The sequence below is a fragment of the Oryctolagus cuniculus genome, chromosome 16, assembly GCF_964237555.1.
Source record: "Oryctolagus cuniculus chromosome 16, mOryCun1.1, whole genome shotgun sequence".
NCBI lineage: Eukaryota > Metazoa > Chordata > Mammalia > Lagomorpha > Leporidae > Oryctolagus > Oryctolagus cuniculus.
The window spans coordinates 72368924-72441012 of NC_091447.1; positions in this window are offsets into that span (position 1 = coordinate 72368924).

Genomic DNA, 72089 nt, shown 5'->3' on the forward strand with positions numbered 1-72089 from the left:
ATATTTCTTTCTGTAAACATGACATTCGATACATTTGCCGAACAGGAAGATTGTGCTTTTCTCCAAAAGCACTTTCACGGTGATTTTTGGTTAAATTTCACCCGAAATCCACAACAATTTGTCCAGATACTCCTGGATGAAAACAAAACTATCTGGTGATTTGTAGCTATCTCAATCCCAGATCTGGCTACAGCCTCTGTGTGCGTTTGTGTTTTCTGGATATTCTCTATGGACTTTAAGGTTTTGAATGCATTTTAGGAGGACCCTTTTTGATTTCTGCTGGCAAACGCTAATTGGTTCCACCTGGAGTCAAATCCACCACACATTCGAGTTTTCTTGGAAGAAAGCTTCAGAAACCTGAGAAAACATGATATTTCTTTCTGTAAACATGACATTGGATACGTTTGCCGAACAGGAAGATTGTGCTTTTCTCCAAAACCACTTTCACGGTCATTTTTTGGTTAAATTTCACTTCAAATCTACAACAATTTGTCCAGACACACCTGGATGAAAACAAAACTATCTGGCAATTTATAGCTATCTCAATCCCAGATGTTGCTACAGCCTCTGTGTGTGTTTGTGTTTTCTGGACATTCTCTATGGACTTTAAGGTTTTGAATGCATTTGAGCAGGACCCTTTTGGTTTTCTGCTGGCAAACGCTAATTGGTTCCACCTGGAGTCAAATCCTCCACACATTCGAGTTTTCTAGGAAGAAAGCTTCAGAAACCTGAGAAAACATGATATTTCTTTCTGTAAACATGACATTGGATACATTTGCCGAACAGGAAGATTGTGCTTTTCTCCAAAACCACTTTCACGGTCATTTTTGTTAAATTTCACCCGAAATCCACAACAATTTGTCCAGATACTCCTGGATGAAAACAAAACTATCTGGTGATTTGTAGCTATCTCAATCCCAGATCTGGCTACAGCCTCTGTGTGTGTTTGTGTTTTCTGGATATTCTCTATGGACTTTAAGGCTTGGAATGCATTTGAGCAGGACCCTTTTTGTTTTCTGCTGGCAAACGCTAATTGGTTCCACCTGGAGTCAAATCCTCCACACATTCGAGTTTTCTAGGAAGAAAGCTTCAGAAACCTGAGAAAACATGATATTTCTTTCTGTATACATGACATTGGATACATTTGCCGAACAGGAAGATTGTGCTTTTCTCCAAAACCATTTTCACGGTCATTTTTGGTTAAATTTCACTTCAAAACTACTACAATTTGTCCAGATATCCTGGATGAAAACAAAACTATCTGGTGATTTGTAGCTATCTCAATCCCAGATCTTGCTACCACCTCTGTGTGTGTTTGTGTTTTCTGGATATTCTCTATGGACTTTAAGGTTTTGAATGCATTTGAGCAGGACCCTTTTTGTTTTCTGCTGGCAAACGCTAATTGGTTCCACCTGGAGTCAAATCCTCCACACATTCGAGTTTTCTAGGAAGAAAGCTTCAGAAACCTGAGAAAACATGATATTTCTTTCTGTAAACATGACATTGGATACATTTGCCGAACAGGAAGATTGTGCTTTTCTCCAAAACCACTTTCACGGTGATTTTGGGTTAAATTTCACCCGAAATCCACAAAAATTTGTCCAGATACTCCAGGATGAAAACAAAACTATCTGGTGATTTGTAGCTATCTCAATCCCAGATCTTGCTACAGCCTCTGTGTGTGTTTGTGTTTTCTGGATATTCTCTATGGACTTTAAGGTTTGGAATGCATTTGAGCAGGACCCTTTTTGTTTTCTGCTGGCAAACGCTAATTGGTTCCACCTGGAGTCAAATCCACCACACATTCGAGTTTTCTAGGAAGAAAGCTTCAGAAACCTGAGAAAACATGATATTTCTTTCTGTAAACATGACATTGGATACATTTGCCGAACAGGAAGATTGTGCTTTTCTCCAAAACCACTTTCACGGTCATTTTTTGGTTAAATTTCATTTCAAAACTACAACAATTTGTCCAGATACACTTGGATGAAAACAATACTATCTGGTATTTTATAGCTGTCTCAATCCCAGATCTTGCTACAGCCTCTGTGTGTGTTTGTGTTTTCTGGACATTCTCTATGGACTTTAAGGTTTTGAATGCATTTGAGCAGGACCCTTTTGGTTTTCTGCTGGCAAACGCTAATTGGTTCCACCTGGAGTCAAATACTCCACACATTCGAGTTTTCTAGGAAGAAAGCTTCAGAAACCTGAGAATACATGATATTTCTTTCTGTAAACATGACATTGGATACATTTGCCGAACAGGAAGATTGTGCTTTTCTCCCAAACCACTTTCACGGTCATTTTTTGGTTAAATTTCACTTCAAAACTACAACAATTTGTCCAGATACACCTGGATGAAAACAAAACTACCTGGTAATTTATAGCTATCTCAATCCCAGATCTTGCTACAGCCTCTGTGTGTGTTTGTGTTTTCTGGACATTCTCTATGGACTTTAAGGTTTTGAATGCATTTGAGCAGGACCCTTTTTGTTTTCTGCTGGCAAACGCTAATTGGTTCCACCTGGAGTCACATACTCCACACATTCAAGTTTTCTAGGAAGAAAGCTTCAGAAACCTGAGAAAACATGATATTTCTTTCTGTAAACATGACATTGGATACATTTGCCAAACAGGAAGATTGTGCTTTTCTCCAAAACCACTTTCACGGTGATTTTGGGTTAAATTTCACCCGAAATCCACAACAATTTGTCCAGATACTCCTGGATGAAAACAAAACTATCTGGTGATTTGTAGCTATCTCAATCCCAGATCTTGCTACAGCCTCTGTGTGTGTTTGTGTTTTCTGGATATTCTCTATGGACTTTAAGGTTTGGAATGCATTTGTGCAGGACCCTTTTTGTTTTCTGCTGGCAAACGCTAATTGGTTCCACCTGGAGTCAAATACTCCACACATTCGAGTTTTCTAGGAAGAAAGCTCCAGACACCTGAGAAAACATGATATTTTTTCTGTAAACATGACATTCGATACATTTGCCGAACAGGAAGATTGTGCTTTTCTCCAAAAGCACTTTCACGGTGATTTTTGGTTAAATTTCACCCGAAATCCACAACAATTTGTCCAGATACTCCTGGATGAAAACAAAACTATCTGGTGATTTGTAGCTATCTCAATCCCAGATCTTGCTACAGCCTCTGTGTGTGTTTGTGTTTTCTGGATATTCTCTATGGACTTTAAGGTTTGGAATGCATTTTAGGAGGACCCTTTTTTGATTTCTGCTGGCAAACGCTAATTGGTTCCACCTGGAGTCAAATCCACCACACATTCGAGTTTTCTAGGAAGAAAGCTTCAGAAACCTGAGAAAACATGATATTTCTTTCTGTAAACATGACATTGGATACATTTGCCGAACAGGAAGATTGTGCTTTTCTCCAAAACCACTTTCACGGTCATTTTTTGGTTAAATTTCACTTCAAATCTACAACAATTTGTCCAGACACACCTGGATGAAAACAAAACTATCTGGCAATTTATAGCTATCTCAATCCCAGATCTTGCTACAGCCTCTGTGTGTGTTTGTGTTTTCTGGACATTCTCTATGGACTTTAAGGTTTTGAATGCATTTGAGCAGGACCCTTTTTGTTTTCTGCTGGCAAACGCTAATTGGTTCCACCTGGAGTCACATACTCCACACATTCAAGTTTTCTAGGAAGAAAGCTTCAGAAACCTGAGAAAACATGATATTTCTTTCTGTAAACATGACATTGGATACATTTGCCAAACCGGAAGATTGTGCTTTTCTCCAAAACCACTTTCACGGTGATTTTTGGTTAAATTTCACCCGAAATCCACAACAATTTGTCCAGATACTCCTGGATGAAAACAAAACTATCTGGTGATTTGTAGCTATCTCAATCCCAGATCTTGCTACAGCCTCTGTGTGTGTTTGTGTTTTCTGGATATTCTCTATGGACTTTAAGGTTTGGAATGCATTTTAGGAGGACCCTTTTTGATTTCTGCTGGCAAACGCTAATTGGTTCCACCTGGAGTCAAATCCACCACACATTCGAGTTTTCTAGGAAGAAAGCTTCAGAAACCTGAGAAAACATGATATTTCTTTCTGTAAACATGACATTGGATACATTTGCCGAACAGGAAGATTGTGCTTTTCTCCAAAACCACTTTCACGGTCATTTTTTGGTTAAATTTCACTTCAAATCTACAACAATTTGTCCAGACACACCTGGATGAAAACAAAACTATCTGGCAATTTATAGCTATCTCAATCCCAGATGTTGCTACAGCCTCTGTGTGTGTTTGTGTTTTCTGGACATTCTCTATGGACTTTAAGGTTTTGAATGCATTTGAGCAGGACCCTTTTGGTTTTCTGCTGGCAAACGCTAATTGGTTCCACCTGGAGTCAAATCCTCCACACATTCGAGTTTTCTAGGAAGAAAGCTTCAGAAACCTGAGAATACATGATATTTCTTTCTGTAAACATGACATTGGATACATTTGCCGAACAGGAAGATTGTGCTTTTCTCCCAAACCACTTTCACGGTCATTTTTTGGTTAAATTTCACTTCAAAACTACAACAATTTGTCCAGATACACCTGGATGAAAACAAAACTATCTGGTAATTTATAGCTATGTCAATCCCATATCTTGCTACAGCCTCTGTGTGTGTTTGTGTTTTCTGGACATTCTCTATGGACTTTAAGGTTTTGAATGCATTTGAGCAGGACCCTTTTTGTTTTCTGCTGGCAAACGCTAATTGGTTCCACCTGGAGTCACATACTCCACACATTCAAGTTTTCTAGGAAGAAAGCTTCAGAAACCTGAGAAAACATGATATTTCTTTCTGTAAACATGACATTGGATACATTTGCCGAACAGGAAGATTGTGCTTTTCTCCAAAACCACTTTCACGGTCATTTTTGTTAAATTTCTCCCGAAATCCACAACAATTTGTCCAGATACTCCTGGATGAAAACAAAACTATCTGGTGATTTGTAGCTATCTCAATCCCAGATCTTGCTACAGCCTCTGTGTGTGTTTGTGTTTTCTGGATATTCTCTATGGACTTTAAGGCTTGGAATGCATTTGAGCAGGACCCTTTTTGTTTTCTGCTGGCAAACGCTAATTGGTTCCACCTGGAGTCAAATCCTCCACACATTCGAGTTTTCTAGGAAGAAAGCTTCAGAAACCTGAGAAAACATGATATTTCTTTCTGTATACATGACATTGGATACATTTGCCGAACAGGAAGATTGTGCTTTTCTCCAAAACCATTTTCACGGTCATTTTTGGTTAAATTTCACTTCAAAACTACAACAATTTGTCCAGATACACTTGGATGAAAACAAAACTATCTGGTATTTTATAGCTGTCTCAATCCCAGATCTTGCTACAGCCTCTGTGTGTGTTTGTGTTTTCTGGACATTCTCTATGGACTTTAAGGTTTTGAATGCATTTGAGCAGGACCCTTTTGGTTTTCTGCTGGCAAACGCTAATTGGTTCCACCTGGAGTCAAATCCTCCACACATTCGAGTTTTCTAGGAAGAAAGCTTCAGAAACCTGAGAATACATGATATTTCTTTCTGTAAACATGACATTGAATACATTTGCGGAACAGGAAGATTGTGCTTTTCTCCCAAACCACTTTCACGGTCATTTTTGGTTAAATTTCACTTCAAAACTACAACAATTTGTCCAGATATCCTGGATGAAAACAAAACTATCTGGTGATTTGTAACTATCTCAATCCCAGATCTTGCTACCACCTCTGTGTGTGTTTGTGTTTTCTGGATATTCTCTATGGACTTTAAGGTTTTGAATGCATTTTAGCAGGACCCTTTTTGTTTTCTGCTGGCAAACGCTAATTGGTTCCACCTGGAGTCAAATCCTCCACACATTCGAGTTTTCTAGGAAGAAAGCTTCAGAAACCTGAGAAAACATGATATTTCTTTCTGTAAACATGACATTGGATACATTTGCCGAACAGGAAGATTGTGCTTTTCTCCAAAACCACTTTCACGGTGATTTTTGGTTAAATTTCACCCGAAATCCACAACAATTTGTCCAGATACACCTGGATGAAAACAAAACTATCTGGTGATTTGTAGCTATCTCAATCCCAGATCTTGCTACAGCCTCTGTGTGTGTTTGTGTTTTCTGGATATTCTCTATGGACTTTAAGGTTTGGAATGCATTTGAGCAGGACCCTTTTTGTTTTCTGCTGGCAAACGCTAATTGGTTCCACCTGGAGTCAAATACTCCACACATTCGAGTTTTCTAGGAAGAAAGCTTTGGAAACCTGAGAAAACATGATATTTCTTTCTGTAAACATGACATTGGATACATTTGCCAAACAGGAAGATTGTGCTTTTCTCCAAAACCACTTTCACGGTGATTTTTGGTTAAATTTCACCCGAAATCCACAACAATTTGTCCAGATACTCCTGGATGAAAACAAAACTATCTGGTGATTTGTAGCTATCTCAATCCCAGATCTTGCTACAGCCTCTGTGTGTGTTTGTGTTTTCTGGATATTCTCTATGGACTTTAAGGATTGGAATGCATTTTAGCAGGACCCTTTTTGTTTTCTACTGGCAAACGCTAATTGGTTCCACCTGGAGTCAAATCGTCCACACATTCGAGTTTTCTAGGACGAAAGCTTCAGAAACCTGAGAAAACATGATATTTCTTTCTGTAAACATGACATTGGATACATTTGCCGAACAAGAAGATTGTGCTTTTCTCCAAAACGACTTTCACGGTCATTTTTTGGTTAAATTTCACTTCAAAACTACAACAATTTGTCCAGATACTCCTGGATGAAAATAAAACTATCTGGTGATTTGTAGCTATCTCAATCCCAGATCTTGCTACAGCCTCTGTGTGTGTTTGTGTTTTCTGGATATTCTCTATGGACTTTAAGGTTTGGAATGCATTTGAGCAGGACCCTTTTTGTTTTCTGCTGGCAAACGCTAATTGATTCCACCTGGAGTCAAATCCTCCACACATTCGAGTTTTCTAGGACGAAAGCTTCAGAAACCTGAGAAAACATGATATTTCTTTCTGTATACATGACATTGGATACATTTGCCGAACAGGAAGATTGTGCTTTTCTCCAAAACCACTTTCACGGTCATTTTTTGGTTAAATTTCACTTCAAAACTACAACAATTTGTCCAGACACACCTGGATGAAAACAAAACTATCTGGTGATTTATAGCTATCTCAATCCCAGATCTTGCTACAGCCTCTGTGTGTGTTTGTGTTTTCTGGACATTCTCTATGGATTTTAAGGTTTTGAATGCATTTGAGCAGGACCCTTTTGGTTTTCTGCTGGCAAACGCTAATTGGTTCCACCTGGAGTCAAATCCTCCACACATTCGAGTTTTCTCTGAAGAAAGCTTCAGAAACCTGAGAATACATGATATTTCTTTCTGTAAACATGACATTGGATACATTTGCCGAACAGGAAGATTGTGCTTTTCTCCAAAACCACTTTCACGGTCATTTTGGGTTAAATTTCACCCGAAATCCACAACAATTTGTCCAGATACTCCTGGGTGAAAACAAAACTATCTGGTGATTTGTAGCTTTCTCAATCCCAGATCTAGCTACAGCCTCTGTGTGTGTTTGTGTTTTCTGGATATTCTCTATGGACTTTAAGGTTTGGAATGCATTTGAGCAGGACCCTTTTTGTTTTCTGCTGGCAAACGCTAATTGGTTCCACCTGGAGTCAAATCCACCACACATTCGAGTTTTCTAGGAAGAAAGCTTCAGAAACCTGAGAAAACATGATATTTCTTTCTGTAAACATGACATTGGATACATTTGCCGAACAGGAAGATTGTGCTTTTCTCCAAAACCACTTTCACGGTCATTTTTTGGTTAAATTTCATTTCAAAACTACAACAATTTGTCCAGATACACTTGGATGAAAACAAAACTATCTGGTATTTTATAGCTGTCTCAATCCCAGATCTTGCTACAGCCTCTGTGTGTGTTTGTGTTTGCTGGATATTCTCTATGGACTTTAAGGCTTGGAATGCATTTGAGCAGGACCCTTTTTGTTTTCTGCTGGCAAACGCTAATTGGTTCCACCTGGAGTCAAATCCTCCACACATTCGAGTTTTCTAGGAAGAAAGCTTCAGAAACCTGAGAAAACATGATATTTCTTTCTGTAAACATGACATTGGATACATTTGCCGAACAGGAAGATTGTGCTTTTCTCCAAAACCATTTTCACGGTCATTTTTGGTTAAATTTCACTTCAAAACTACTACAATTTGTCCAGATACTCCTGGATGAAAATAAAACTATCTGGTGATTTGTAACTATCTCAATCCCAGATCTTGCTACCACCTCTGTGTGTGTTTGTGTTTTCTGGATATTCTCTATGGACTTTAAGGTTTTGAATGCATTTGAGCAGGACCCTTTTTGTTTTCTGCTGGCAAACGCTAATTGGTTCCACCTGGAGTCAAATCCTCCACACATTCGAGTTTTCTAGGAAGAAAGCTTCAGAAACCTGAGAAAACATGATATTTCTTTCTGTAAACATGACATTCGATACATTTGACGAACAGGAAGATTGTGCTTTTCTCCAAAACCACTTTCACGGTGATTTTGGGTTAAATTTCACCCGAAATCCACAACAATTTGTCCAGATACTCCTGGATGAAAACAAAACTATCTGGTGATTTGTAGCTATCTCAATCCCAGATCTTGCTACAGCCTCTGTGTGTGTTTGTGTTTTCTGGATATTCTCTATGGACTTTAAGGTTTGGAATGCATTTGAGCAGGACCCTTTTTGTTTTCTGCTGGCAAACGCTAATTGGTTCCACCTGGAGTCAAATCCACCACACATTCGAGTTTTCTAGGAAGAAAGCTTCAGAAACCTGAGAAAACATGATATTTCTTTCTGTAAACATGACATTGGATACATTTGCCGAACAGGAAGATTGTGCTTTTCTCCAAAACCACTTTCACGGTCATTTTTTGGTTAAATTTCATTTCAAAACTACAACAATTTGTCCAGATACACTTGGATGAAAACAAAACTATCTGGTGATTTGTAGCTATCTCAATCCCAGATCTTGCTACAGCCTCTGTGTGTGTTTGTGTTTTCTGGACATTCTCTATGGACTTTAAGGTTTTGAATGCATTTTAGCAGGACCCTTTTTGTTTTCTGCTGGGAAACGCTACTTGCTTCCACCTGGAGTCAAATACTCCACACATTCGAGCTTTCTGGGAAGAAAGCTTCAGAAACCTGAGAAAACATGATATTTCTTACTGTAAACATGACATTGGATACATTTGCCGAACAGGAAGATTGTGCTTTTCTCCAAAACCACTTTCACGGTCATTTTTGTTAAATTTCACCCGAAATCCACAACAATTTGTCCAGATACTCCTGGATGAAAACAAAACTATCTGGTGATTTGTAGCTATCTCAATCCCAGATCTTGCTACAGCCTCTGTGTGTGTTTGTGTTTTCTGGATATTCTCTATGGACTTTAAGGATTCGAATGCATTTTAGCAGGACCCTTTTTGTTTTCTACTGGCAAACGCTAATTGGTTCCACCTGGAGTCAAATCGTCCACACATTCGAGTTTTCTAGGACGAAAGCTTCAGAAACCTGAGAAAACATGATATTTCTTTCTGTAAACATGACATTGGATACATTTGCCGAACAGGAAGATTGTGCTTTTCTCCAAAACGACTTTCACGGTCATTTTTTGGTTAAATTTCACTTCAAAACTAGAACAATTTGTCCAGATACTCCTGGATGAAAACAAAACTATCTGGTGATTTGTAGCTATCTCAATCCCAGATCTTGCTACAGCCTCTGTGTGTGTTTGTGTTTTCTGGATATTCTCTATGGACTTTAAGGTTTGGAATGCATTTGAGCAGGACCCTTTTTGTTTTCTGCTGGCAAACGCTAATTGGTTCCACCTGGAGTCAAATCCTCCACACATTCGAGTTTTCTAGGAAGAAAGCTTCAGAAACCTGAGAAAACATGATATTTCTTTCTGTAAACATGACATTGGATACATTTGCCGAACAGGAAGATTGTGCTTTTCTCCAAAACCACTTTCACGGTCATTTTTTGGTTAAATTTCACTTCAAAACTACAACAATTTGTCCAGACACACCTGGATGAAAACAAAACTATCTGGTGATTTATAGCTATCTCAATCCCAGATCTTGCTACAGCCTCTGTGTGTGTTTGTGTTTTCTGGACATTCTCTATGGATTTTAAGGTTTTGAATGCATTTGAGCAGGACCCTTTTTGTTTTCTGCTGGCAAACGCTAATTGGTTCCACCTGGAGTCAAATCCTCCACACATTCGAGTTTTCTAGGAAGAAAGCTTCAGAAACCTGAGAATACATGATATTTCTTTCTGTAAACATGACATTGGATACATTTGCTGAACAGGAAGATTGTGCTTTTCTCCAAAACCACTTTCACGGTGATTTTTGGTTAAATTTCACCCGAAATCCACAACAATTTGTCCAGATACTCCTGGATGAAAACAAAACTATCTGGTGATTTGTAGCTATCTCAATCCCAGATCTTGCTACAGCCTCTGTGTGTGTTTGTGTTTTCTGGATATTCTCTATGGACTTTAAGGTTTGGAATGCATTTGAGCAGGACCCTTTTTGTTTTCTGCTGGCAAACGCTAATTGGTTCCACCTGGAGTCAAATCCACCACACATTCGAGTTTTCTAGGAAGAAAGCTTCAGAAACCTGAGAAAACATGATATTTCTTTCTGTAAACATGACATTGGATACATTTGTCGAACAGGAAGATTGTGCTTTTCTCCAAAACCACTTTCACGGTCATTTTTTGGTTAAATTTCATTTCAAAACTACAACAATTTGTCCAGATACACTTGGATGAAAACAAAACTATCTGGTATTTTATAGCTGTCTCAATCCCAGATCTTGCTACAGCCTCTGTGTGTGTTTGTGTTTGCTGGATATTCTCTATGGACTTTAAGGCTTGGAATGCATTTGAGCAGGACCCTTTTTGTTTTCTGCTGGCAAACGCTAATTGGTTCCACCTGGAGTCAAATCCTCCACACATTCGAGTTTTCTAGGAAGAAAGCTTCAGAAACCTGAGAAAACATGATATTTCTTTCTGTATACATGACAATGGATACATTTGCTGAACAGGAAGATTGTGCTTTTCTCCAAAACCATTTTCACGGTCATTTTTGGTTAAATTTCACTTCAAAACTACTACAATTTGTCCAGATATCCTGGATGAAAATAAAACTATCTGGTGATTTGTAACTATCTCAATCCCAGATCTTGCTACCACCTCTGTGTGTGTTTGTGTTTTCTGGATATTCTCTATGGACTTTAAGGTTTTGAATGCATTTGAGCAGGACCCTTTTTGTTTTCTGCTGGCAAACGCTAATTGGTTCCACCTGGAGTCAAATCCTCCACACATTCGAGTTTTCTAGGAAGAAAGCTTCAGAAACCTGAGAAAACATGATATTTCTTTCTGTAAACATGACATTGGATACATTTGACGAACAGGAAGATTGTGCTTTTCTCCAAAACCACTTTCACGGTGATTTTGGGTTAAATTTCACCCGAAATCCACAACAATTTGTCCAGATACTCCTGGATGAAAACAAAACTATCTGGTGATTTGTAGCTATCTCAATCCCAGATCTTGCTACAGCCTCTGTGTGTGTTTGTGTTTTCTGGATATTCTCTATGGACTTTAAGGTTTGGAATGCATTTGAGCAGGACCCTTTTTGTTTTCTGCTGGCAAACGCTAATTGGTTCCACCTGGAGTCAAATCCACCACACATTCGAGTTTTCTAGGAAGAAAGCTTCAGAAACCTGAGAAAACATGATATTTCTTTCTGTAAACATGACATTGGATACATTTGCCGAACAGGAAGATTGTGCTTTTCTCCAAAACCACTTTCACGGTCATTTTTTGGTTAAATTTCATTTCAAAACTACAACAATTTGTCCAGATACACTTGGATGAAAACAAAACTATCTGGTGATTTGTAGCTATCTCAATCCCAGATCTTGCTATAGCCTCTGTGTGTGTTTGTGTTTTCTGGACATTCTCTATGGACTTTAAGGTTTTGAATGCATTTCAGGAGGACCCTTTTTGTTTTCTGCTGGCAAACGCTACTTGCTTCCACCTGGAGTCAAATACTCCACACATTCGAGCTTTCTGGAAAGAAAGCTTCAGAAACCTGAGAAAACATGATATTTCTTTCTGTAAACATGACATTGGATACATTTGCCGAACAGGAAGATTGTGCTTTTCTCCAAAACCACTTTCACGGTGATTTTGGGTTAAATTTCACCCGAAATCCACAACAATTTGTCCAGATACTCCTGGATGAAAACAAAACTATCTGGTGATTTGTAGCTATCTCAATCCCAGATCTTGCTACAGCCTCTGGGTGTGTTTGTGTTTTCTGGATATTCTCTATGGACTTTAAGGTTTGGAATGCATTTTAGCAGGACCCTTTTTGTTTTCTGCTGGCAAACGCTAATTGGTTCCACCTGGAGTCAAATACTCCACACATTCGAGTTTTCTAGGAAGAAAGCTTTGGAAACCTGAGAAAACATGATATTTCTTTCTGTAAACATGACATTGGATACATTTGCCAAACAGGAAGATTGTGCTTTTCTCCAAAACCACTTTCACGGTGATTTTTGGTTAAATTTCACCCGAAATCCACAACAATTTGTCCAGATACTCCTGGATGAAAACAAAACTATCTGGTGATTTGTAGCTATCTCAATCCCAGATCTTGCTACAGCCTCTGTGTGTGTTTGTGTTTTCTGGATATTCTCTATGGACTTTAAGGTTTGGAATGCATTTGAGCAGGACCCTTTTTGTTTTCTGCTGGCAAACGCTAATTGGTTCCACCTGGAGTCAAATCCTCCACACATTCGAGTTTTCTAGGAAGAAAGCTTCAGAAACCTGAGAAAACATGATATTTCTTTCTGTAAACATGACATTGGATACATTTGCCGAACAGGAAGATTGTGCTTTTCTCCAAAACCACTTTCACGGTCATTTTTTGGTTAAATTTCACTTCAAAACTACAACAATTTGTCCATATACTCCTGGATGAAAACAACACTATCTGGTGATTTGTAGCTATCTCAATCCCAGATCTTGCTACAGCCTCTGTGTGTGTTTGTGTTTTCTGGATATTCTCTATGGACTTTAAGGTTTTGAATGCATTTGAGCAGGACCCTTTTTGTTTTCTGCTGGCAAACGCTAATTGGTTCCACCTGGAGTCAAATCCTCCACACATTCGAGTTTTCTAGGAAGAAAGCTTCAGAAACCTGAGAAAACATGATATTTCTTTCTGTAAACATGACATTGGATACATTTGACGAACAGGAAGATTGTGCTTTTCTCCAAAACCACTTTCACGGTGATTTTTGGTTAAATTTCACCTGCAATCCACAACAATTTGTCCAGATACTCCTGGATGAAAACAAAACTATCTGGTGATTTGTAGCTATCTCAATCCCAGATCTTGCTACAGCCTCTGTGTGTGTTTGTGTTTTCTGGATATTCTCTATGGACTTTAAGGTTTGGAATGCATTTGAGCAGGACCCTTTTTGTTTTCTGCTGGCAAACGCTAATTGGTTCCACCTGGAGTCAAATCCACCACACATTCGAGTTTTCTAGGAAGAAAGCTTCAGAAACCTGAGAAAACATGATATTTCTTTCTGTAAACATGACATTGGATACATTTGCCGAACAGGAAGATTGTGCTTTTCTCCAAAACCACTTTCACGGTGATTTTGGGTTAAATTTCACCCGAAATCCACAACAATTTGTCCAGATACTCCTGGATGAAAACAAAACTATCTGGTGATTTGTAGCTATCTCAATCCCAGATCTTGCTACAGCCTCTGGGTGTGTTTGTGTTTTCTGGATATTCTCTATGGACTTTAAGGTTTGGAATGCATTTTAGCAGGACCCTTTTTGTTTTCTGCTGGCAAACGCTAATTGGTTCCACCTGGAGTCAAATACTCCACACATTCGAGTTTTCTAGGAAGAAAGCTTTGGAAACCTGAGAAAACATGATATTTCTTTCTGTAAACATGACATTGGATACATTTGCCAAACAGGAAGATTGTGCTTTTCTCCAAAACCACTTTCACGGTGATTTTTGGTTAAATTTCACCCGAAATCCACAACAATTTGTCCAGATACTCCTGGATGAAAACAAAACTATCTGGTGATTTGTAGCTATCTCAATCCCAGATCTTGCTACAGCCTCTGTGTGTGTTTGTGTTTTCTGGATATTCTCTATGGACTTTAAGGTTTGGAATGCATTTGAGCAGGACCCTTTTTGTTTTCTGCTGGCAAACGCTAATTGGTTCCACCTGGAGTCAAATCCTCCACACATTCGAGTTTTCTAGGAAGAAAGCTTCAGAAACCTGAGAAAACATGATATTTCTTTCTGTAAACATGACATTGGATACATTTGCCGAACAGGAAGATTGTGCTTTTCTCCAAAACCACTTTCACGGTCATTTTTTGGTTAAATTTCACTTCAAAACTACAACAATTTGTCCATATACTCCTGGATGAAAACAACACTATCTGGTGATTTGTAGCTATCTCAATCCCAGATCTTGCTACAGCCTCTGTGTGTGTTTGTGTTTTCTGGATATTCTCTATGGACTTTAAGGTTTGGAATGCATTTGAGCAGGACCCTTTTTGTTTTCTGCTGGCAAACGCTAATTGGTTCCACCTGGAGTCAAATCCTCCACACATTCGAGTTTTCTAGGAAGAAAGCTTCAGAAACCTGAGAAAACATGATATTTCTTTCTGTAAACATGACATTGGATACATTTGCCGAACAGGAAGATTGTGCTTTTCTCCAAAACCACTTTCACGGTGATTTTTGGTTAAATTTCACCTGCAATCCACAACAATTTGTCCAGATACTCCTGGATGAAAACAAAACTATCTGGTGATTTGTAGCTATCTCAATCCCAGATCTTGCTACAGCCTCTGTGTGTGTTTGTGTTTTCTGGATATTCTCTATGGACTTTAAGGTTTGGAATGCATTTGAGCAGGACCCTTTTTGTTTTCTGCTGGCAAACGCTAATTGGTTCCACCTGGAGTCAAATCCACCACACATTCGAGTTTTCTAGGAAGAAAGCTTCAGAAACCTGAGAAAACATGATATTTCTTTCTGTAAACATGACATTGGATACATTTGCCGAAAAGGAAGATTGTGCTTTTCTCCAAAACCACTTTCACAGTCATTTTTTGGTTAAATTTCACTTCAAAACTACAACAATTTGTCCAGACACACCTGGATGAAAAGAAAACTATCTGGCAATTTATAGCTATCTCAATCGCAGATCTCGCTACAGCCTATGTGTGTGTTTGTGTTTTCTGGATATTCTCTATGGACTTTAAGGTTTGGAATGCATTTTAGCAGGACCCTTTTTGTTTTCTGCTGGAAAACGCTAATTGGTGCCACCTGGAGTCAAATCCTCCACACATTCGAGTTTTCTAGGAAGAAAGCTTCAGAAACCTGAGAAAACATGATATTTCTTTCTGTAAACATGACATTGGATACATTTGCCGAACAGGAAGATTGTGCTTTTCTCCAAAACCACTTTCACGAAGATTTTTGGTTAAATTTCACCCGAAATCCACAACAATTTGTCCAGATACTCCTGGATGAAAACAAAACTATCTGGTGATTTGTAGCTATCTCAATCCCAGATCTTGCTACCGCCTCTGTGTGTGTTTGTGTTTTCTGGATATTCTCTATGGACTTTAAGGTTTTGAATGCATTTGAGCAGGACCCTTTTTGTTTTCTGCTGGCAAACGCTAATTGGTTCCACCTGGAGTCAAATCCACCACACATTCGAGTTTTCTAGGAAGAAAGCTTCAGAAACCTGAGAATACATGATATTTCTTTCTGTAAACATGACATTGGATACATTTGCCGAACAGGAAGATTGTGCTTTTCTCCCAAACCAATTTCACGGTCATTTTTTGGTTAAATTTCACTTCAAAACTACAACAATTTGCCTAGATACACCTGGATGAAAAGAAAACTATCTGGCAATTTATAGCTATCTCTATCGCAGATCTCGCTACAGCCTATGTGTGTGTTTGTGTTTTCTGGACATTCTCTATGGACTTTAAGGTTTTGAATGCATTTGAGCAGGACCCTTTTGGTTTTCTGCTGGCAAACGCTACTTGCTTCCACCTGGAGTCAAATCCTCCACACATTCGAGTTTTCTAGGAAGAAAGCTTCAGAAACCTGAGAAAACATGATATTTCTTTCTGTAAACATGACATTGGATACATTTGCCGAACAGGAAGATTGTGCTTTTCTCCAAAACCACTTTCACGGTGATTTTTGGTTAAATTTCACCTGCAATCCACAACAATTTGTCCAGATACTCCTGGATGAAAACAAAACTATCTGGTGATTTGTAGCTATCTCAATCCCAGATCTTGCTACAGCCTCTGTGTGTGTTTGTGTTTTCTGGATATTCTCTATGGACTTTAAGGTTTGGAATGCATTTGAGCAGGACCCTTTTTGTTTTCTGCTGGCAAACGCTAATTGGTTCCACCTGGAGTCAAATCCACCACACATTCGAGTTTTCTAGGAAGAAAGCTTCAGAAACCTGAGAAAACATGATATTTCTTTCTGTAAACATGACATTGGATACATTTGCCGAAAAGGAAGATTGTGCTTTTCTCCAAAACCACTTTCACAGTCATTTTTTGGTTAAATTTCACTTCAAAACTACAACAATTTGTCCAGACACACCTGGATGAAAAGAAAACTATCTGGCAATTTATAGCTATCTCAATCGCAGATCTCGCTACAGCCTATGTGTGTGTTTGTGTTTTCTGGATATTCTCTATGGACTTTAAGGTTTGGAATGCATTTTAGCAGGACCCTTTTTGTTTTCTGCTGGAAAACGCTAATTGGTGCCACCTGGAGTCAAATCCTCCACACATTCGAGTTTTCTAGGAAGAAAGCTTCAGAAACCTGAGAAAACATGATATTTCTTTCTGTAAACATGACATTGGATACATTTGCCGAACAGGAAGATTGTGCTTTTCTCCAAAACCACTTTCACGAAGATTTTTGGTTAAATTTCACCCGAAATCCACAACAATTTGTCCAGATACTCCTGGATGAAAACAAAACTATCTGGTGATTTGTAGCTATCTCAATCCCAGATCTTGCTACCGCCTCTGTGTGTGTTTGTGTTTTCTGGATATTCTCTATGGACTTTAAGGTTTTGAATGCATTTGAGCAGGACCCTTTTTGTTTTCTGCTGGCAAACGCTAATTGGTTCCACCTGGAGTCAAATCCACCACACATTCGAGTTTTCTAGGAAGAAAGCTTCAGAAACCTGAGAATACATGATATTTCTTTCTGTAAACATGACATTGGATACATTTGCCGAACAGGAAGATTGTGCTTTTCTCCCAAACCAATTTCACGGTCATTTTTTGGTTAAATTTCACTTCAAAACTACAACAATTTGCCTAGATACACCTGGATGAAAAGAAAACTATCTGGCAATTTATAGCTATCTCTATCGCAGATCTCGCTACAGCCTATGTGTGTGTTTGTGTTTTCTGGACATTCTCTATGGACTTTAAGGTTTTGAATGCATTTGAGCAGGACCCTTTTGGTTTTCTGCTGGCAAACGCTACTTGCTTCCACCTGGAGTCAAATCCTCCACACATTCGAGTTTTCTAGGAAGAAAGCTTCAGAAACCTGAGAAAACATGATATTTCTTTCTGTAAACATGACATTGGATACATTTGCCGAACAGGAAGATTGTGCTTTTCTCCCAAACCACTTTCACGAAGATTCTTGGTTAAATTTCACCCGAAATCCACAACAATTTGTCCAGATACTCCTGGATGAAAACAAAACTATCCGGTGATTTGTAGCTATCTCAATCCCAGATCTTGCTACCACCTCTGTGTGTGTTTGTGTTTTCTGGATATTCTCTATGGACTTTAAGGTTTTCAATGCATTTTAGCAGGACCCTTTTTTTTTTCTGCTGGCAAACGCTAATTGGTTCCACCTGGAGTCAAATCCTCCACACATTCGAGTTTTCTAGGAAGAAAGCTTCAGAAACCTGAGAATACATGATATTTCTTTCTGTAAACATGACATTGGATACATTTGCCGAACAGGAAGATTGTGCTTTTCTCCATAACCACTTTCACGAAGATTTTTGGTTAAATTTCACCCGAAATCCACAACAATTTGTCCAGATACTCCTGGATGAAAACAAAACTATCTGGTGATTTGTAGCTATCTCAATCCCAGATCTTGCTACAGCCTCTGTGTGTGTTTGTGTTTGCTGGATATTCTCTATGGACTTTAAGGTTTGGAATGCATTTGAGCAGGACCCTTTTTGTTTTCTGCTGGCAAACGCTAATTGGTTCCACCTGGAGTCAAATCCTCCACACATTCGAGTTTTCTAGGAAGAAAGCTTCAGACACCTGAGAAAACATGATATTTCTTTCTGTAAACATGACATTGGATACATTTGCCGAACAGGAAGATTGTGCTTTTCTCCAAAACCACTTTCAGGGTCATTTTTTGGTTAAATTTCACTTCAAATCTACAACAATTTGTCCAGATACTCCTGGATGAAAACAACACTATCTGGTGATTTGTAGCTATCTCAATCCCAGATCTTGCTACAGCCTCTGTGTGTGTTTGTGTTTTCTGGATATTCTCTATGGACTTTAAGGTTTGGAATGCATTTTAGCAGGACCTTTTTTGTTTTCTGCTGGCAAACGCTAATTGGTTCCACCTGGAGTCAAATCCACCACACATTCGAGTTTTCTAGGAAGAAAGCTTCAGAAACCTGAGAAAACATGATATTTCTTTCTGTAAACATGACATTGGATACATTTGCCGAACAGGAAGATTGTGCTTTTCTCCAAAACCACTTTCACGGTGATTTTTGGTTAAATTTCACCCGAAATCCACAACAATTTGTCCAGATACTCCTGGATGAAAACAAAACTATCTGGTGATTTGTAGCTATCTCAATCCCAGATCTTGCTACAGCCTCTGTGTGTGTTTGTGTTTTCTGGATATTCTCTATGGACTTTAAGGTTTGGAATGCTTTTTAGCAGGACCTTTTTTGTTTTCTGCTGGCAAACGCTAATTGGTTCCACCTGGAGTCAAATCCACCACACATTCGAGTTTTCTAGGAAGAAAGCTTCAGAAACCTGAGAAAACATGATATTTCTTTCTGTAAACATGACATTGGATACATTTGCCGAACAGGAAGATTGTGCTTTTCTCCAAAACCACTTTCACGGTGATTTTTTGGTTAAATTTCACATCAAAACTACAACAATTTGTCCAGACACACCTGGATGAAAACTAAACTATCTGGCAATTTATAGCTATCTCAATCCCAGATCTCGCTACAGCCTCTGTGTGTGTTTGTGTTTTCTGGATATTCTCTATGGACTTTAAGGTTTTGAATGCATTTGAGCAGGACCCTTTTGGTTTTCTGCTGGCAAACGCTACTTGCTTCCACCTGGAGTCAAATCCTCCACACATTCGAGTTTTCTAGGAAGAAAGCTTCAGAAACCTGAGAAAACATGATATTTCTTTCTGTAAACATGACATTGGATACATTTGCCGAACAGGAAGATTGTGCTTTTCTCCCAAACCACTTTCACGAAGATTCTTGGTTAAATTTCACCCGAAATCCACAACAATTTGTCCAGATACTCCTGGATGAAAACAAAACTATCCGGTGATTTGTAGCTATCTCAATCCCAGATCTTGCTACCACCTCTGTGTGTGTTTGTGTTTTCTGGATATTCTCTATGGACTTTAAGGTTTTCAATGCATTTTAGCAGGACCCTTTTTTTTTTCTGCTGGCAAACGCTAATTGGTTCCACCTGGAGTCAAATCCTCCACACATTCGAGTTTTCTAGGAAGAAAGCTTCAGAAACCTGAGAATACATGATATTTCTTTCTGTAAACATGACATTGGATACATTTGCCGAACAGGAAGATTGTGCTTTTCTCCATAACCACTTTCACGAAGATTTTTGGTTAAATTTCACCCGAAATCCACAACAATTTGTCCAGATACTCCTGGATGAAAACAAAACTATCTGGTGATTTGTAGCTATCTCAATCCCAGATCTTGCTACAGCCTCTGTGTGTGTTTGTGTTTGCTGGATATTCTCTATGGACTTTAAGGTTTGGAATGCATTTGAGCAGGACCCTTTTTGTTTTCTGCTGGCAAACGCTAATTGGTTCCACCTGGAGTCAAATCCTCCACACATTCGAGTTTTCTAGGAAGAAAGCTTCAGACACCTGAGAAAACATGATATTTCTTTCTGTAAACATGACATTGGATACATTTGCCGAACAGGAAGATTGTGCTTTTCTCCAAAACCACTTTCAGGGTCATTTTTTGGTTAAATTTCACTTCAAATCTACAACAATTTGTCCAGATACTCCTGGATGAAAACAACACTATCTGGTGATTTGTAGCTATCTCAATCCCAGATCTTGCTACAGCCTCTGTGTGTGTTTGTGTTTTCTGGATATTCTCTATGGACTTTAAGGTTTGGAATGCATTTTAGCAGGACCTTTTTTGTTTTCTGCTGGCAAACGCTAATTGGTTCCACCTGGAGTCAAATCCACCACACATTCGAGTTTTCTAGGACGAAAGCTTCAGAAACCTGAGAAAACATGATATTTCTTTCTGTAAACATGACATTGGATACATTTGCCGAACAGGAAGATTGTGCTTTTCTCCAAAACCACTTTCACGGTGATTTTTGGTTAAATTTCACCCGAAATCCACAACAATTTGTCCAGATACTCCTGGATGAAAACAAAACTATCTGGTGATTTGTAGCTATCTCAATCCCAGATCTTGCTACAGCCTCTGTGTGTGTTTGTGTTTTCTGGATATTCTCTATGGACTTTAAGGTTTGGAATGCTTTTTAGCAGGACCTTTTTTGTTTTCTGCTGGCAAACGCTAATTGGTTCCACCTGGAGTCAAATCCACCACACATTCGAGTTTTCTAGGAAGAAAGCTTCAGAAACCTGAGAAAACATGATATTTCTTTCTGTAAACATGACATTGGATACATTTGCCGAACAGGAAGATTGTGCTTTTCTCCAAAACCACTTTCACGGTGATTTTTTGGTTAAATTTCACATCAAAACTACAACAATTTGTCCAGACACACCTGGATGAAAACTAAACTATCTGGCAATTTATAGCTATCTCAATCCCAGATCTCGCTACAGCCTCTGTGTGTGTTTGTGTTTTCTGGATATTCTCTATGGACTTTAAGGTTTTGAATGCATTTGAGCAGGACCCTTTTGGTTTTCTGCTGGCAAACGCTACTTGCTTCCACCTGGAGTCAAATCCTCCACACATTCGAGTTTTCTAGGAAGAAAGCTTCAGAAACCTGAGAAAACATGATATTTCTTTCTGTAAACATGACATTGGATACATTTGCCGAACAGGAAGATTGTGCTTTTCTCCCAAACCACTTTCACGAAGATTCTTGGTTAAATTTCACCCGAAATCCACAACAATTTGTCCAGATACTCCTGGATGAAAACAAAACTATCCGGTGATTTGTAGCTATCTCAATCCCAGATCTTGCTACCACCTCTGTGTGTGTTTGTGTTTTCTGGATATTCTCTATGGACTTTAAGGTTTTCAATGCATTTTAGCAGGACCCTTTTTTTTTTCTTCTGGCAAACGCTAATTGGTTCCACCTGGAGTCAAATCCTCCACACATTCGAGTTTTCTAGGAAGAAAGCTTCAGAAACCTGAGAATACATGATATTTCTTTCTGTAAACATGACATTGGATACATTTGCCGAACAGGAAGATTGTGCTTTTCTCCATAACCACTTTCACGAAGATTTTTGGTTAAATTTCACCCGAAATCCACAACAATTTGTCCAGATACTCCTGGATGAAAACAAAACTATCTGGTGATTTGTAGCTATCTCAATCCCAGATCTTGCTACAGCCTCTGTGTGTGTTTGTGTTTGCTGGATATTCTCTATGGACTTTAAGGTTTGGAATGCATTTTAGCAGGACCCTTTTTGTTTTCTGCTGGCAAACGCTAATTGGTTCCACCTGGAGTCAAATCCTCCACACATTCGAGTTTTCTAGGAAGAAAGCTTCAGACACCTGAGAAAACATGATATTTCTTTCTGTAAACATGACATTGGATACATTTGCCGAACAGGAAGATTGTGCTTTTCTCCAAAACCACTTTCACGGTGATTTTTGGTTAAATTTCACCCGAAATCCACAACAATTTGTCCAGATAATCCTGGATGAAAACAAAACTATCTGGTGATTTGTAGCTATCTCAATCCCAGATCTTGCTACAGCCTCTGGGTGTGTTTGTGTTTTCTGGATATTCTCTATGGACTTTAAGGTTTGGAATGCATTTGAGCAGGACCCTTTTTGTTTTCTGCTGGCAAACGCTAATTGGTTCCACCTGGAGTCAAATCCTCCACACATTCGAGTTTTCTAGGAAGAAAGCTTCAGAAACCTGAGAAAACATGATATTTCTTTCTGTAAACATGACATTGGATACATTTGCCGAACAGGAAGATTGTGCTTTTCTCCAAAACCACTTTCAGGGTCATTTTTTGGTTAAATTTCACTTCAAAACTACAACAATTTGTCCAGATACTCCTGGATGAAAACAACACTATCTGGTGATTTGTAGCTATCTCAATCCCAGATCTTGCTACAGCCTCTGTGTGTGTTTGTGTTTTCTGGATATTCTCTATGGACTTTAAGGTTTGGAATGCATTTTAGCAGGACCTTTTTTGTTTTCTGCTGGCAAACGCTAATTGGTTCCACCTGGAGTCAAATCCACCACACATTCGAGTTTTCTAGGAAGAAAGCTTCAGAAACCTGAGAAAACATGATATTTCTTTCTGTAAACATGACATTGGATACATTTGCCGAACAGGAAGATTGTGCTTTTCTCCAAAACCACTTTCACGGTGATTTTTGGTTAAATTTCACCCGAAATCCACAACAATTTGTCCAGATACTCCTGGATGAAAACAAAACTATCTGGTGATTTGTAGCTATCTCAATCCCAGATCTTGCTACAGCCTCTGTGTGTGTTTGTGTTTTCTGGATATTCTCTATGGACTTTAAGGTTTGGAATGCATTTTAGCAGGACCTTTTTTGTTTTCTGCTGGCAAACGCTAATTGGTTCCACCTGGAGTCAAATCCACCACACATTCGAGTTTTCTAGGAAGAAAGCTTCAGAAACCTGAGAAAACATGATATTTCTTTCTGTAAACATGACATTGGATACATTTGCCGAACAGGAAGATTGTGCTTTTCTCCAAAACCACTTTCACGGTGATTTTTTGGTTAAATTTCACTTCAAAACTACAACAATTTGTCCAGACACACCTGGATGAAAACTAAACTATCTGGCAATTTATAGCTATCTCAATCCCAGATCTCGCTACAGCCTCTGTGTGTGTTTGTGTTTTCTGGATATTCTCTATGGAATTTAAGGTTTGGAATGCATTTGAGCAGGACCCTTTTTGTTTTCTGCTGGCAAACGCTAATTGGTTCCACCTGGAGTCAAATCCACCACACATTCGAGTTTTCTAGGAAGAAAGCTTCAGAAACCTGAGAAACCATGATATTTCTTTCTGTAAACATGACATTGGATACATTTGCCGAACAGGAAGATTGTGCTTTTCTCCAAAACCACTTTCACGAAGATTTTTGGTTAAATTTCACCCGAAATCCACAACAATTTGTTCAGATACTCCTGGATGAAAACAACACTATCTGGTGATTTGTAGCTATCTCAATCCCAGATCTTGCTACAGCCTCTGTGTGTGTTTGTGTTTGCTGGATATTCTCTATGGACTTTAAGGTTTGGAATGCATTTTAGCAGGACCCTTTTTGTTTTCTGCTGGCAAACGCTAATTGGTTCCACCTGGAGTCAAATCGTCCACACATTCGAGTTTTCTAGGACGAAAGCTTCAGAAACCTGAGAAAACATGATATTTCTTTCTGTAAACATGACATTGGATACATTTGCCGAACAGGAAGATTGTGCTTTTCTCCAAAACCACTTTCACGGTCATTTTTTGGTTAAATTTCACTTCAAAACTACAACAATTTGTCTAGATACACCTGGATGAAAACTAAACTATCTGGTAATTTATAGCTATCTCAATCCCAGATCTTGCTACAGCCTCTGTGTGTGTTTGTGTTTTCTGGACATTCTCTATGGACTTTAAGGTTTTGAATGCATTTGAGCAGGACCCTTTTGGTTTTCTGCTGGCAAACGCTACTTGCTTACACCTGGAGTCAAATCCTCCACACATTCGAGTTTTCTAGGAAGAAAGCTTCAGAAACCTGAGAAAACATGATATTTCTTTCTGTAAACATGACATTGGATACATTTGCCGAACAGGAAGATTGTGCTTTTCTCCCAAACCACTTTCACGAAGATTCTTGGTTAAATTTCACCCGAAATCCACAACAATTTGTCCAGATACTCCTGGATGAAAACAAAACTATCCGGTGATTTGTAGCTATCTCAATCCCAGATCTTGCTACCACCTCTGTGTGTGTTTGCGTTTTCTGGATATTCTCTATGGACTTTAAGGTTTTCAATGCATTTTAGCAGGACCCTTTTTTTTTTCTTCTGGCAAACGCTAATTGGTTCCACCTGGAGTCAAATCCTCCACACATTCGAGTTTTCTAGGAAGAAAGCTTCAGAAACCTGAGAATACATGATATTTCTTTCTGTAAACATGACATTGGATACATTTGCCGAACAGGAAGATTGTGCTTTTCTCCATAACCACTTTCACGAAGATTTTTGGTTAAATTTCACCCGAAATCCACAACAATTTGTCCAGATACTCCTGGATGAAAACAAAACTATCTGGTGATTTGTAGCTATCTCAATCCCAGATCTTGCTACAGCCTCTGTGTGTGTTTGTGTTTGCTGGATATTCTCTATGGACTTTAAGGTTTGGAATGCATTTTAGCAGGACCCTTTTTGTTTTCTGCTGGCAAACGCTAATTGGTTCCACCTGGAGTCAAATCCTCCACACATTCGAGTTTTCTAGGAAGAAAGCTTCAGACACCTGAGAAAACATGATATTTCTTTCTGTAAACATGACATTGGATACATTTGCCGAACAGGAAGATTGTGCTTTTCTCCAAAACCACTTTCACGGTGATTTTTGGTTAAATTTCACCCGAAATCCACAACAATTTGTCCAGATAATCCTGGATGAAAACAAAACTATCTGGTGATTTGTAGCTATCTCAATCCCAGATCTTGCTACAGCCTCTGTGTGTGTTTGTGTTTTCTGGATATTCTCTATGGACTTTAAGGTTTGGAATGCATTTGAGCAGGACCCTTTTTGTTTTCTGCTGGCAAACGCTAATTGGTTCCACCTGGAGTCAAATCCTCCACACATTCGAGTTTTCTAGGAAGAAAGCTTCAGAAACCTGAGAAAACATGATATTTCTTTCTGTAAACATGACATTGGATACATTTGACGAACAGGAAGATTGTGCTTTTCTCCAAAACCACTTTCAGGGTCATTTTTTGGTTAAATTTCACTTCAAAACTACAACAATTTGTCCAGATACTCCTGGATGAAAACAACACTATCTGGTGATTTGTAGCTATCTCAATCCCAGATCTTGCTACAGCCTCTGTGTGTGTTTGTGTTTTCTGGATATTCTCTATGGACTTTAAGGTTTGGAATGCATTTTAGCAGGACCTTTTTTGTTTTCTGCTGGCAAACGCTAATTGGTTCCACCTGGAGTCAAATCCACCACACATTCGAGTTTTCTAGGAAGAAAGCTTCAGAAACCTGAGAAAACATGATATTTCTTTCTGTAAACATGACATTGGATACATTTGCCGAACAGGAAGATTGTGCTTTTCTCCAAAACCACTTTCACGGTGATTTTTGGTTAAATTTCACCCGAAATCCACAACAATTTGTCCAGATACTCCTGGATGAAAACAAAACTATCTGGTGATTTGTAGCTATCTCAATCCCAGATCTTGCTACAGCCTCTGTGTGTGTTTGTGTTTTCTGGATATTCTCTATGGACTTTAAGGTTTGGAATGCATTTTAGCAGGACCTTTTTTGTTTTCTGCTGGCAAACGCTAATTGGTTCCACCTGGAGTCAAATCCACCACACATTCGAGTTTTCTAGGAAGAAAGCTTCAGAAACCTGAGAAAACATGATATTTCTTTCTGTAAACATGACATTGGATACATTTGCCGAACAGGAAGATTGTGCTTTTCTCCAAAACCACTTTCACGGTGATTTTTTGGTTAAATTTCACTTCAAAACTACAACAATTTGTCCAGACACACCTGGATGAAAACTAAACTATCTGGCAATTTATAGCTATCTCAATCCCAGATCTCGCTACAGCCTCTGTGTGTGTTTGTGTTTTCTGGATATTCTCTATGGAATTTAAGGTTTGGAATGCATTTGAGCAGGACCCTTTTTGTTTTCTGCTGGCAAACGCTAATTGGTTCCACCTGGAGTCAAATCCACCACACATTCGAGTTTTCTAGGACGAAAGCTTCAGAAACCTGAGAAAACATGATATTTCTTTCTGTAAACATGACATTGGATACATTTGCCGAACAGGAAGATTGTGCTTTTCTCCAAAACCACTTTCACGAAGATTTTTGGTTAAATTTCACCCGAAATCCACAACAATTTGTTCAGATACTCCTGGATGAAAACAACACTATCTGGTGATTTGTAGCTATCTCAATCCCAGATCTTGCTACAGCCTCTGTGTGTGTTTGTGTTTGCTGGATATTCTCTATGGACTTTAAGGTTTGGAATGCATTTTAGCAGGACCCTTTTTGTTTTCTGCTGGCAAACGCTAATTGGTTCCACCTGGAGTCAAATCGTCCACACATTCGAGTTTTCTAGGACGAAAGCTTCAGAAACCTGAGAAAACATGATATTTCTTTCTGTAAACATGACATTGGATACATTTGCCGAACAGGAAGATTGTGCTTTTCTCCAAAACCACTTTCACGGTCATTTTTTGGTTAAATTTCACTTCAAAACTACAACAATTTGTCTAGATACACCTGGATGAAAACTAAACTATCTGGTAATTTATAGCTATCTCAATCCCAGATCTTGCTACAGCCTCTGTGTGTGTTTGTGTTTTCTGGACATTCTCTATGGACTTTAAGGTTTTGAATGCATTTGAGCAGGACCCTTCTGGTTTTCTGCTGGCAAACGCTACTTGCTTCCACCTGGAGTCAAATACTCCACACATTCGAGCTTTCTAGGAAGAAAGCTTCAGAAACCTGAGAAAACATGATATTTCTTTCTGTAAACATGACATTGGATACATTTGCCGAATAGGAAGATTGTGCTTTTCTCCCAAACCACTTTCACGAAAATTCTTGGTTAAATTTCACCCGAAATCCACAACAATTTGTCCAGATACTCCTGGATGAAAACAAAACTATCTGGTGATTTGTAGCTATCTCAATCCCAGATCTTGCTACCACCTCTGTGTGTGTTTGTGTTTTCTGGATATTCTCTATGGACTTTAAGGTTTTCAATGCATTTTAGCAGGACCTTTTTTTTTTTTCTGCTGGCAAACGCTAATTGGTTCCACCTGGAGTCAAACACTCCACACATTCGAGCTTTCTAGGAAGAAAGCTTCAGAAACCTGAGAAAACATGATATTTCTTTCTGTAAACATGACATTGGATACATTTGCCGAACAGGAAGATTGTGCTTTTCTCCAAAACCACTTTCACGAAGATTTTTGGTTAAATTTCACCCGAAATCCACAACAATTTGTCCAGATACTCCTGGATGAAAACAAAACTATCTGGTGATTTGTAGCTATCTCAATCCCAGATCTTGCTACAGCCTCTGTGTGTGTTTGTGTTTGCTGGATATTCTCTATGGACTTTAAGGTTTTGAATGCATTTGAGCAGGACCCTTTTTGTTTTCTGCTTGCAAACGCTAATTGGTTCCACCTGGAGTCAAATCCTCCACACATTCGAGTTTTCTAGGAAGAAAGCTTCAGAAACCTGAGAAAACATGATATTTCTTTCTGTAAACATGACATTGGATACATTTGCCGAACAGGAAGATTGTGCTTTTCTCCAAAACCACTTTCACGGTCATTTTTTGGTTAAATTTCACTTCAAAACCACTACAATTTGTCCAGACACACCTGGATGAAAACAAAACTATCTGGCAATTTATAGCTATCTCAATCCCAGATCTTGCTACAGCCTCTGTGTGTGTTTGTGTTTTCTGGACATTCTCTATGGACTTTAAGGTTTTGAATGCATTTGAGCAGGACCCTTTTTGTTTTCTGCTTGCAAACGCTAATTTGTTCCACCTGGAGTCAAATCCTCCACACATTCGAGTTTTCTAGGAAGAAAGCTTCAGAAACCTGAGAATACATGATATTTCTTTCTGTAAACATGACATTGGATACATTTCCAGAACAGGAAGATTGTGCTTTTCTCCAAAACCACTTTCACGGTCATTTTTGGTTAAATTTCACTTCAAAACTACAACAATTTGTCCAGATACTCCTGGATGAAAACAAAACTATCTGGTGATTTGTAGCTATCTCAATCGCAGATCTTGCTACCACCTCTGTGTGTGTTTGTGTTTTCTGGATATTCTCTATGGACTTTAAGGTTTTCAAGGCATATTAGCAGGACCCTTTTTGTTTTCTGCTGGCAAATGCTAATTGATTCCACCTGGAGTCAAATCCTCCACACATTCGAGTTTTCTAGGAAGAAAGCTTCAGAAACCTGAGAATACATGATATTTCTTTCTGTAAACATGACATTGGATACATTTGCCAAACAGGAAGATTGTGCTTTTCTCCAAAAACACTTTCACGAAGATTTTTGGTTAAATTTCACCCGAAATCCACAACAATTTGTCCAGATACTCCTGGATGAAAACAAAACTATCTGGTGATTTGTAGCTATCACAACCCCAGATCCTGCTACATCCTCTGTGTGTGTTTGTGTTTTCTGGATATTCTCTATGGACTTTAAGGTTTTGAATGCATTTTAGCAGGACCCTTTTTGTTTTCTGCTGGCAAACGCTAATTGGTTCCACCTGGAGTCAAATCTTCCACACATTCGAGTTTTCTAGGAAGAAAGCTTCAGAAACCTGAGAAAACATGATATTTCTTTCTGTAAACATGACATTGGATACATTTGCCGAACAGGAAGATTGTGCTTTTCTCCAAAACCACTTTCACGGTGATTTTTGGTTAAATTTCACCCGAAATCCACAACAATTTGTCCAGATACTCCTGGATGAAAACAAAACTATCTGGTGATTTGTAGCTATCTCAATCCCAGATCTTGCTACAGCCTCTGTGTGTGTTTGTGTTTTCTGGATATTCTCTATGGACTTTAAAGTTTGGAATGCATTTTAGCAGGACCCTTTTTGTTTTCTGCTGGCAAATGCTAATTGGTTCCACCTGGAGTCAAATACTCCACACATTCGAGTTTTCTAGGAAGAAAGCTCCAGACACCTGAGAAAACATGATATTTCTTTCTGTAAACATGACATTGGATACATTTGCCGAACAGGAAGATTGTGCTTTTCTCCAAAACCACTTTCACGGTGATTTTTGGTTAAATTTCACCTGAAATCCACAACAATTTGTCCAGATACTCCTGGATGAAAACAAAATTATCTGGTGATTTGTAGCTATCTCAATCGCAGATCTTGCTACAGCCTCTGTGTGTGTTTGTGTTTTCTGGATATTCTCTATGGACTTTAAGGTTTTCAATGCATTTTAGCAGGACCCTTTTTGTTTTCTGCTGGCAAATGATAATTGGTTCCACCTGGAGTCAAATCCTCCAGACATTCGAGTTTTCTAGGAAGAAAGCTTCAGAAACCTGAGAAAACATGATATTTCTTTCTGTAAACATGACCTTGGATTCATTTGCTGAACAGGAAGATTGTGCTTTTCTGCAAAACCACTTTCACGGTCATTTTTTGGTTAAATTTCACTTCAAAACTAAAACAATTTGTCCAGATACTCCTGGATGAAAACAAAACTATCTGGTAATTTATAGCTATCTCAATCCCAGATCTTGCTACAGCCTCTGTGTGTGTTTGTGTTTTCTGGACATTCTCTATGGATTTAAGGTTTTGAATGCATTTGAGCAGGACCCTTTTGGTTTTCTGCTGGCAAACGCTACTTGCTTCCACCTGGAGTCAAATACTCCACACATTCGAGCTTTCTAGGAAGAAAGCTTCAGAAACCTGAGAAAACATGATATTTCTTTCTGTAAACATGACATTGGATACATTTGCTGAACAGGAAGATTGTGCTTTTCTCCAAAACCACTTTCACGGTCATTTTTGGTTAAATTTCACCCGAAATCCACAACAATTTGTCCAGATACTCCTGGATGAAAACAATACTATCTGGTGATTTGTAGCTATCTCAATCCCAGATCTTGCTACAGCCTCTGTGTGTGTTTGTGTTTTCTGGATATTCTCTATGGACTTTAAAGTTTGGAATGCATTTTAGCAGGACCCTTTTTGTTTTCTGCTGGCAAATGCTAATTGGTTCCACCTGGAGTCAAGTACTCCACACATTCGAGTTTTCTAGGAAGAAAGCTCCAGACACCTGAGAAAACATGATATTTCTTTCTGTAAACATGACATTGGATACATTTGCCGAACAGGAAGATTGTGCTTTTCTCCAAAACCACTTTCACGGTGATTTTTGGTTAAATTTCACCTGAAATGCACAACAATTTGTCCAGATACTCCTGGATGAAAACAAAATTATCTGGTGATTTGTAGCTATCTCAATCGCAGATCTTTCTACAGCCTCTGTGTGTGTTTGTGTTTTCTGGATATTCTCTATGGACTTTAAGGTTTGGAATGCATTTGAGCAGGACCCTTTTTGTTTTCTGCTGGCAAATGATAATTGGTTCCACCTGGAGTCAAATCCTCCACACATTCGAGTTTTCTAGGAAGAAAGCTTCAGAAACCTGAGAAAACATGATATTTCTTTCTGTAAACATGACCTTGGATACATTTTCCGAACAGGAAGATTGTGCTTTTCTCCAAAACCACTTTCACGGTAATTTTTTGGTTAAATTTCACTTCAAAACTACAACAATTTGTCCAGATACTCCTGGATGAAAACAAAACAATCTGGTAATTTATAGCTATCTCAATCCCAGATCTTGCTACAGCCTCTGTGTGTGTTTGTGTTTTCTGGATATTCTCTATGGACTTTAAGGTTTTGAATGCATTTGAGCAGGAACCTTTTGGTTTTCTGCTGGCAAACGCTACTTGCTTCCACCTGGAGTCAAATACTCCACACATTCGAGCTTTCTAGGAAGAAAGCTTCAGAAACCTGAGAATACATGATATTTCTTTCTGTAAACATGACATTGGATACATTTGCTGAACAGGAAGATTGTGCTTTTCTCCAAAACCACTTTCACGGTGATATTTGGTTAAATTTCACCCGAAATCCACAACAATTTGTCCAGATACTCCTGGATGAAAACAAAACTATCTGGTGATTTGTAGCTATCTCAATCCCAGATCTTGCTACAGCCTCTGTGTGTGCTTGTGTTTTCTGGATATTCTCTATGGACTTTAAGGTTTGGAATGCATTTGAGCAGGACCCTTTTTGTTTTCTGCTGGCAAACGCTAATTGGTTCCACATGGGGTCAAATCCCCCACACATTCGAGTTTTCTAGGAAGAAAGCTCCAGAAACTGGAGAAAACATGATATTTCTTTCTGTAAAAATGACATTGGATACATTTGCCGAACAGGAAGATTGTGCTTTTCTCCAAAACCACTTTCACGGTCATTTTTTGGTTAAATTTCACTTCAAAACTACAACAATTTGTCCAGATACTCCTGGATGAAAACAAAACTATCTGGTGATTTGTAGCTATCTCAATCCCAGATCTTGCTACAGCCTCTGTGTGTGTTTGTGTTTTCTGGATATTCTCTATGGACTTTAAGGTTTGGAATGCATTTTAGCAGGACCCTTTTTGTTTTCTGCTGGCAAACGCTAATTGGTTCCACCTGGAGTCAAATCCTCCACACATTCGGGTATTCTAGGAAGAAAGCTTCAGAAACCTGAGAAAACATGATATTTCTTTCTGTAAACATGACATTGGATACATTTGCCGAACAGGAAGATTGTGCTTTTCTCCAAAACCACTTTCACGGTGATTTTTGGTTAAATTTCACCCAAAATCCACAACAATTTGTCCAGATACTCCTGGATGAAAACAAAACTATCTGGTGATTTGTAGCTATCTCAATCCCAGATCTTGCTACAGCCTCTGTGTGTGTTTGTGTTTTCTGGATATTCTCTATGGACTTTAAGGTTTTGAATGCATTTTAGCAGGACCCTTTTTGTTTTCTGCTGGCAAACGCTAATTGGTTCCACATGGGGTCAAATCCCCCACACATTCGAGTTTTCTAGGAGGAAAGCTCCAGAAACCGGAGAAAACATGATATTTCTTTCTGTAAAAATGACATTGGATACATTTGCCGAACAGGAAGATTGTGCTTTTCTCCAAAACCACTTTCACGGTCATTTTTTGGTTAAATTTCACTGCAAAACTACAACAATTTGTCCAGATGCTCCTGGATGAAAACAAAACTATCTGGTGATTTGTAGCTATCTCAATCCCAGATCTTGCTACAGCCTCTGTGTGTGTTTGTGTTTTCTGGATATTCTCTATGGACTTTAAGGTTTGGAATGCATTTTAGCAGGACCCTTTTTGTTTTCTGCTGGCAAACGCTAATTGGTTCCACCTGGAGTCAAATCCACCACACATTCGAGTTTTCTAGGAAGAAAGCTTCAGAAACCTGAGAAAACATGATATTTCTTTCTGTAAACATGACATTGGATACATTTGCCGAACAGGAAGATTGTGCTTTTCTGCAAAACCACTTTCACGGTCATTTTTTGGTTAAATTTTACTTTAAAATTACAACAATTTGTCCAGATACTCCTGGATGAAAACAAAACTATCTGGTAATTTATAGCTATCTCAATCCCAGATCTTGCTACAGCCTCTGTGTGTGTTTGTGTTTTCTGGACATTCTCTATGGACTTTAAGGTTTTGAATGCATTTGAGCAGGACCCTTTTGGTTTTCTGCTGGCAAACGCTACTTGCTTCCACCTGGAGTCAAATACTCCACACATTCGAGCTTTCTAGGAAGAAAGCTTCAGAAACCTGAGAATACATGATATTTCTTTCTGTAAACATGACATTGGATACATTTGCCGAACAGGAAGATTGTGCTTTTCTCCAAAACCACTTTCACGGTGATTTTTGGTTAAATTTCACCCAAAATCCACAACAATTTGTCCAGATACTCCTGGATGAAAACAAAACTATCTGGTGATTTGTAGCTATCTCAATCCCAGATCTTGCTACAGCCTCTGTGTGTGTTTGTGTTTTCTGGATATTCTCTATGGACTTTAAGGTTTTGAATGCATTTTAGCAGGACCCTTTTTGTTTTCTGCTGGCAAACGCTAATTGGTTCCACCTGGAGTCAAACACTCCACACATTCGAGTTTTCTAGGAAGAAAGCTTCAGAAACCTGAGAAAACATGATATTTCTTTCTGTAAACATGACATTGGATACATTTGCCGAACAGGAAGATTGTGCTTTTCTCCAAAACCACTTTCACGGTGATTTTTGGTTAAATTTCACCCGAAATCCACAACAATTTGTCCAGATACTCCTGGATGAAAACAAAACTATCTGGTGATTTGTAGCTATCTCAATCCCAGATCTTGCTACAGCCTCTGTGTGTGTTTGTGTTTTCTGGATATTCTCTATGGACTTTAAGGTTTGGAATGCATTTTAGCAGGACCCTTTTTGTTTTCTGCTGGCAAACGCTAATTGGTTCCACATGGGGTCAAATCCCCCACACATTCGAGTTTTCTAGGAAGAAAGCAACAGGAACCTGAGAAAACATGATATTTCTTTCTGTAAACATGACATTGGATACATTTGCCGAACAGGAAGATTGTGCTTTTCTCCAAAACCACTTTCACGGTCATTTTTTGGTTAAATTTCACCCGAAATCCACAACAATTTGTCCAGATACTCCAGGATGAAAACAAAACTATCTGGTGATTTGTAGCTATCTCAATCCCAGATCTTGCTACAGCCTCTGTGTGTGTTTGTGTTTTCTGGATATTCTCTATGGACTTTAAGGTTTTGAATGCATTTTAGCAGGACCCTTTTTGTTTTCTGCTGGCAAACGCTAATTGGTTCCACATGGGGTCAAATCCCCCACACATTCGAGTTTTCTAGGAAGAAAGCTCAAGAAACCGGAGAAAACATGATATTTCTTTCTGTAAACATGACATTGGATACATTTGCCGAACAGGAAGATTGTGCTTTTCTCCAAAACCACTTTCACGGTCATTTTTTGGTTAAATTTCACTGCAAAACTACAACAATTTGTCCAGATACTCCAGGATGAAAACAAAACTATCTGGTGATTTGTAGCTATCTCAATCCCAGATCTTGCTACAGCCTCTGTGTGTGTTTGTGTTTTCTGGATATTCTCTATGGACTTTAAGGTTTGGAATGCATTTTAGCAGGACCCTTTTGGTTTTCTGCTGGCAAACGCTAATTGGTTCCACCTGGAGTCAAATCCTCCACACATTCGAGTTTTCTAGGAAGAAAGCTTCAGAAACCTGAGAAAACATGATATTTCTTTCTGTAAACATGACATTGGATACATTTGCCGAACAGGAAGATTGTGCTTTTCTGCAAAACCACTTTCACGGTCATTTTTTGGTTAAATTTCACTTCAAAACTACAACAATTTGTCCAGATACTCCTGGATGAAAACAAAACTATCTGGTAATTTATAGCTATCTCAATCCCAGATCTTGCTACAGCCTCTGTGTGTGTTTGTGTTTTCTAGACATTCTCTATGGACTTTAAGGTTTTGAATGCATTTGAGCAGGATCCTTTTTGTTTTCTGCTGGCTAACGCTACTTGCTTCCACCTGGAGTCAAATCCTCCACACATTCGAGTTTTCTAGGAAGAAAGCTTCAGAAACCTGAGAAAACATGATATTTCTTTCTGTAAACATGACATTGGATACATTTGCCGAACAGGAAGATTGTGCTTTTCTCCAAAACCACTTTCACGGTGATTTTTGGTTAAATTTCACCCGAAATCCACAACAATTTGTCCAGATACTCCAGGATGAAAACAAAACTATCTGGTGATTTGTAGCTATCTCAATCCCAGATCTTGCTACAGCCTCTGTGTGTGTTTGTGTTTTCTGGATATTCTCTATGGACTTTAAGGTTTTGAATGCATTTGAGCAGGACCCTTTTTGTTTTCTGCTGGCAAACGCTAATTGGTTCCACCTGGAGTCAAATACTCCACACATTCGAGTTTTCTAGGAAGAAAGCTTCAGAAACCTGAGAAAACATGATATTTCTTTCTGTAAACATGACATTGGATACATTTGCCGAACAGGAAGATTGTGCTTTTCTCCAAAACCACTTTCACGGTGATTTTTTGGTTAAATTTCACTTCGAAACTACAACAATTTGTCCATATACTCCTGGATGAAAACAAAACTATCTGGTTATTTATAGCTATCTCAATCCCAGATATTGCTACAGCCTCTGTGTGTGTTTGTGTTTTCTGGACATTCTCTATGGACTTTAAGGTGTTGTATGCATTTTAGCAGGACCCTTTTTGTTTTCTGCTGGCAAACGCTACTTGCTTCCACCTGGAGTCAAATACTCCACACATTCGAGCTTTCTAGGAAGAAAGCTTCAGAAACCTGAGAAAACATGATATTTCTTTCTGTAAACATGACATTGGATACATTTGCCGAACAGGAAGATTGTGCTTTTCTCCAAAACCACTTTCACGGTGATTTTTGGTTAAAATTCACCCGAAATCCACAACAATTTGTCCAGATACTCCTGGATGAAAACAAAACTATCTGGTGATTTGTAGCTATCTCAATCCCAGATCTTGCTGCAGCCTCTGTGTGTGTTTGTGTTTTCTGGATATTCTCTATGGACTTTAAGGTTTGGAATGCATTTTAGCAGGACCCTTTTTGTTTTCTGCTGGCAAACGCTAATTGGTTCCACCTGGAGTCAAATCCTCCACACATTCGGGTTTTCTAGGAAGAAAGCTTCAGAAACCTGAGAAAACATGATATTTCTTTCTGTAAACATGACATTGGATACATTTGCCGAACAGGAAGATTGTGCTTTTCTCCAAAACCACTTTCACGGTCATTTTTTGGTTAAATTTCACCCGAAATCCACAACAATTTGTCCAGATACTCATGGATGAAAACAAAACTATGTGGTGATTTGTAGCTATCTCAATCCCAGATCTTGCTACAGCCTCTGTGTGTGTTTGTGTTTTCTGGATATTCTCTATGGACTTTAAGGTTTGGAATGCATTTTAGCAGGACCCTTTTTGTTTTCTGCTGGCAAACGCTTATTGGTTCCACCTGGAGTCAAATACCCCACACATTCGAGTTTTCTAGGAAGAACGTTTCAGAAACCTGAGAAAACATGATATTTCTTTCTGTAAACATGACATTGGATACATTTGCCGAACAGGAAGATTGTGCTTTTCTCCAAAACCACTTTCACGGTGATTTTTGGTTAAATTTCACTGCAAAACTACAACAATTTGTCCAGATACTCCTGGATGAAAACAAAACTATCTGGTGATTTGTAGCTATCTCAATCCCAGATCTTGCTACAGCCTCTGTGTGTGTTTGTGTTTTCTGGACATTCTCTATGGACTTTAAGGTTTTGAATGCATTTTAGCAGGACCCTTTTTGTTTTCTGCTGGCAAACGCTAATTGGTTTCACCTGGAGTCAAATCCTCCACACATTCGAGTTTTCTAGGAAGAAAGCTTCAGAAACCTGAGAAAACATGATATTTCTTTCTGTAAACATGACATTGGATACATTTGCCGAACAGGAAGATTGTGCTTTTCTCCAAAACCACTTTCACGGTGATTTTTGGTTAAATTTCACCCGAAATCCACAACAATTTGTCCAGATATACCTGGATGAAAGCAAAACTATCTGGTGATTTGTAGCTATCTCAATCCCAGATCTTTCTACAGCCTCTGTGTGTGTGTGTGTTTTCTGGATATTCTCTATGGACTTTAAGGTTTTGAATGCATTTTAGCAAGACACTTTTTGCTTTCTGCTGGCAAACGCTAATTGGTTCCACCTGGAGTCAAATCCTCCACACATTCGAGTTTTCTAGGAAGAAAGCTTCAGAAACCTGAGAAAACATGATATTTCTTTCTGTAAACATGACATTGGATACATTTGCCGAACAGGAAGATTGTGCTTTTCTCCAAAACCACTTTCACGGTCATTTTTGGTTAAATTTCACCCGAAATCCACAACAATTTGTCCAGATACTCCAGGATGAAAACAAAACTATCTGGTGATTTGTAGCTATCTCAATCCCAGATCTTGCTACAGCCTCTGTGTGTGTTTGTGTTTTCTGGATATTCTCTATGGACTTTAAGGTTTGGAATGCATTTTAGCAGGACCCTTTTTGTTTTCTGCTGGCAAACGCTAATTGGTTCCACCTGGAGTCAAATCCTCCACACATTCGGGTTTTCTAGGAAGAAAGCTTCAGAAACCTGAGAAAACATGATATTTCTTTCTGTAAACATGACATTGGATACATTTGCCGAACAGGAAGATTGTGCTTTTCTCCAAAACCACTTTCACGGTGATTTTTGGTTAAATTTCACCCGAAATCCACAACAATTTGTCCAGATACTCATGGATGAAAACAAAACTATCTGGTGATTTGTAGCTATCTCAATCCCAGATCTTGCTACAGCCTCTGTGTGTGTTTGTGTTTTCTGGATATTCTCTATGGACTTTAAGGTTTGGAATGCATTTTAGCAGGACCCTTTTTGTTTTCTGCTGGCAAACGCTAATTGGTTCCACCTGGAGTCAAATACCCCACACATTCGAGTTTTCTAGGAAGAACGTTTCAGAAACCTGAGAAAACATGATATTTCTTTCTGTAAACATGACATTGGATACATTTGCCGAACAGGAAGATTGTGCTTTTCTCCAAAACCACTTTCACGGTGATTTTTGGTTAAATTTCACTGCAAAACTACAACAATTTGTCCAGATACTCCTGGATGAAAACAAAACTATCTGGTGATTTGTAGCTATCTCAATCCCAGATCTTGCTACAGCCTCTGTGTGTGTTTGTGTTTTCTGGATATTCTCTATGGACTTTAAGGTTTGGAATGCATTTTAGCAGGACCCTTTGGGTTTTCTGCTGGCAAACGCTAATTGGTTCCACCTGGAGTCAAACACTCCACACATTCGAGTTTGCTAGGAAGAAAGCTTCAGAAACCTGAGAAAACATGATATTTCTTTCTGTAAACATGACATTGGATACATTTGCCGAACAGGAAGATTGTGCTTTTCTCCAAAAGCACTTTCATGGAGATTTTTGGTTAAATTTCACGCGAAATCCACAACAATTTGTTCAGATACTCCTGGATGAAAACAAAACTATCTGGTGATTTGTAGCTATCTCAATCCCAGATCTTGCTACAGCCTCTGTGTGTGTTTGTGTTTTCTGGACATTCTCTATGGACTTTAAGGTTTTGAATGCATTTGAGCAGGACCCTTTTTGTTTTCTGCTGGCAAACGCTAATTGGTTACACCTGGAGTCAAACACTCCACACATTCGAGTTTTCTAGGAAGAAAGCTTCAGAAACCTGAGAATACATGATATTTCTTTCTGTAAACATGACATTGGATACATTTGCCGAACAGGAAGATTGTGCTTTTCTCCAAAACCACTTTCACGGTCATTTTTGGTTAAATTTCACTTCAAAACTACAACAATTTGTCCAGATACTCCTGGATGAAAACAAAACTATCTGGTGATTTGTAGCTATCTCAATCCCAGATCTTGCTACAGCCTCTGTGTGTGTTTGTGTTTTCTGGATATTCTCTATGGACTTTAAGGTTTTGAATGCATTTTAGCAGGACCCTTTTTGTTTTCTGCTGGCAAACGCTAATTGTTTCCACCTGGAGTCAAATACTCCACACATTCGAGTTTTCTAGGAAGAAAGCTTCAGAAACCTGAGAAAACATGATATTTCTTTCTGTAAACATGACATTGGATACATTTGCCGAACAGGAAGATTGTGCTTTTCTCCAAAACCACTTTCACGGTGATTTTTGGTTAAATTTCACCCGAAATCCACAACAATTTGTCCAGATACTCCTGGATGAAAACAAAACTATCTGGTGATTTGTAGCTATCTCAATCCCAGATCTTTCTACAGCCTCTGTGTGTGTTTGTGTTTTCTGGATATTCTCTATGGACTTTAAGGTTTTGAATGCATTTTAGCAGGACCCTTTTTGTTTTCTGCTGGCAAACGCTAATTGGTTCCACCTGGAGTCAAACACTCCACACATTCGAGTTTTCTAGGAAGAAAGCTTCAGAAACCTGAGAAAACATGATATTTCTTTCTGTAAACATGACATTGGATACATTTGCCGAACAGGAAGATTGTGCTTTTCTCCAAAACCACTTTCACGGTGATTTTTGGTTAAATTTCACACGAAATCCACAACAATTTGTCCAGATACTCCTGGATGAAAACAAAACTATCTGGTGATTTGTAGCTATCTCAATCCCAGATCTTGCTACAGCCTCTGTGTGTGTTTGTGTTTTCTGGACATTCTCTATGGACTTTAAGGTTTGGAATGCATTTGAGCAGGACCCTTTTTGTTTTCTGCTGGCAAACGCTAATTGGTTCCACCTGGAGTCAAATCCTCCACACATTCGAGTTTTCTAGGAAGAAAGCTTCAGAAACCTGAGAAAACATGATATTTCTTTCTGTAAACATGACATTGGATACATTTGCCGAACAGGAAGATTGTGCTTTTCTCCAAAACCACTTTCACGGTCATTTTTTGGTTAAATTTCACCCGAAATCCACAACAATTTGTCCAGATACTCATGGATGAAAACAAAACTATGTGGTGATTTGTAGCTATCTCAATCCCAGATCTTGCTACAGCCTCTGTGTGTGTTTGTGTTTTCTGGATATTCTCTATGGACTTTAAGGTTTGGAATGCATTTTAGCAGGACCCTTTTTGTTTTCTGCTGGCAAACGCTTATTGGTTCCACCTGGAGTCAAATACCCCACACATTCGAGTTTTCTAGGAAGAACGTTTCAGAAACCTGAGAAAACATGATATTTCTTTCTGTAAACATGACATTGGATACATTTGCCGAACAGGAAGATTGTGCTTTTCTCCAAAACCACTTTCACGGTGATTTTTGGTTAAATTTCACTGCAAAACTACAACAATTTGTCCAGATACTCCTGGATGAAAACAAAACTATCTGGTGATTTGTAGCTATCTCAATCCCAGATCTTGCTACAGCCTCTGTGTGTGTTTGTGTTTTCTGGACATTCTCTATGGACTTTAAGGTTTTGAATGCATTTTAGCAGGACCCTTTTTGTTTTCTGCTGGCAAACGCTAATTGGTTTCACCTGGAGTCAAATCCTCCACACATTCGAGTTTTCTAGGAAGAAAGCTTCAGAAACCTGAGAAAACATGATATTTCTTTCTGTAAACATGACATTGGATACATTTGCCGAACAGGAAGATTGTGCTTTTCTCCAAAACCACTTTCACGGTGATTTTTGGTTAAATTTCACCCGAAATCCACAACAATTTGTCCAGATATACCTGGATGAAAGCAAAACTATCTGGTGATTTGTAGCTATCTCAATCCCAGATCTTTCTACAGCCTCTGTGTGTGTGTGTGTTTTCTGGATATTCTCTATGGACTTTAAGGTTTTGAATGCATTTTAGCAAGACACTTTTTGCTTTCTGCTGGCAAACGCTAATTGGTTCCACCTGGAGTCAAATCCTCCACACATTCGAGTTTTCTAGGAAGAAAGCTTCAGAAACCTGAGAAAACATGAAATTTCTTTCTGTAAACATGACATTGGATACATTTGCCGAACAGGAAGATTGTGCTTTTCTCCAAAACCACTTTCACGGTCATTTTTGGTTAAATTTCACCCGAAATCCACAACAATTTGTCCAGATACTCCAGGATGAAAACAAAACTATCTGGTGATTTGTAGCTATCTCAATCCCAGATCTTGCTACAGCCTCTGTGTGTGTTTGTGTTTTCTGGATATTCTCTATGGACTTTAAGGTTTGGAATGCATTTTAGCAGGACCCTTTTTGTTTTCTGCTGGCAAACGCTAATTGGTTCCACCTGGAGTCAAATCCTCCACACATTCGGGTTTTCTAGGAAGAAAGCTTCAGAAACCTGAGAAAACATGATATTTCTTTCTGTAAACATGACATTGGATACATTTGCCGAACAGGAAGATTGTGCTTTTCTCCAAAACCACTTTCACGGTGATTTTTGGTTAAATTTCACCCGAAATCCACAACAATTTGTCCAGATACTCATGGATGAAAACAAAACTATCTGGTGATTTGTAGCTATCTCAATCCCAGATCTTGCTACAGCCTCTGTGTGTGTTTGTGTTTTCTGGATATTCTCTATGGACTTTAAGGTTTGGAATGCATTTTAGCAGGACCCTTTTTGTTTTCTGCTGGCAAACGCTAATTGGTTCCACCTGGAGTCAAATACCCCACACATTCGAGTTTTCTAGGAAGAACGTTTCAGAAACCTGAGAAAACATGATATTTCTTTCTGTAAACATGACATTGGATACATTTGCCGAACAGGAAGATTGTGCTTTTCTCCAAAACCACTTTCACGGTGATTTTTGGTTAAATTTCACTGCAAAACTACAACAATTTGTCCAGATACTCCTGGATGAAAACAAAACTATCTGGTGATTTGTAGCTATCTCAATCCCAGATCTTGCTACAGCCTCTGTGTGTGTTTGTGTTTTCTGGATATTCTCTATGGACTTTAAGGTTTGGAATGCATTTTAGCAGGACCCTTTGGGTTTTCTGCTGGCAAACGCTAATTGGTTCCACCTGGAGTCAAACACTCCACACATTCGAGTTTGCTAGGAAGAAAGCTTCAGAAACCTGAGAAAACATGATATTTCTTTCTGTAAACATGACATTGGATACATTTGCCGAACAGGAAGATTGTGCTTTTCTCCAAAAGCACTTTCATGGAGATTTTTGGTTAAATTTCACGCGAAATCCACAACAATTTGTTCAGATACTCCTGGATGAAAACAAAACTATCTGGTGATTTGTAGCTATCTCAATCCCAGATCTTGCTACAGCCTCTGTGTGTGTTTGTGTTTTCTGGACATTCTCTATGGACTTTAAGGTTTTGAATGCATTTGAGCAGGACCCTTTTTGTTTTCTGCTGGCAAACGCTAATTGGTTACACCTGGAGTCAAACACTCCACACATTCGAGTTTTCTAGGAAGAAAGCTTCAGAAACCTGAGAATACATGATATTTCTTTCTGTAAACATGACATTGGATACATTTGCCGAACAGGAAGATTGTGCTTTTCTCCAAAACCACTTTCACGGTCATTTTTGGTTAAATTTCACTTCAAAACTACAACAATTTGTCCAGATACTCCTGGATGAAAACAAAACTATCTGGTGATTTGTAGCTATCTCAATCCCAGATCTTGCTACAGCCTCTGTGTGTGTTTGTGTTTTCTGGATATTCTCTATGGACTTTAAGGTTTTGAATGCATTTTAGCAGGACCCTTTTTGTTTTCTGCTGGCAAACGCTAATTGTTTCCACCTGGAGTCAAATACTCCACACATTCGAGTTTTCTAGGAAGAAAGCTTCAGAAACCTGAGAAAACATGATATTTCTTTCTGTAAACATGACATTGGATACATTTGCCGAACAGGAAGATTGTGCTTTTCTCCAAAACCACTTTCACGGTGATTTTTGGTTAAATTTCACCCGAAATCCACAACAATTTGTCCAGATACTCCTGGATGAAAACAAAACTATCTGGTGATTTGTAGCTATCTCAATCCCAGATCTTTCTACAGCCTCTGTGTGTGTTTGTGTTTTCTGGATATTCTCTATGGACTTTAAGGTTTTGAATGCATTTTAGCAGGACCCTTTTTGTTTTCTGCTGGCAAACGCTAATTGGTTCCACCTGGAGTCAAACACTCCACACATTCGAGTTTTCTAGGAAGAAAGCTTCAGAAACCTGAGAAAACATGATATTTCTTTCTGTAAACATGACATTGGATACATTTGCCGAACAGGAAGATTGTGCTTTTCTCCAAAACCACTTTCACGGTGATTTTTGGTTAAATTTCACCCGAAATCCACAACAATTTGTCCAGATACTCCTGGATGAAAACAAAACTATCTGGTGATTTGTAGCTATCTCAATCCCAGATCTTGCTACAGCCTCTGTGTGTGTTTGTGTTTTCTGGACATTCTCTATGGACTTTAAGGTTTGGAATGCATTTGAGCAGGACCCTTTTTGTTTTCTGCTGGCAAACGCTAATTGGTTCCACCTGGAGTCAAATCCTCCACACATTCGAGTTTTCTAGGAAGAAAGCTTCAGAAACCTGAGAAAACATGATATTTCTTTCTGTAAACATGACATTGGATACATTTGCCGAACAGGAAGATTGTGCTTTTCTCCAAAACCACTTTCACGGTCATTTTTTGGTTAAATTTCACTTCAAAACTACAACAATTTGTCCAGATACTCCTGGATGAAAACAAAACTATCTGGTGATTTGTAGCTATCTCAATCCCAGATCTTGCTACAGCCTCTGTGTGTGTTTGTGTTTTCTGGATATTCTCTATGGACTTTAAGGTTTTGAATGCATTTTAGCAGGACCCTTTTTGTTTTCTGCTGGCAAACGCTAATTGGTTCCACCTGGAGTCAAACACTCCCCCCATTCGAGTTTTCTAGGAAGAAAGCTTCAGAAACCTGAGAAAACATGCTATTTCTTTCTGTAAACATGACATTGGATACATTTGCCGAACAGGAAGATTGTGCTTTTCTCCAAAACCACTTTCACGGTGATTTTTGGTTAAATTTCACCCGAAATCCACAACAATTTGTCCAGATACTCCTGGATGAAAACAAAACTATCTGGTGATTTGTAGCTATCTCAATCCCAGATCTTGCTACAGCCTCTGTGTGTGTTTGTGTTTTCTGGATATTCTCTATGGACTTTAAGGTTTTGAATGCATTTTAGCAGGACCCTTTTTGTTTTCTGCTGGCAAACGCTAATTGGTTCCACCTGGAGTCAAATCCTCCACACATTCGAGTTTTCTAGGAAGAAAGCTTCAGAAACCTGAGAAAACATGATATTTCTTTCTGTAAACATGACATTGGATACATTTGCAGAACAGGAAGATTGTGCTTTTCTCCAAAACCACTTTCACGGTCATTTTTTGGTTAAATTTCACTTCAAAACTACAACAATTTGTCCAGACACACCTGGATGAAAACAAAACTTTCTGGCCATTTATAGCTATGTCAATCCCATATCTTGCTACAGCCTCTGTGTGTGTTTGTGTTTTCTGGACATTCTCTATGGACTTTAAGGTTTTGAATGCATTTGAGCAGGACCCTTTTGGTTTTCTGCTGGCAAACGCTAATTGGTTCCACCTGGAGTCAAATCCTCCACACATTCGAGTTTTCTAGGAAGAAAGCTTCATAAACCTGAGAAAACATGATATTTCTTTCTGTAAACATGACATTGGATACATTTGCCGAACAGGAAGATTGTGCTTTTCTCCAACACCACTTTCACAGTCATTTTTGGTTAAATTTCACCCGAAATCCACAACAATTTGTCCAGACACTCCTGGATGAAAACAACACTATCTGGTGATTTGTAGCAATCTCATTCCCAGATCTTGCTACAGCCTCTGTGTGTGTTTGTGTTTTCTGGATATTCTCTATGGACTTTAAGGTTTTGAATGCATTTTAGCAGGACCCTTTTTGTTTTCTGCTGGTAAACGCTAATTGGTTCCACCTGGAGTCAAATACTCCACACATTCGAGTTTTCTAGGAAGAAAGCTTCAGAAACCTGAGAAAACATGATATTTCTTTCTGTAAACATGACATTGGATACATTTGCCGAACAGGAAGATTGTGCTTTTCTCCAAAACTACTTTCATAGTGATTTTTTGGTTAAATTTCACTTCAAAACTACAACAATTTGTCCAGATACTCCTGGATGAAAACAAAACTATCTGGTGATTTGTAGCTATCTCAATCCCAGATCTTGCTACAGCCTCTGTGTGTGTTTGTGTTTTCTGGATATTCTCTATGGACTTTAAGGTTTTGAATGCATTTGAGCAGGACCCTTTTTGTTTTCTGCTGGCAAACGCTAATTGGTTCCACCTGGAGTCAAATCCTCCACACATTCGAGTTTTCTAGGAAGAAAGCTTCAGAAACCTGAGAAAACATGATATTTCTTTCTGTAAACATGACATTGGATACATTTGCCGAACAGGAAGATTGTGCTTTTCTCCAAAACCACTTTCACGGTCATTTTTTGGTTAAATTTCACTGCAAAACTACAACAATTTGTCCAGATACTCCTGGATGAAAACAAAACTATCTGGTGATTTGTAGCTATCTCAATCCCAGATCTTGCTACAGCCTCTGTGTGTGTTTGTGTTTTCTGGATATTCTCTATGGACTTTAACTTTGGAATGCATTTGAGCAGGACCCTTTTTGTTTTCTGCTGGCAAACGCTAATTGGTTCCACCTGGAGTCAAACACTCCCCCCATTCGAATTTTCTAGGAAGAAAGCTTCAGAAACCTGAGAAAACATGATATTTCTTTCTGTAAACATGACATTGGATACATTTGCCGAACAGGAAGATTGTGCTTTTCTCCAAAACCACTTTCACGGTGATTTTTGGTTAAATTTCACTTCAAAACTACAACAATTTGTCCATATAATCCTGGATGAAAACAACACTATCTGGTGATTTGTAGCTATCTCAATCCCAGATCTTGCTACAGCCTCTGTGTGTGTTTGTGTTTTCTGGATATTCTCTATGGACTTTAAGGTTTGGAATGCATTTTAGCAGGACCCTTTTTGTTTTCTGCTGGCAAACGCTACTTGCTTCCACCTGGAGACAAATCCTCCACACATTCGAGTTTTCTAGGAAGAAAGCTTCAGAAACCTGAGAAAACATGATATTTCTTTCTGTAAACATGACATTGGATGCATTTGCAGAACAGGAAGATTGTGCTTTTCTCCAAAACCACTTTCACGGTCATTTTTGGTTAAATTGCACCCGAAATCCACAACAATTTGTCCAGATACTCCTGGGTGAAAACAAAACTATCTGGTGATTTGTAGCTATCTCAATCCCAGATCTTGCTACAGCCTCTGTGTGTGTTTGTGTTTTCTGGACATTATCTATGGACTTTAAGGTTTTGAATGCATTTGAGCAGGACCCTTTTTGTTTTCTGCTGGCAAACGCTAATTGGTTTCACCTGGAGTCAAATCCTCCACACATTCGAGTTTTCTAGGAAGAAAGCTTCATAAACCTGAGAAAACATGATATTTCTTTCTGTAAACATGACATTGGATACATTTGCCGAACAGGAAGATTGTGCTTTTCTCCAAAACCACTTTCACGGTGATTTTTCGTTATATTTCACCCGAAATCCACAACAATTTGTCCAGATACTCCTGGATGAAAACAACACTATCTGGTGATTTGTAGCTATCTAAATCCCAGATCTTGCTACAGCCTCTGTGTGTGTTTGTGTTTTCTGGATATTCTCTATGGACTTTAAGGTTTTGAATGCATTTGAGCAGGACCCTTTTTGTTTTCTGCTGGCAAACGCTAATTGGTTCCACCTGGAGTCAAATCCTCCACACATTCGAGCTTTCTAGGAAGAAAGCTTCAGAAACCTGAGAAAACATGATATTTCTTTCTGTAAACATGACATTGGATACATTTGCCGAACAGGAAGATTGTGCTTTTCTCCAAAACCACTTTCACGGTGATTTTTGGTTAAATTTCACCCGAAATCCACAAAAATTTGTCCAGATACTCCTGGATGAAAGCAAAACTATCTGGTGATTTGTAGCTATCTAAATCCCAGATCTTGCTACAGCCTCTGTGTGTTTGTGTTTTCTGGATATTCTCTATGGACTTTAAGGTTTTGAATGCATTTGAGCAGGACCCCTTTTGTTTTCTGCTGGCAAACGCTAACTGGTTCCACCTGGAGTCAAACACTCCACACATTCGAGTTTTCTAGGAAGAAAGCTTCAGAAACCTGAGAAAACATGATATTTCTTTCTGTAAACATGACATTGGATACATTTGCCGAACAGGAAGATTGTGCTTTTCTCCAAAACCACTTTCACGGTCATTTTTGGTTAAATTTCACCCGAAATCCACAACAATTTGTCCAGATACTCCTGGATGAAAACAAAACTATCTGGTGATTTGTAGCTATCTCAATCCCAGATCTTGCTACAGCCTCTGTGTGTGTTTGTGTTTTCTGGATATTCTCTATGGACTTTAAGGTTTTGAATGCATTTGAGCATGACCCTTTTTGTTTTCTGCTGGCAAACGCTAATTGGTTCCACCTGGAGTCAAATCCTCCACACATTCGAGTTTTCTAGGAAGAAAGCTTCAGAAACCTGAGAAAACATGATATTTCTTTCTGTAAACATGACATTGGATACATTTGCCGAACAGGAAGATTGTGCTTTTCTCCAAAACCACTTTCACGGTGATTTTTTGGTTAAATTTCACTTCAAAACTGCAACAATTTGTCCATATAATCCTGGATGAAAACAAAACTATCTGGTGATTTGTAGCTATCTCAATCCCAGATCTTGCTACCACCTCTGTGTGTGTTTGTGTTTTCTGGATATTCTCTATGGACTTTAAGGTTTTGAATGCATTTGAGCAGGACCCTTTTTCTTTTCTGCTGCCAAACGCTAATTGGTTTCACCTGGAGTCAAATCCTCCACACATTCGAGTTTTCTAGGAAGAAAGCTTCAGAAACCTGAGAAAACATGAAATTTCTTTCTGTAAACATGACATTGGATACATTTGCCGAACAGGAAGATTGTGCTTTTCTCCAAAACCACTTTCACGGTCATTTTTGGTTAAATTTCACCCGAAATCCACAACAATTTGTCCAGATACTCCTGGATGAAAACAAAACTATCTGGTGATTTGTAGCTATCTCAATCCCAGATCTTGCTACAGCCTCTGTGTGTTTGTGTTTTCTGGATATTCTCTATGGACTTTAAGGTTTTGAATGCATTTGAGCAGGACCCTTTTTGTTTTCTGCTGGCAAACGCTAATTGGTTCCACCTGGAGTCAAATCCTCCACACATTCGAGTTTTAGAGGAAGAAAGCTTCAGAAACCTGAGAAAACATGATATTTCTTTCTGTAAACATGACATTGGATACATTGGCCGAACAGGAAGATTGTGCTTTTCTCCAAAACCACTTTCACGGTCATTTTTTGGTTAAATTTCACTTCAAAACTACAACAATTTGTCCAGATACTCCTGGATGAAAACAAAACTATCTGGTGATTTGTAGCTATCTCAATCCCAGATCTTGCTACAGCCTCTGTGTGTGTTTGTGTTTTCTGGATATTCTCTATGGACTTTAAGGTTTGGAATGCATTTGAGCAGGACCCTTTTTGTTTTCTGCTGGCAAACGCTAATTGGTTCCACCTGGAGTCAAACACTCCACACATTCGAGTTTTCTAGGACAAAAGTTTCAGAAAGTTGAGAAAACATGATAATTCTTTCTGTAAACATGACATTGGATACATTTGCCGAACAGGAAGATTGTGCTTTTCTCCAAAACCACTTTCACGGTGATTTTTGGTTAAATTTCACTTCAAAACTACAACAATTTGTCCATATAATCCTGGATGAAAACAACACTATCTGGTGATTTGTAGCTATCTCAATCCCAGATCTTGCTACAGCCTCTGTGTGTGTTTGTGTTTTCTGGATATTCTCTATGGACTTTAAGGTTTTGAATGCATTTGAGCATGACCCTTTTTGTTTTCTGCTGGCAAACGCTAATTGGTTCCACCTGGAGTCAAACACTCCACACATTCGAGGTTTCTAGGAAGACAGCTTCAGAAACCTGAGAAAACATGATATTTCTTTCTGTAAACATGACATTGGATACATTTGCCGAACAGGAAGATTGTGCTTTTCTCCAAAACCACTTTCACGGTGATTTTTGGTTAAATTGCACCCGAAATCCACAACAATATGTCCAGATACTCCTGGATGAAAACAAAACTATCTGGTGATTTGTAGCTATCTCGATCCCAGATCTTGCTACAGCCTCTGTGTGCGTTTGTGTTTTCTGGATATTCTCTATGGACTTTAAGGTTTGGAATGCATTTTAGCAGGATCATTTTGTTTTCTGCTGGCAAACGCTAATTGGTTCCACCTGGAGTCAAACACTCCACACATTCGAATTTTCTAGGAAGAAAGCTTCAGAAACCTGAGAAAACATGATATTTCTTTCTGTAAACATGACATTGGATACATTTGACGAACAGGAAGATTGTGCTTTTCTCCAAAACCACTTTCACGGTCATTTTTGGTTAAATTTCACCCGAAATCCACAACAATTTGTCCAGATACTCCTGGATGAAAACAAAACTATCTGGTGATTTGTACCTATCTCGATCCAAGATCTTGCTACAGCCTCTGTGTGTGTTTATGTTTTCTGGATATTATCTATGGACTTTAAGGTTTTGAATGCATTTGAGCAGGACCCTTTCTGTTTTCTGCTGGCAAACGCTAATTGCTTCCACCTGGAGTCAAATCCTCCACACATTCGAGTTTTCTAGGAAGAAAGCTTCAGAAACCTGATAAAACATGATATTTCTTTCTGTAAACATGACATTGGATACATTTGCGAAGAGTAAGATTGTGCTTTTCTCCAAAACCACTTTCACGGTGATTTTTTGGTTAAATTTCACTTCAAAACTACAACAATTTGTCCATATACTCCTGGATGACAACAATACTATCTGGTGATTTGTAGCTATCTCAATCCCAGATTTGCTACAGCCTCTGTGTGTGTTTGTGTTTTCTGGATATTCTCTATGGACTTTAAGGTTTGGAATGCATTTTAGCAGGATCCTTTTTGTTTTCTGCTGGCAAACGCTAATTGGTTCCACCTGGAGACAAATCCTCCACACATTCGAGTTTTCTAGGAAGAAAGCTTCAGAAACCTGAGAAAACATGATATTTCTTTCTGTAAACATGACATTGGATACCTTTGCCGAACAGGAAGATTGTGCTTTTCTCCAAAACAACTTTCACGGTCATTTTTTGGTTAAATTGCACCTGAAATCCACAACAATTTGTCCAGATACTCCTGGATGAATGGAAAACTATCTGATGATTTGTAGCTATCTCAATCCCAGATTTGCTACAGCCTCTGTGTGTGTTTGTGTTTTCTGGATATTCTCTATGGACTTTAAGGTTTTGAATGCATTTGAGCAGGACCCTTTTTGTTTTCTGCTGGCAAACGCTAATTGGTTCCACCTGGAGTCAAACACTCCACACATTCGAGTTCTCTAGGAAGAAAGCTTCAGAAACCTGAGAAAACATGATATTTCTTTCTGTAAACATGACATTGGATACATTTGCCGAACAGGAAGATTGTGCTTTCTTCCAAAACCACTTTCACGGTCATTTTTTGGTTAGATTTCACTTCAAAACTACAAAAATTTGTCCATATACTCCTGGATGAAAACAAAACTATCTGGTGATTTGTAGCTATCTCAATCCCAGATCTTGCTACAGCCTCTGTGTGTGTTTGTGTTTTCTGGATATTCTCTATGGACTTTAAGGTTTGGAATGCATTTTAGCAGGACCCTTTTTGTTTTCTGCTGGCAAACGCTACTTGCTTCCACCTGGAGACAAATCCTCCACACATTCGAGTTTTCTAGGAAGAAAGCTTCAGAAACCTGAGAAAACATGATATTTCTTTCTGTAAACATGACATTGGATGCATTTGCAGAACAGGAAGATTGTGCTTTTCTCCAAAACCACTTTCACGGTCATTTTTGGTTAAATTGCACCCGAAATCCACAACAATTTGTCCAGATACTCCTGGGTGAAAACAAAACTATCTGGTGATTTGTAGCTATCTCAATCCCAGATCTTGCTACAGCCTCTGGTGTGTTTGTGTTTTCTGGACATTCTCTATGGACTTTAAGGTTTTGAATGCATTTGAGCAGGACCCTTTTTGTTTTCTGCTGGCAAACGCTAATTGGTTCCACCTGGAGTCAAATCCTCCACACATTCGAGTTTTCTAGGAAGAAAGCTTCAGAAACCTGAGAAAACATGATATTTCTTTCTGTAAACATGACATTGGATACATTTGCCGAACAGGAAGATTGTGCTTTTCTCCAAAACCACTTTCACGGTCATTTTTTGGTTAAATTTCACTTCAAAACTACAAAAATTTGTCCAGATACTCCTGGATGAAAACAAAACTTTCTGGCCATTTATAGCTATGTCAATCCCATATCTTGCTACAGCCTCTGTGTGTGTTTGTGTTTTCTGGACATTATCTATGGACTTTAAGGTTTTGAATGCATTTTAGCAGGACCCTTTTTGTTTTCTGCTGGCAAACGCTAATTGGTTTCACCTGGAGTCAAATCCTCCACACATTCGAGTTTTCTAGGAAGAAAGCTTCATAAACCTGAGAAAACATGATATTTCTTTCTGTAAACATGACATTGGATACATTTGCCGAACAGGAAGATTGTGCTTTTCTCCAAAACCACTTTCACGGTGATTTTTCGTTATATTTCACCCGAAATCCACAACAATTTGTCCAGATACTCCTGGATGAAAACAACACTATCTGGTGATTTGTAGCTATCTAAATCCCAGATCTTGCTACAGCCTCTGTGTGTGTTTGTGTTTTCTGGATATTCTCTATGGACTTTAAGGTTTTGAATGCATTTGAGCAGGACCCTTTTTGTTTTCTGCTGGCAAACGCTAATTGGTTCCACCTGGAGTCAAATCCTCCACACATTCGAGCTTTCTAGGAAGAAAGCTTCAGAAACCTGAGAAAACATGATATTTCTTTCTGTAAACATGACATTGGATACATTTGCCGAACAGGAAGATTGTGCTTTTCTCCAAAACCACTTTCACGGTGATTTTTGGTTAAATTTCACCCGAAATCCACAAAAATTTGTCCAGATACTCCTGGATGAAAGCAAAACTATCTGGTGATTTGTAGCTATCTAAATCCCAGATCTTGCTACAGCCTCTGTGTGTTTGTGTTTTCTGGATATTCTCTATGGACTTTAAGGTTTTGAATGCATTTGAGCAGGACCCCTTTTGTTTTCTGCTGGCAAACGCTAACTGGTTCCACCTGGAGTCAAACACTCCACACATTCGAGTTTTCTAGGAAGAAAGCTTCAGAAACCTGAGAAAACATGATATTTCTTTCTGTAAACATGACATTGGATACATTTGCCGAACAGGAAGATTGTGCTTTTCTCCAAAACCACTTTCACGGTCATTTTTGGTTAAATTTCACCCGAAATCCACAACAATTTGTCCAGATACTCCTGGATGAAAACAAAACTATCTGGTGATTTGTAGCTATCTCAATCCCAGATCTTGCTACAGCCTCTGTGTGTGTTTGTGTTTTCTGGATATTCTCTATGGACTTTAAGGTTTTGAATGCATTTGAGCATGACCCTTTTTGTTTTCTGCTGGCAAACGCTAATTGGTTCCACCTGGAGTCAAATCCTCCACACATTCGAGTTTTCTAGGAAGAAAGCTTCAGAAACCTGAGAAAACATGATATTTCTTTCTGTAAACATGACATTGGATACATTTGCCGAACAGGAAGATTGTGCTTTTCTCCAAAACCACTTTCACGGTGATTTTTTGGTTAAATTTCACTTCAAAACTGCAACAATTTGTCCATATAATCCTGGATGAAAACAAAACTATCTGGTGATTTGTAGCTATCTCAATCCCAGATCTTGCTACCACCTCTGTGTGTGTTTGTGTTTTCTGGATATTCTCTATGGACTTTAAGGTTTTGAATGCATTTGAGCAGGACCCTTTTTCTTTTCTGCTGCCAAACGCTAATTGGTTTCACCTGGAGTCAAATCCTCCACACATTCGAGTTTTCTAGGAAGAAAGCTTCAGAAACCTGAGAAAACATGAAATTTCTTTCTGTAAACATGACATTGGATACATTTGCCGAACAGGAAGATTGTGCTTTTCTCCAAAACCACTTTCACGGTCATTTTTGGTTAAATTTCACCCGAAATCCACAACAATTTGTCCAGATACTCCTGGATGAAAACAAAACTATCTGGTGATTTGTAGCTATCTCAATCCCAGATCTTGCTACAGCCTCTGTGTGTTTGTGTTTTCTGGATATTCTCTATGGACTTTAAGGTTTTGAATGCATTTGAGCAGGACCCTTTTTGTTTTCTGCTGGCAAACGCTAATTGGTTCCACCTGGAGTCAAATCCTCCACACATTCGAGTTTTAGAGGAAGAAAGCTTCAGAAACCTGAGAAAACATGATATTTCTTTCTGTAAACATGACATTGGATACATTGGCCGAACAGGAAGATTGTGCTTTTCTCCAAAACCACTTTCACGGTCATTTTTTGGTTAAATTTCACTTCAAAACTACAACAATTTGTCCAGATACTCCTGGATGAAAACAAAACTATCTGGTGATTTGTAGCTATCTCAATCCCAGATCTTGCTACAGCCTCTGTGTGTGTTTGTGTTTTCTGGATATTCTCTATGGACTTTAAGGTTTGGAATGCATTTGAGCAGGACCCTTTTTGTTTTCTGCTGGCAAACGCTAATTGGTTCCACCTGGAGTCAAACACTCCACACATTCGAGTTTTCTAGGACAAAAGTTTCAGAAAGTTGAGAAAACATGATAATTCTTTCTGTAAACATGACATTGGATACATTTGCCGAACAGGAAGATTGTGCTTTTCTCCAAAACCACTTTCACGGTGATTTTTGGTTAAATTTCACTTCAAAACTACAACAATTTGTCCATATAATCCTGGATGAAAACAACACTATCTGGTGATTTGTAGCTATCTCAATCCCAGATCTTGCTACAGCCTCTGTGTGTGTTTGTGTTTTCTGGATATTCTCTATGGACTTTAAGGTTTTGAATGCATTTTAGCAGGACCCTTTTTGTTTTCTGCTGGCAAACGCTAATTAGTTCCACCTGGAGTCAAACACTCCACACATTCGAGGTTTCTAGGAAGACAGCTTCAGAAACCTGAGAAAACATGATATTTCTTTCTGTAAACATGACATTGGATACATTTGCCGAACAGGAAGATTGTGCTTTTCTCCAAAACCACTTTCACGGTGATTTTTGGTTAAATTGCACCCGAAATCCACAACAATATGTCCAGATACTCCTGGATGAAAACAAAACTATCTGGTGATTTGTAGCTATCTCGATCCCAGATCTTGCTACAGCCTCTGTGTGCGTTTGTGTTTTCTGGATATTCTCTATGGACTTTAAGGTTTGGAATGCATTTTAGCAGGATCATTTTGTTTTCTGCTGGCAAACGCTAATTGGTTCCACCTGGAGTCAAACACTCCACACATTCGAATTTTCTAGGAAGAAAGCTTCAGAAACCTGAGAAAACATGATATTTCTTTCTGTAAACATGACATTGGATACATTTGACGAACAGGAAGATTGTGCTTTTCTCCAAAACCACTTTCACGGTCATTTTTGGTTAAATTTCACCCGAAATCCACAACAATTTGTCCAGATACTCCTGGATGAAAACAAAACTATCTGGTGATTTGTACCTATCTCGATCCAAGATCTTGCTACAGCCTCTGTGTGTGTTTATGTTTTCTGGATATTATCTATGGACTTTAAGGTTTTGAATGCATTTGAGCAGGACCCTTTCTGTTTTCTGCTGGCAAACGCTAATTGCTTCCACCTGGAGTCAAATCCTCCACACATTCGAGTTTTCTAGGAAGAAAGCTTCAGAAACCTGATAAAACATGATATTTCTTTCTGTAAACATGACATTGGATACATTTGCGAAGAGTAAGATTGTGCTTTTCTCCAAAACCACTTTCACGGTGATTTTTTGGTTAAATTTCACTTCAAAACTACAACAATTTGTCCATATACTCCTGGATGACAACAATACTATCTGGTGATTTGTAGCTATCTCAATCCCAGATTTGCTACAGCCTCTGTGTGTGTTTGTGTTTTCTGGATATTCTCTATGGACTTTAAGGTTTGGAATGCATTTTAGCAGGATCCTTTTTGTTTTCTGCTGGCAAACGCTAATTGGTTCCACCTGGAGACAAATCCTCCACACATTCGAGTTTTCTAGGAAGAAAGCTTCAGAAACCTGAGAAAACATGATATTTCTTTCTGTAAACATGACATTGGATACCTTTGCCGAACAGGAAGATTGTGCTTTTCTCCAAAACAACTTTCACGGTCATTTTTTGGTTAAATTGCACCTGAAATCCACAACAATTTGTCCAGATACTCCTGGATGAATGGAAAACTATCTGATGATTTGTAGCTATCTCAATCCCAGATTTGCTACAGCCTCTGTGTGTGTTTGTGTTTTCTGGATATTCTCTATGGACTTTAAGGTTTTGAATGCATTTGAGCAGGACCCTTTTTGTTTTCTGCTGGCAAACGCTAATTGGTTCCACCTGGAGTCAAACACTCCACACATTCGAGTTCTCTAGGAAGAAAGCTTCAGAAACCTGAGAAAACATGATATTTCTTTCTGTAAACATGACATTGGATACATTTGCCGAACAGGAAGATTGTGCTTTCTTCCAAAACCACTTTCACGGTCATTTTTTGGTTAGATTTCACTTCAAAACTACAAAAATTTGTCCAGATACTCCTGGATGAAAACAAAACTATCTGGTGATTTGTAGCTATCTCTATCCCAGATCTTGCTACAGCCTCTGTGTGTGTTTGTGTTTTCTGGATATTCTCTATGGACTTTAAGGTTTTGAATGCATTTGAGCAGGACCCTTTTTGTTTTCTGCTGGCAAACGCTAATTGGTTCCACCTGGAGTCAAACACTCCACACATTCGAGTTTTCTAGGAAGAAAGCTTCAGAAACCTGAGAAAACATGATATTTCTTTCTGTAAACATGACATTGGATACATTTGCCGAACAGGAAGATTGTGCTTTTCTCCAAAACCACTTTCACGGTGATTTTTTGGTTAAATTTCACTTCAAAACTACAACAATTTGTCCATATACTCCTGGATGAAAACAAAACTATCTGGTGATTTGTAGCTATCTCAATCCCAGATCTTGCTACAGCCTCTGTGTGTGTTTGTGTTTTCTGGATATTCTCTATGGACTTTAAGGTTTTGAATGCATTTGAGCAGGACCCTTTTTGTTTTCTGCTGGCAGACGCTAATTGGTTCCACCTGGAGTCAAATCCTCTACACATTCGAGTTTTCTAGGAAGAAAGCTTCCGAAACCTGAGAAAACATGATATTTCTTTCTGTAAACATGACATTGGATACATTTGCGAAGAGTAAGATTGTGCTTTTCTCCAAAACCACTTTCACGGTGATTTTTTGGTTAAATTGCACCCAAAATCCACAACAATTTGTCCAGATACTCCTGGATGAAAACAATACTATCTGGTGATTTGTCGCTATCTCAATCCCAGATTTGCTACAGCCTCTGTGTGTGTTTGTGTTTTCTGGATATTCTCTATGGACTTTAAGGTTTTGAATGCATTTGAGCAGGACCCTTTTTGTTTTCTGCTGGCAAACGCTAATTGGTTCCACCTGGAGTCAAACACTCCACACATTCGAGGTTTCTAGGAAGAAAGCTCCAGAAACCTGAGAAAACATGATATTTCTTTCTGTAATCATGACATTGGATGCACTTGCCGAAAAGGAAGATTGTGCTTTTCTCCAAAACCACTTTCACGGTCATTTTTCGGTAAAATTTCACTTCAAAACTACAACAATTTGTCCAGATACTCCTGGATGAAAACAAAACTATCTGGTGATTTGTAGCTATCTCAATCCCAGATTTGCTACAGCCTCTGTGTGTGTTTGTGTTTTCTGGATATTCTCTATGGACTTTAAGGTTTGGAATGCATTTTAGCAGGATCCTTTTTGTTTTCTGCTGGCAAACGCTAATTGGTTCCACCTTGAGTCAAATCCTCCACACATTCGAGTTTTCTAGGAAGAAAGCTTCAGAAACCTGAGAAAACATGTTATTTCTTTCTGTAAACATGACATTGGATACATTTGCCGAACAGGAAGATTGTGCTTTTCTCCAAAACAACTTTCACGGTGATTTTTGGTTAAATTGCACCTGAAATCCACAACAATTTGTCCAGATACTCCTGGATGAATGGAAAACTATCTGATGATTTGTAGCTATCTCAATCCCAGATTTACTACAGCCTCTGTGTGTGTTTGTGTTTTCTGGATATTCTCTATGGACTTTAAGGTTTTGAATGCATTTGAGCAGGACCCTTTTTGTTTTCTGCTGGCAAACGCTACTTGCTTCCACCTGGAGTCAAACACTCCACACATTCGAGTTCTCTAGGAAGAAAGCTTCAGAAACCTGAAAAAACATGATATTTCTTTCTGTAAACATGACATTGGATACATTTGCCGAACAGGAAGATTGTGCTTTTCTCCAAAACCACTTTCACGGTGATTTTTGGTTAAATTGCACCCGAAATCCACAACAATTTGTCCAGATACTCCTGGATGAAAACAAAACTATGTGGTGATTTGTAGCTATCTCTATCCCAGATCTTGCTACAGCCTCTGTGTGTGTTTGTGTTTTCTGGATATTCTCTATGGACTTTAAGGTTTTGAATGCATTTGAGAAGGACCCTTTTTGTTTTCTGCTGGCAAACGCTAATTGGTTCCACCTGGAGTCAAATACTCCACACATTCGAGTTTTCTAGGAAGAAAGCTTCAGAAACCTGAGAAAACATGATATTTCTTTCTGTAAACATGACATTGGATACATTTGCCGAACAGGAAGATTGTGCTTTCTTCCAAAACCACTTTCACGCTCATTTTTTGGTTAAATTTCACTTCAAAACTACAAAAATTTGTCCAGATACTCCTGGATGAAAACAAAACTATCTGGTGATTTGTAGCTATCTCTATCCCAGATCTTGCTACAGCCTCTGTGTGTGTTTGTGTTTTCTGGATATTCTCTATGGACTTTAAGGTTTTGAATGCATTTGAGCAGGACCCTTTTTGTTTTCTGCTGCCAAACGCTAATTGGTTCCACCTGGAGTCAAACACTCCACACATTCGAGTTCTCTAGGAAGAAAGCTTCAGAAACCTGAGAAAACATGATATTTCTTTCTGTAAACATGACATTGGATACATTTGCCGAACAGGAAGAGTGTGCTTTTCTCCAAAACCACTTTCACGGTGATTTTTTGGTTAAATTTCACTTCAAAACTACAACAATTTGTCCATATACTCCTGGATGAAAACAAAACTATCTGGTGATTTGTAGCTATCTCAATCCCAGATCTTGCTACAGCCTCTGTGTGTGTTTGTGTTTTCTGGATATTCTCTATGGACTTTAAGGTTTTGAATGCATTTGAGCAGGACCCTTTTTGTTTTCTGCTGGCAAACGCTAATTGGTTCCACCTGGAGTCAAATCCTCCACACACTCGAGTTTTCTAGGAAGAAAGCTTCAGAAACCTGAGAAAACATGATATTTCTTTCTGTAAACATGACATTGGATACATTTGCTGAACAGGAAGATTGTGCTTTTCTCCAAAACCACTTTCACGGTCATTTTTGGTTAAATTTCACCCGAAATCCACAACAATTTGTCCAGATACTCCTGGATGAAAACAAAACTATCTGGTGATTTGTAGCTATCTCAATCCCAGATCTTGCTACAGCCTCTGTGTGTGTTTGTGTTTTCTGGATATTCTCTATGGACTTTAAGGTTTTGAATGCATTTGAGCAGGACCCTTTTTGTTTTCTGCTGGCAAACGCTAATTGGTTCCACCTGGAGTCAAACACTCCACACATTCGAGTTCTCTAGGAAGAAAGCTTCAGAAACCTGAAAAAACATAATATTTCTTTCTGTAAACATGACATTGGATACATTTGCCAAACAGGAAGATTGTGCTTTTTTCCAAAACCACTTTCACGGTGATTTTTGGTTAAATTGCACCCGAAATCCACAACAATTTGTCCAGATACTCCTGGATGAAAACAAAACTATGTGGTGATTTGTAGCTATCTCAATCCCAGATCTTGCTACAGCCTCTGTGTGTGTTTGTGTTTTCTGGATATTCTCTATGGACTTTAAGGTTTTGAATGCATTTGAGCAGGACCCTTTTTGTTTTCTGCTGGCAAACGCTAATTGGTTCCACCTGGAGTCAAACACTCCACACATTCGAGGTTTCTAGGAAGAAAGCTTCAGAAACCTGAGAAAACATGATATTTCTTTCTGTAAACATGACATTGGATACATTTGCCGAACAGGAAGATTGTGCTTTTCTCCAAAACCACTTTCATGGTGATTTTTTGGTTAAATTTCACTTCAAAACTACAACAATTTGTCCAGATACTGCTGGATGAAAACAAAACTATCTGGTGATTTGTAGCTATCTCTATCCCAGATCTTGCTACAGCCTCTGTGTGTGTTTGTGTTTTCTGGATATTCTCTATGGACTTTAAGGTTTTGAATGCATTTGAGCATGACCCTTTTTGTTTTCTGCTGGCAAACGCTAATTGGTTCCACCTGGAGTCAAATACTCCACACATTCGAGTTTTCTAGGAAGAAAGCTTCAGAAACCTGAGAAAACATGATATTTCTTTCTGTAAACATGACATTGGATACATTTGCCGAACAGGAAGATTGTGCTTTCTTCCAAAACCACTTTCACGGTCATTTTTTGGTTAGATTTCACTTCAAAACTACAAAAATTTGTCCAGATACTTCTGGATGAAAAAAACTATCTGGTGATTTGTAGCTATCTCTATCCCAGATCTTGCTACAGCCTCTGTGTGTGTTTGTGTTTTCTGGATATTCTCTATGGACTTTAAGGTTTTGAATGCATTTGAGCAGGACCCTTTTTGTTTTCTGCTGGCAAACGCTAATTGGTTCCACCTGGAGTCAAACACTCCACACATTCGAGTTCTCTAGGAAGAAAGCTTCAGAAACCTGAGAAAACATGATATTTCTTTCGGTAAACATGACATTGGATACCTTTGCCGAACAGGAAGATTGTGCTTTTCTCCAAAACAACTTTCACGGTCATTTTTTGGTTAAATTGCACCTGAAATCCACAACAATTTGTCCAGATACTCCTGGATGAAAACAAAACTATCTGATGATTTGTAGCTATCTCAATCCCAGATTTGCTACAGCCTCTGTGTGTGTTTGTGTTTTCTGGATATTCTCTATGGACTTTAAGGTTTTGAATGCATTTGAGCAGGACCCTTTTTGTTTTCTGCTGGCAAACGCTAATTGGTTCCACCTGGAGTCAAACACTCCACACATTCGAGTTCTCTAGGAAGAAAGCTTCAGAAACCTGAGAAAACATGATATTTCTTTCTGTAAACATGACATTGGATACATTTGCCGAACAGGAAGATTGTGCTTTCTTCCAAAACCACTTTCACGGTCATTTTTTGGTTAGATTTCACTTCAAAACTACAAAAATTTGTCCAGATACTCCTGGATGAAAACAAAACTATCTGGTGATTTGTAGCTATCTCTATCCCAGATCTTGCTACAGCCTCTGTGTGTGTTTGTGTTTTCTGGATATTCTCTATGGACTTTAAGTTTTTGAATGCATTTGAGCAGGACCCTTTTTGTTTTCTGCTGGCAAACGCTAATTGGTTCCACCTGGAGTCAAACACTCCACACATTCGAGTTTTCTAGGAAGAAAGCTTCAGAAACCTGAGAAAACATGATATTTCTTTCTGTAAACATGACATTGGATACATTTGCCAAACAGGAAGATTGTGCTTTTCTCCAAAACCACTTTCACGGTGATTTTTTGGTTAAATTTCACTTCAAAACTACAACAATTTGTCCATATACTCCTGGATGAAAACAAAACTATCTGGTGATTTGTAGCTATCTCAATCCCAGATCTTGCTACAGCCTCTGTGTGTGTTTGTGTTTTCTGGATATTCTCTATGGACTTTAAGGTTTTGAATGCATTTTAGCAGGACCCTTTTTGTTTTCTGCTGGCAGACGCTAATTGGTTCCACCTGGAGTCAAATCCTCTACACATTCGAGTTTTCTAGGAAGAAAGCTTCCGAAACCTGAGAAAACATGATATTTCTTTCTGTAAACATGACATTGGATACATTTGCGAAGAGTAAGATTGTGCTTTTCTCCAAAACCACTTTCACGGTGATTTTTTGGTTAAATTGCACCCAAAATCCACAACAATTTGTCCAGATACTCCTGGATGAAAACAATACTATCTGGTGATTTGTCGCTATCTCAATCCCAGATTTGCTACAGCCTCTGTGTGTGTTTGTGTTTTCTGGATATTCTCTATGGACTTTAAGGTTTTGAATGCATTTGAGCAGGACCCTTTTTGTTTTCTGCTGGCAAACGCTAATTGGTTCCACCTGGAGTCAAACACTCCACACATTCGAGGTTTCTAGGAAGAAAGCTCCAGAAACCTGAGAAAACATGATATTTCTTTCTGTAATCATGACATTGGATGCACTTGCCGAAAAGGAAGATTGTGCTTTTCTCCAAAACCACTTTCACGGTCATTTTTCGGTAAAATTTCACTTCAAAACTACAACAATTTGTCCAGATACTCCTGGATGAAAACAAAACTATCTGGTGATTTGTAGCTATCTCAATCCCAGATTTGCTACAGCCTCTGTGTGTGTTTGTGTTTTCTGGATATTCTCTATGGACTTTAAGGTTTGGAATGCATTTTAGCAGGATCCTTTTTGTTTTCTGCTGGCAAACGCTAATTGGTTCCACCTGGAGTCAAATCCTCCACACATTCGAGTTTTCTAGGAAGAAAGCTTCAGAAACCTGAGAAAACATGTTATTTCTTTCTGTAAACATGACATTGGATACATTTGCCGAACAGGAAGATTGTGCTTTTCTCCAAAACAACTTTCACGGTGATTTTTGGTTAAATTGCACCTGAAATCCACAACAATTTGTCCAGATACTCCTGGATGAATGGAAAACTATCTGATGATTTGTAGCTATCTCAATCCCAGATTTACTACAGCCTCTGTGTGTGTTTGTGTTTTCTGGATATTCTCTATGGACTTTAAGGTTTTGAATGCATTTGAGCAGGACCCTTTTTGTTTTCTGCTGGCAAACGCTAATTGGTTCCACCTGGAGTCAAACACTCCACACATTCGAGTTCTCTAGGAAGAAAGCTTCAGAAACCTGAGAAAACATGATATTTCTTTCTGTAAACATGACATTGGATACATTTGCCGAACAGGAAGAGTGTGCTTTTCTCCAAAACCACTTTCACGGTGATTTTTGGTTAAATTGCACCCGAAATCCACAACAATTTGTCCAGATACTCCTGGATGAAAACAAAACTATGTGGTGATTTGTAGCTATCTCTATCCCAGATCTTGCTACAGCCTCTGTGTGTGTTTGTGTTTTCTGGATATTCTCTATGGACTTTAAGGTTTTGAATGCATTTGAGAAGGACCCTTTTTGTTTTCTGCTGGCAAACGCTAATTGGTTCCACCTGGAGTCAAATACTCCACACATTCGAGTTTTCTAGGAAGAAAGCTTCAGAAACCTGAGAAAACATGATATTTCTTTCTGTAAACATGACATTGGATACATTTGCCGAACAGGAAGATTGTGCTTTCTTCCAAAACCACTTTCACGCTCATTTTTTGGTTAGATTTCACTTCAAAACTACAAAAATTTGTCCAGATACTCCTGGATGAAAACAAAACTATCTGGTGATTTGTAGCTATCTCTATCCCAGATCTTGCTACAGCCTCTGTGTGTGTTTGTGTTTTCTGGATATTCTCTATGGACTTTAAGGTTTTGAATGCATTTGAGCAGGACCCTTTTTGTTTTCTGCTGGCAAACGCTAATTGGTTCCACCTGGAGTCAAACACTCCACACATTCGAGTTCTCTAGGAAGAAAGCTTCAGAAACCTGAGAAAACATGATATTTCTTTCTGTAAACATGACATTGGATACATTTGCCGAACAGGAAGAGTGTGCTTTTCTCCAAAACCACTTTCACGGTGATTTTTTGGTTAAATTTCACTTCAAAACTACAACAATTTGTCCATATACTCCTGGATGAAAACAAAACTATCTGGTGATTTGTAGCTATCTCAATCCCAGATCTTGCTACAGCCTCTGTGTGTGTTTGTGTTTTCTGGATATTCTCTATGGACTTTAAGGTTTTGAATGCATTTGAGCAGGACCCTTTTTGTTTTCTGCTGGCAAACGCTAATTGGTTCCACCTGGAGTCAAATCCTCCACACACTCGAGTTTTCTAGGAAGAAAGCTTCAGAAACCTGAGAAAACATGATATTTCTTTCTGTAAACATGACATTGGATACATTTGCTGAACAGGAAGATTGTGCTTTTCTCCAAAACCACTTTCACGGTCATTTTTGGTTAAATTTCACCCGAAATCCACAACAATTTGTCCAGATACTCCTGGATGAAAACAAAACTATCTGGTGATTTGTAGCTATCTCAATCCCAGATCTTGCTACAGCCTCTGTGTGTGTTTGTGTTTTCTGGATATTCTCTATGGACTTTAAGGTTTTGAATGCATTTGAGCAGGACCCTTTTTGTTTTCTGCTGGCAAACGCTAATTGGTTCCACCTGGAGTCAAACACTCCACACATTCGAGTTCTCTAGGAAGAAAGCTTCAGAAACCTGAAAAAACATGATATTTCTTTCTGTAAACATGACATTGGATACATTTGCCAAACAGGAAGATTGTGCTTTTTTCCAAAACCACTTTCACGGTGATTTTTGGTTAAATTGCACCCGAAATCCACAACAATTTGTCCAGATACTCCTGGATGAAAACAAAACTATGTGGTGATTTGTAGCTATCTCAATCCCAGATCTTGCTACAGCCTCTGTGTGTGTTTGTGTTTTCTGGATATTCTCTATGGACTTTAAGGTTTTGAATGCATTTGAGCAGGACCCTTTTTGTTTTCTGCTGGCAAACGCTAATTGGTTCCACCTGGAGTCAAACACTCCACACATTCGAGGTTTCTAGGAAGAAAGCTTCAGAAACCTGAGAAAACATGATATTTCTTTCTGTAAACATGACATTGGATACATTTGCCGAACAGGAAGATTGTGCTTTTCTCCAAAACCACTTTCATGGTGATTTTTTGGTTAAATTTCACTTCAAAACTACAACAATTTGTCCAGATACTGCTGGATGAATACAAAACTATCTGGTGATTTGTAGCTATCTCTATCCCAGATCTTGCTACAGCCTCTGTGTGTGTTTGTGTTTTCTGGATATTCTCTATGGACTTTAAGGTTTTGAATGCATTTGAGCATGACCCTTTTTGTTTTCTGCTGGCAAACGCTAATTGGTTCCACCTGGAGTCAAATACTCCACACATTCGAGTTTTCTAGGAAGAAAGCTTCAGAAACCTGAGAAAACATGATATTTCTTTCTGTAAACATGACATTGGATACATTTGCCGAACAGGAAGATTGTGCTTTCTTCCAAAACCACTTTCACGGTCATTTTTTGGTTAGATTTCACTTCAAAACTACAAAAATTTGTCCAGATACTCCTGGATGAAAACAAAACTATCTGGTGATTTGTAGCTATCTCTATCCCAGATCTTGCTACAGCCTCTGTGTGTGTTTGTGTTTTCTGGATATTCTCTATGGACTTTAAGGTTTTGAATGCATTTGAGCAGGACCCTTTTTGTTTTCTGCTGGCAAACGCTAATTGGTTCCACCTGGAGTCAAACACTCCACACATTCGAGTTCTCTAGGAAGAAAGCTTCAGAAACCTGAGAAAACATGATATTTCTTTCTGTAAACATGACATTGGATACATTTGCCGAACAGGAAGATTGTGCTTTTCTCCAAAACCACTTTCACGGTGATTTTTTGGTTAAATTTCACTTCAAAACTACAACAATTTGTCCATATACTCCTGGATGAAAACAAAACTATCTGGTGATTTGTAGCTATCTCAATCCCAGATCTTGCTAGAGCCTCTGTGTGTGTGTGTTTTCTGGATATTCTCTATGGACTTTAAGGTTTTGAATGCATTTGAGCAGGACCCTTTTTGTTTTCTGCTGGCAAACGCTAATTGGTTCCACCTGGAGTCAAATCCTCCACACACTCGAGTTTTCTAGGAAGAAAGCTTCAGAAACCTGAGAAAACATGATATTTCTTTCTGTAAACATGACATTGGATACATTTGCCGAACAGGAAGATTGTGCTTTTCTCCAAAACCACTTTCACGGTGATTTTTGGTTAAATTTCACCCGAAATCCACAACAATTTGTCCAGATACTCCTGGATGAAAACAAAACTATCTGGTGATTTGTAGCTATCTCAATCCCAGATCTTGCTACAGCCTCTGTGTGTGTTTGTGTTTTCTGGATATTCTCTATGGACTTTAAGGTTTTGAATGCATTTGAGCAGGACCCTTTTTGTTTTCTGCTGGCAGACGCTAATTGGTTCCACCTGGAGTCAAATCCTCTACACATTCGAGTTTTCTAGGAAGAAAGCTTCAGAAACCTGAGAAAACATGATATTTCTTTCTGTAAACATGACATTGGATACATTTGCGAAGAGTAAGATTGTGCTTTTCTCCAAAACCACTTTCACGGTCATTTTTGGTTAAATTGCACCCAAAATCCACAACAATTTGTCCAGATACTCCTTGATGAAAACAATACTATCTGGTGATTTGTAGCTATCTCTATCCCAGATCTTGCTACAGCCTCTGTGTGTGTTTGTGTTTTCTGGATATTCTCTATGGACTTTAAGGTTTTGAATGCATTTGAGCAGGACCCTTTTTGTTTTCTGCTGGCAAACGCTAATGGGTTCCACCTGGAGTCAAACACTCCACACATTCGAGGTTTCTAGGAAGAAAGCTCCAGAAACCTGAGAAAACATGATATTTCTTTCTGTAATCATGACATTGGATGCATTTGCCGAACAGGAAGATTGTGCTTTTCTCCAAAACCACTTTCACGGTCATTTTTCGGTTAAATTTCACTTCAAAACTACAACAATTTGTCCAGATACTCCTGGATGAAAACAAAACTATCTGGTGATTTGTAGCTATCTCAATCCCAGATTTGCTACAGCCTCTGTGTGTGTTTGTGTTTTCTGGATATTCTCTATGGACTTTAAGGTTTGGAATGCATTTTAGCAGGATCCTTTTTGTTTTCTGCTGGCAAACGCTAATTGGTTACACCTGGAGACAAATCCTCCACACATTCGAGTTTTCTAGGAAGAAAGCTTCAGAAACCTGAGAAAACATGATATTTCTTTCTGTAAACATGACATTGGATACCTTTGCCGAACAGGAAGATTGTGCTTTTCTCCAAAACAACTTTCACGGTCATTTTTTGGTTAAATTGCACCTGAAATCCACAACAATTTGTCCAGATACTCCTGGATGAATGGAAAACTATCTGATGATTTGTAGCTATCTCAATCCCAGATTTGCTACAGCCTCTATGTGTGTTTGTGTTTTCTGGATATTCTCTATGGACTTTAAGGTTTTGAATGCATTTGAGCAGGACCCTTTTTCTTTTCTGCTGGCAAACGCTAATTGGTTCCACCTGGAGTCAAACACTCCACACATTCGAGTTCTCTAGGAAGAAAGCTTCAGAAACCTGAGAAAACATGATATTTCTTTCTGTAAACAAGACATTGGATACATTTGCCGAACAGGAAGATTGTGCTTTTCTCCAAAACCACTTTCACGGTGATTTTTGGTTAAATTGCACCCGAAATCCACAACAATTTGTCCAGATACTCCTGGATGAAAACAAAACTATGTGGTGATTTGTAGCTATCTCAATCCCAGATCTTGCTACAGCCTCTGTGTGTGTTTGTGTTTTCTGGATATTCTCTATGGACTTTAAGGTTTTGAATGCATTTGAGCAGGACCCTTTTTGTTTTCTGCTGGCAAACGCTAATTGGTTCCACCTGGAGTCAAATACTCCACACATTCGAGTTTTCTAGGAAGAAAGCTTCAGAAACCTGAGAAAACATGATATTTCTTTCTGTAAACATGACATTGGATACATTTGCCGAACAGGAAGATTGTGCTTTCTTCCAAAACCACTTTCACGCTCATTTTTTGGTTAGATTTCACTTCAAAACTACAAAAATTTGTCCAGATACTCCTGGATGAAAACAAAACTATCTGGTGATTTGTAGCTATCTCTATCCCAGATCTTGCTACAGCCTCTGTGTGTGTTTGTGTTTTCTGGATATTCTCTATGGACTTTAAGGTTTTGAATGCATTTGAGCAGGACCCTTTTTGTTTTCTGCTGGCAAACGCTAATTGGTTCCACCTGGAGTCAAACACTCCACACATTCGAGTTCTCTAGGAAGAAAGCTTCAGAAACCTGAGAAAACATGATATTTCTTTCTGTAAACATGACATTGGATACATTTGCCGAACAGGAAGAGTGTGCTTTTCTCCAAAACCACTTTCACGGTGATTTTTTGGTTAAATTTCACTTCAAAACTACAACAATTTGTCCATATACTCCTGGATGAAAACAAAACTATCTGGTGATTTGTAGCTATCTCAATCCCAGATCTTGCTACAGCCTCTGTGTGTGTTTGTGTTTTCTGGATATTCTCTATGGACTTTAAGGTTTTGAATGCATTTGAGCAGGACCCTTTTTGTTTTCTGCTGGCAAACGCTAATTGGTTCCACCTGGAGTCAAATCCTCCACACACTCGAGTTTTCTAGGAAGAAAGCTTCAGAAACCTGAGAAAACATGATATTTCTTTCTGTAAACATGACATTGGATACATTTGCTGAACAGGAAGATTGTGCTTTTCTCCAAAACCACTTTCACGGTCATTTTTGGTTAAATTTCACCCGAAATCCACAACAATTTGTCCAGATACTCCTGGATGAAAACAAAACTATCTGGTGATTTGTAGCTATCTCAATCCCAGATCTTGCTACAGCCTCTGTGTGTGTTTGTGTTTTCTGGATATTCTCTATGGACTTTAAGGTTTTGAATGCATTTGAGCAAGACCCTTTTTGTTTTCTGCTGGCAAACGCTAATTGGTTCCACCTGGAGTCAAACACTCCACACATTCGAGTTCTCTAGGAAGAAAGCTTCAGAAACCTGAAAAAACATGATATTTCTTTCTGTAATCATGACATTGGATACATTTGCCAAACAGGAAGATTGTGCTTTTTTCCAAAACCACTTTCACGGTGATTTTTGGTTAAATTGCACCCGAAATCCACAACAATTTGTCCAGATACTCCTGGATGAAAACAAAACTATGTGGTGATTTGTAGCTATCTCAATCCCAGATCTTGCTACAGCCTCTGTGTGTGTTTGTGTTTTCTGGATATTCTCTATGGACTTTAAGGTTTTGAATGCATTTGAGCAGGACCCTTTTTGTTTTCTGCTGGCAAACGCTAATTGGTTCCACCTGGAGTCAAACACTCCACACATTCGAGTTTTCTAGGAAGAAAGCTTCAGAAACCTGAGAAAACATGATATTTCTTTCTGTAAACATGACATTGGATACATTTGCCGAACAGGAAGATTGTGCTTTTCTCCAAAACCACTTTCATGGTGATTTTTTGGTTAAATTTCACTTCAAAACTACAACAATTTGTCCAGATACTGCTGGATGAATACAAAACTATCTGGTGATTTGTAGCTATCTCTATCCCAGATCTTGCTACAGCCTCTGTGTGTGTTTGTGTTTTCTGGATATTCTCTATGGACTTTAAGGTTTTGAATGCATTTGAGCATGACCCTTTTTGTTTTCTGCTGGCAAACGCTAATTGGTTCCACCTGGAGTCAAATACTCCACACATTCGAGTTTTCTAGGAAGAAAGCTTCAGAAACCTGAGAAAACATGATATTTCTTTCTGTAAACATGACATTGGATACATTTGCCGAACAGGAAGATTGTGCTTTCTTCCAAAACCACTTTCACGGTCATTTTTTGGTTAGATTTCACTTCAAAACTACAAAAATTTGTCCAGATACTCCTGGATGAAAACAAAACTATCTGGTGATTTGTAGCTATCTCTATCCCAGATCTTGCTACAGCCTCTGTGTGTGTTTGTGTTTTCTGGATATTCTCTATGGACTTTAAGGTTTTGAATGCATTTGAGCAGGACCCTTTTTGTTTTCTGCTGGCAAACGCTAATTGGTTCCACCTGGAGTCAAACACTCCACACATTCGAGTTCTCTAGGAAGAAAGCTTCAGAAACCTGAGAAAACATGATATTTCTTTCTGTAAACATGACATTGGATACATTTGCCGAACAGGAAGATTGTGCTTTTCTCCAAAACCACTTTCACGGTGATTTTTTGGTTAAATTTCACTTCAAAACTACAACAATTTGTCCATATACTCCTGGATGAAAACAAAACTATCTGGTGATTTGTAGCTATCTCAATCCCAGATCTTGCTACAGCCTCTGTGTGTGTTTGTGTTTTCTGGATATTCTCTATGGACTTTAAGGTTTTGAATGCATTTGAGCAGGACCCTTTTTGTTTTCTGCTGGCAAACGCTAATTGGTTCCACCTGGAGTCAAATCCTCCACACACTCGAGTTTTCTAGGAAGAAAGCTTCAGAAACCTGAGAAAACATGATATTTCTTTCTGTAAACATGACATTGGATACATTTGCTGAACAGGAAGATTGTGCTTTTCTCCAAAACCACTTTCACGGTCATTTTTGGTTAAATTTCACCCGAAATCCACAACAATTTGTCCAGATACTCCTGGATGAAAACAAAACTATCTGGTGATTTGTAGCTATCTCAATCCCAGATCTTGCTACAGCCTCTGTGTGTGTTTGTGTTTTCTGGATATTCTCTATGGACTTTAAGGTTTGGAATGCATTTGAGCAGGACCCTTTTTGTTTTCTGCTGGCAAACGCTAATTGGTTCCACCTGGAGTCAAATCCTCTACACATTCGAGTTTTCTAGGAAGAAAGCTTCAGAAACCTGAGAAAACATGATATTTCTTTCTGTAAACATGACATTGGATACATTTGCGAAGAGTAAGATTGTGCTTTTCTCCAAAACCACTTTCACGGTCATTTTTGGTTAAATTGCACCCAAAATCCACAACAATTTGTCCAGATACTCCTTGATGAAAACAATACTATCTGGTGATTTGTAGCTATCTCTATCCCAGATCTTGCTACAGCCTCTGTGTGTGTTTGTCTTTTCTGGATATTCTCTATGGACTTTAAGGTTTTGAATGCATTTGAGCAGGACCCTTTTTGTTTTCTGCTGGCAAACACTAATTGGTTCCACCTGGAGTCAAACACTCCACACATTCGAGTTTTCTAGGAAGAAAGCTCCAGAAACCTGAGAAAACATGATATTTCTTTCTGTAAACATGACATTGGATACATTTGCCGAACAGGAAGATTGTGCTTTTCTCCAAAACCACTTTCATGGTGATTTTTTGGTTAAATTTCACTTCAAAACTACAACAATTTGTCCAGATACTGCTGGATGAATACAAAACTATCTGGTGATTTGTAGCTATCTCTATCCCAGATCTTGCTACAGCCTCTGTGTGTGTTTGTGTTTTCTGGATATTCTCTATGGACTTTAAGGTTTTGAATGCATTTGAGCATGACCCTTTTTGTTTTCTGCTGGCAAACGCTAATTGGTTCCACCTGGAGTCAAATACTCCACACATTCGAGTTTTCTAGGAAGAAAGCTTCAGAAACCTGAGAAAACATGATATTTCTTTCTGTAAACATGACATTGGATACATTTGCCGAACAGGAAGATTGTGCTTTCTTCCAAAACCACTTTCACGGTCATTTTTTGGTTAGATTTCACTTCAAAACTACAAAAATTTGTCCAGATACTCCTGGATGAAAACAAAACTATCTGGTGATTTGTAGCTATCTCTATCCCAGATCTTGCTACAGCCTCTGTGTGTGTTTGTGTTTTCTGGATATTCTCTATGGACTTTAAGGTTTTGAATGCATTTGAGCAGGACCCTTTTTGTTTTCTGCTGGCAAACGCTAATTGGTTCCACCTGGAGTCAAACACTCCACACATTCGAGTTCTCTAGGAAGAAAGCTTCAGAAACCTGAGAAAACATGATATTTCTTTCTGTAAACATGACATTGGATACATTTGCCGAACAGGAAGATTGTGCTTTTCTCCAAAACCACTTTCACGGTGATTTTTTGGTTAAATTTCACTTCAAAACTACAACAATTTGTCCATATACTCCTGGATGAAAACAAAACTATCTGGTGATTTGTAGCTATCTCAATCCCAGATCTTGCTAGAGCCTCTGTGTGTGTGTGTTTTCTGGATATTCTCTATGGACTTTAAGGTTTTGAATGCATTTGAGCAGGACCCTTTTTGTTTTCTGCTGGCAAACGCTAATTGGTTCCACCTGGAGTCAAATCCTCCACACACTCGAGTTTTCTAGGAAGAAAGGATCAGAAACCTGAGAAAACATGATATTTCTTTCTGTAAACATGACATTGGATACATTTGCCGAACAGGAAGATTGTGCTTTTCTCCAAAACCACTTTCACGGTGATTTTTGGTTAAATTTCACCCGAAATCCACAACAATTTGTCCAGATACTCCTGGATGAAAACAAAACTATCTGGTGATTTGTAGCTATCTCAATCCCAGATCTTGCTACAGCCTCTGTGTGTGTTTGTGTTTTCTGGATATTCTCTATGGACTTTAAGGTTTTGAATGCATTTGAGCAGGACCCTT